The sequence below is a fragment of the Salvelinus alpinus genome, chromosome 31 (genome assembly GCF_045679555.1).
Source record: "Salvelinus alpinus chromosome 31, SLU_Salpinus.1, whole genome shotgun sequence".
Classification (NCBI taxonomy): domain Eukaryota; kingdom Metazoa; phylum Chordata; class Actinopteri; order Salmoniformes; family Salmonidae; genus Salvelinus; species Salvelinus alpinus.
The window spans coordinates 34,159,299-34,220,246 of NC_092116.1; the positions used below are offsets into that span (position 1 = coordinate 34,159,299).

Consider the following 60,948-nt stretch of genomic DNA (forward strand, 5'->3'; position numbering starts at 1 on the left):
TCTCTGATTCAGAGGGCTTGGGTTAGATGCAGAAAACACATTTGGGGTGAATTCCTTCAACTGACTAGCTTTCCCTTATTCCCCTTATCGGTATGTCAGGTTCTGTTTGTTTTATCACTGTAACCATAGAGATCCTACTTTATTTTCTAAATGTAATCAATCTTCTTCTTGGAAGGAATAAAATATCTGTAATGAAGCATTTGAAAGTCTGGTGTTTTGTACGTATGGCTTGTAAATGTAGCCAAGTGATTCCCATATGAGACAATTCAACATTGGTGCAATTGTATTTGAGCTAAAAATAGTGATTATTGAAAGCCCTCTTTTAGTTGTCAGTTATTCCAAAGATGGTTTAGTATTGTTTTGTACGGTGTTTATTCTATACAAGAGCAAGGTAATGTTGATTAGTTAGTCTTTACCTCAGCATAACTCTGTAGTTCGCATACAGCTCCATTCAGCGCATAGTAAGTAATGCTAACTTGGCTCACTAGTACTATATAGTATCACACTCAGATACACAGAACAGCAGCGCCATCTAGTGGCGACATCTCGCAACCAGTATAAAGATGTATAGAAACTGTCCAATAGAAATCCCCGATCACACTTCTAGGCGATGTCATGGCAACGTTGGCTAGCTAAGTTAATGCGCAGAAAACAACATTGATTCAAACAGTTTGAGCCCTGTGGGGCATGTGAAGGCTTTCAAATCAAAGGCAAAGGCACAAATTAAATGTATTTACCTTTATTTAATTAAAATAATTAAAGAGCAGCAGTAAATAACAAGAGCAGCGTAGAAGGGGGACAATGCAAATAGTCTGGGTAGCTATTTGATTAGATGTTCAGGAGTCTTATGGCTTGGGGGTAGAAGCTGTTTAGAAGCCTCTTGGACCTAAACTTGGTGCTCCGGTACCGCTTGCCATGTGGTAGCAGAACGAACAGTCTATGACTGGGGTGGCTGGAGTCTTTGACAATTTGTAGGGCCTTCCTCTGACACTGTCTGGCATAGAGGTCCTGGATGGCAGGAAGCCTGGGCCGTACACACATCCCTCTGTTGTGCCTTGCGGTCGGAGGCAAAGCAGTTGCCATACCAGGCAGTGATGCAACCCGTCAGGATGCTCTCGATGGTGCAGCTGTAGAACATTTTGAGGACCTGGGGACCCACGCCAAATATGTTCAGTCTCCTGAGGGGGAATAGGCTTTGTCTTGCCCTCTTCACGACTGTCTTGGTGTGTTTGGACCATGATAGTTTGTTGGTGATGTGAACGTCAAGGAACTTGAAGCTCTCAACCTGCTCCACTACAGCCCTGTCGATGAGAATGGGGGCGTGCTCGGTCCTCCTTTTCCTGTAGTCCACAATCATCTCCTTTGTCTTGATCATGTTGGGGGAGAGGTTGTTATCCTGGCACCACCCGGCCAGGTCTCTGACCTCCTCCCTGTAGGCTGTCTCATCGTTGTCGGTGATCAGGCTGTTGTGTCATCAGCAACCTTAATGATGGTGTTGGAGTTGTGCCTGGCTGTTCAGTCATGAGTGAACAGGAGGGAACTGAGCACGCACCCCCGAGGCGCCCCATGTGTTGTTACCTACCCTTACCCCCTGGGGGCAGCCCGTCAGGAAGTCCAGGATCCAGTTTTTTGGGGAGGTGTTTAGTCCCAGGGTTCGTAGCTTAGTGATGAGCTCTGAGGGCACTGTGGTGTTGAACGCTGAGCTGTAGTCAACGAACAGCATTCTCACATAGGTGTTCCTTTCGTCCAGGTGGGAAAGGGAAGTGTGGAGTGCAATAGAGATTGCATCATCTGTGGATCTGTTGGGGCGGTATGCAAATTGGAGTGGGTCTAGGGTTTCTGGGATAATGGTGTTGATGTGAGCCATTACCAGCCTTTCAAAGCACTTCATGGCTTCAGACATCGTCATTTAGGCAGTTCTTAGGTTAAAAAAGCCCAAACTACCCCCAGGGTAGTAAGAAACGCTTCACTAATTTGCGTGTCATCTTTTGCACTTTTTTGTTCCTGCGCAAGGCCAACCCGATGTCGAGCCGGTCTCAACTAGCAAAAAGCCACTGAAAGAAGGGGTCTCATTTAGATGTTTTGTGTGTCTGCGGAGCAGAAGAAACGTGTGTTAAGAATCAAAAAGATATCGGAGTGGAATGTTTCCTGTTTTCCTATCAAGGGGGGTATTTCTGGGGTGGCGCAATAAATAAAGGATATAACTGAAGAGGATATGTAGAGGATATAACTGAAGAGGATATAACTGAAGAGGATATGTAGAGGATATAACTGAAGAGGATATAACTGAAGAGGATATGTAGAGGATATAACTGAAGAGGATATAACTGAAGAGGATATGTAGAGGATATAACTGAAGAGGATATAACTGAAGAGGATATGTAGAGGATATAACTGAAGAGGATATGTAGAGGATATGTAGAGGATATAACTGAAGAGGATATATAGAGGATATAACTGAAGAGGATATGTAGAGGATATAACTGTAGAGGATATGTAGAGGATATAACTGAAGAGGATATGTAGAGGATATAACTGAAGAGGATATATAGAGGATATAACTGAAGAGGATATGTAGAGGATATAACTGTAGAGGATATATAGAGGATATAACTGAAGAGGATATGTAGAGGATATAACTGTAGAGGATATGTAGAGGATATAACTGAAGAGGATATCTAGAGGATATAACTGAAGAGGATATGTAGAGGATATAACTGAAGAGGATATAACTGAAGAGGATATGTACAGGATATAACTGAAGAGGATATGTAGAGGATATAACTGAAGAGGATATAACTGAAGAGGATATCTAGAGGATATAACTGAAGAGGATATGTAGAGGATATAACTGAAGAGGATATGTAGAGGATATAACTGAAGAAGATATAACTGAAGAGGATATGTAGAGGATATAACTGAAGAGGATATGTAGAGGATATAACTGAAGAGGATATAACTGAAGAGGATATGTAGAGGATATAACTGAAGAGGATATGTAGAGGATATAACTGAAGAGGATATAACTGAAGAGGATATGTAGAGGATATAACTGAAGAGGATATAACTGAAGAGGATATGTAGAGGATATAACTGAAGAGGATATGTAGAGGATATAACTGAAGAGGATATGTAGAGGATATAACTGAAGAAGATATGTAGAGGATATAACTGAAGAGGATATCCGGATATCCTCTTCATCCTCTTATGTTGTCCGGAAGCTAGAGTGGAAACCGGTCGCATTCCGCTTCGCTCCTCAGGTAGTATCACATTTTCACATTCTCATTTCATTTCATTACAGTACAACGGTTTGATTTGTTTAATCTTAGCTAGCTACTTAGCCGTCTTTGTATCAAAGATAATTGCGTAGCTAGCCAGCTATTCTTCGTTCTTTTAACGTAACTTTTAACGTAACGTAGTCAACACTGCTACCTAGCCAGCTTCGCTACCTTCCGCTTCGCTCCTCAGGTAGTATCACATTTTCACATTCTCATTTCATTTCATTACAGTACAACGGTTTGATTTGTTTAATCTTAGCTAGCTACTTAGCCGTCTTTGTATCAAAGATAATTGCGTAGCTAGCCAGCTATTCTTCGTTCTTTTAACGTAACTTTTAACGTAACGTAGTCAACACTGCTACCTAGCCAGCTAGCCACCGAACAGCAACACTGTCGTAACTATTACATTCAACGGAACGACTCGATTAGTGTAGTGTTAGCTAGCTACATAGTTGTCTTTGCTGTCTTTGTTTCTAAGATAACTGCGTAGTTTAGACTAATTCGGTTAGCTAGCCAGCTATTTTTCGTCCTTTTAACGTAACGTAACGTAGTCAACACTGCTCGCTAGCCAGCTAGCCACCGAATAGCAACACTGTAGAAACTATTACATTCAACGGATCAACGGAACGATTGATTAGTGTAGTGTTAGCTAGCTACATAGTTGTCTTTGCTGTCCTTGTATCTAAGACAATTGTGTAGTTTATACTAATTAACGAGCCAGTTACCGAGGTTACATAGCTAGCTACCGAGGTTACCTAGCCAGCGACACTCTCAAACAAAGTCAACAACGCAGCCACTGCTAGCTAGCCCACTTCCGCAGTACTGTATCATTTTAATAATTTTGGTCAATAAGATTTCTGCAACGCAAGCTTAACTTTCTGAACATTCGAGACGTGTAGTTCACGTGTCATTCCAATCTCCTTTGCATTAGCGTAGCCTCTTCTGTAGCCTGTCAACTATGTGTCTGTCTATCCCTGTTCTCTCCTCTCTGCACAGACCATACAAACGCTTCACACCGCGTGGCCGCGGCCACCCTAACCTGGTGGTCCCAGCGCGCACCACCCACGTGGAGTCCCAGGTCTCCGGCAGCCTCTGGAACTGCCGATCTGCGCCCAACAAGGCAGAGTTCATCTCAGCCTATGCTTCCCTCCAGTCCCTCGACTTCTTGGCACTGACGGAAACATGGATCACCACAGATAACACTGCTACTCCTACTGCTCTCTCCTCGTCTGCCCACGTGTTCTCGCACACCCCGAGAGCTTCTGGTCAGCGGGGTGGCGGCACCGGGATCCTCATCTCTCCCAAGTGGTCTTTCTCCCTTTCTCCCCTTACCCATCTGTCTATCGCCTCCTTTGAATTCCATGCTGTCACAGTTACCAGCCCTTTCAAGCTTAACATCCTTATCATTTATCGCCCTCCAGGTTCCCTTGGAGAGTTCATCAATGAGCTTGATGCCCTGATAAGCTCCTTTCCTGAGGACGGCTCACCTCTCACAGTTCTGGGTGACTTTAACCTCCCCACGTCTACCTTTGACTCATTCCTCTCTGCCTCCTTCTTTCCACTCCTCTCCTCTTTTGACCTCACCCTCTCACCTTCCCCCCCTACTCACAAGGCAGGCAATACGCTCGACCTCATCTTTACTAGATGCTGTTCTTCCACTAACCTCATTGCAACTCCCCTCCAAGTCTCCGACCACTACCTTGTATCCTTTTCCCTCTCGCTCTCATCCATCACTTCCCACACTGCCCCTACTCGGATGGTATCGCGCCGTCCCAACCTTCGCTCTCTCTCCCCCGCTACTCTCTCCTCTTCCATCCTATCATCTCTTCCCTCTGCTCAAACCTTCTCCAACCTATCTCCTGATTCTGCCTCCTCAACCCTCCTCTCCTCCCTTTCTGCATCCTTTGACTCTCTATGTCCCCTATCCTCCAGGCCGGCTCGGTCCTCCCCTCCTGCTCCGTGGCTCGACGACTCATTGCGAGCTCACAGAACAGGGCTCCGGGCAGCCGAGCGGAAATGGAGGAAAACTCGCCTCCCTGCGGACCTGGCATCCTTTCACTCCCTCCTCTCTACATTTTCCTCTTCTGTCTCTGCTGCTAAAGCCACTTTCTACCACTCTAAATTCCAAGCATCTGCCTCTAACCCTAGGAAGCTCTTTGCCACCTTCTCCTCCCTCCTGAATCCTCCTCCCCCTCCTCCCCCCTCCTCCCTCTCTGCAGATGACTTCGTCAACCATTTTGAAAAGAAGGTCGACGACATCCGATCCTCGTTTGCTAAGTCAAACGACACCGCTGGTTCTGCTCACACTGCCCTACCCTGTGCTCTGACCTCTTTCTCCCCTCTCTCTCCAGATGAAATCTCGCGTCTTGTGACGGCCGGCCGCCCAACAACCTGCCCGCTTGACCCTATCCCCTCCTCTCTTCTCCAGACCATTTCCGGAGACCTTCTCCCTTACCTCACCTCGCTCATCAACTCATCCTTGACCGCTGGCTACGTCCCTTCCGTCTTCAAGAGAGCGAGAGTTGCACCCCTGCTGAAAAAACCTACACTCGATCCCTCCGATGTTAACAACTACAGACCAGTATCCCTTCTTTCTTTTCTCTCCAAAACTCTCGAACGTGCCGTCCTTGGCCAGCTCTCCCGCTATCTCTCTCAGAATGACCTTCTTGATCCAAATCAGTCAGGTTTCAAGACTAGTCATTCAACTGAGACTGCTCTTCTCTGTATCACGGAGGCGCTCCGCACTGCTAAAGCTAACTCTCTCTCCTCTGCTCTCATCCTCCTAGACCTATCGGCTGCCTTCGATACTGTGAACCATCAGATCCTCCTCTCCACCCTCTCCGAGTTGGGCATCTCCGGCGCGGCCCACGCTTGGATTGCGTCCTACCTGACAGGTCGCTCCTACCAGGTGGCGTGGCGAGAATCTGTCTCCTCACCACGTGCTCTCACCACTGGTGTCCCCCAGGGCTCTGTTCTAGGCCCTCTCCTATTCTCGCTATACACCAAGTCACTTGGCTCTGTCATAACCTCACATGGTCTCTCCTATCATTGCTATGCAGACGACACACAATTAATCTTCTCCTTTCCCCCTTCTGATGACCAGGTGGCGAATCGCATCTCTGCATGTCTGGCAGACATATCAGTGTGGATGACGGACCACCACCTCAAGCTGAACCTCGGCAAGACGGAGCTGCTCTTCCTCCCGGGGAAGGACTGCCCGTTCCATGATCTCGCCATCACGGTTGACAACTCCATTGTGTCCTCCTCCCAGAGCGCTAAGAACCTTGGCGTGATCCTGGACAACACCCTGTCGTTCTCAACTAACATCAAGGCGGTGGCCCGTTCCTGTAGGTTCATGCTCTACAACATCCGCAGAGTACGACCCTGCCTCACACAGGAAGCGGCGCAGGTCCTAATCCAGGCACTTGTCATCTCCCGTCTGGATTACTGCAACTCGCTGTTGGCTGGGCTCCCTGCCTGTGCCATTAAACCCCTACAACTCATCCAGAACGCCGCAGCCCGTCTGGTGTTCAACCTTCCCAAGTTCTCTCACGTCACCCCGCTCCTCCGCTCTCTCCACTGGCTTCCAGTTGAAGCTCGCATCCGCTACAAGACCATGGTGCTTGCCTACGGAGCTGTGAGGGGAACGGCACCTCAGTACCTTCAGGCTCTGATCAGGCCCTACACCCAAACAAGGGCACTGCGTTCATCCACCTCTGGCCTGCTCGCCTCCCTACCACTGAGGAAGTACAGTTCCCGCTCAGCCCAGTCAAAACTGTTCGCTGCTCTGGCACCCCAATGGTGGAACAAACTCCCTCACGACGCCAGGACAGCGGAGTCAATCACCACCTTCCGGAGACACCTGAAACCCCACCTCTTCAAGGAATACCTAGGATAGGATAAAGTAATCCTTCTGACCCCCCCCCCCCCCCCTTAAAAGATTTAGATGCACTATTGTAAAGTGGTTGTTCCACTGGATGTCATAAGGTGAATGCACCAATTTGTAAGTCGCTCTGGATAAGAGCGTCTGCTAAATGACTTAAATGTAATGTAAATGATATGTAGAGGATATAACTGAAGAGGATATGTAGAGGATATAACTGAAGAAGATATGTAGAGGATATAACTGAAGAGGATATGTAGAGGATATAACTGAAGAGGATATGTAGAGGATATGTAGAGGATATAACTGTAGAGGATATGTAGAGGATATAACTGAAGAGGATATGTAGAGGATATAACTGAAGAGGATATGTAGAGGATATAACTGTAGAGGATATGTAGAGGATATAACTGAAGAGGATATAACTGAAGAGGATATGTAGAGGATATAACTGAAGAGGATATGTAGAGGATATGTAGAGGATATAACTGAAGAAGATATAACTGTAGAGGATATAACTGAAGAAGATATAACTGAAGAGGATATGTAGAGGATATAACTGAATAGGATATGTAGAGGATATAACTGAAGAGGATATGTAGAGGATATAACTGAAGATGATATGTAGAGGATATAACTGAAGAGGATATAACTGAAGAGGATATGTAGAGGATATAACTGAAGAGGATATGTAGAGGATATAACTGTAGAGGATATGTAGAGGATATAACTGAAGAGGATATGTAGAGGATATAACTGTAGAGGATATGTAGAGGATATAACTGAAGACATCGATGGAGTGGTTGGTGCACGTTGATGGACTTGTATGGTGGACAGAGAAAATAAGTTCACTCCATCCATGCTACTGTTCTTCGGTAAATAATCTCTCCCTTCTCATATAAAGTCAGGTTTCATGATTTACCCGGTAAGAGCTTTAATGCACAAGCTCCTTCAGTGTCATAAATGTAAAAGATTTGGTCATGTGTCAAGTGTGTGCAGAAGGGAAGAATATCGTACGCCAGATGAAGGGAAATGCTGCAACTGTGGAGGTGAACATGTGGCTCTTGGAGTGCCCTGATAGGCTGAAGGAGAATGAGGTGTCAAGGGTAAGGAGTGAAAATGGGAAGGAAAGAATGGCAGGGAAGAACAATGGTAGTAGAGCCTCCAGGACCAGTGAAGGTTTTTCATCAACCGAGGGATAGTAAAATGCTACATGTTAAAATGGTGGACTTTGTATAATTTATTACAATAGTTATAAACTGTACAACACAAGCAGAGAAGAAGTCTAAGAACATTGGAATCATTGTGAATGCAGCTGAACGTTTTTGGGGGTCTTCCTGATTTCCTCGGTGCCAGAAATCCTGTCGGTGAATGTAGCCCCATCACAGGCCCCTGAGCCGGTGTAGGGATGTATTTTGGACTGGACTGGGATTGAAGACGTATGATGTTTTTTTTAGTTGACGTGTTTTATTTTGTATGATATCGTTCTACCTCTTATCGGGAATATTTTGTTTACGTTTCTTATTGAATACCTCGTCCAGCTGGTGGCGGTAATGCACCTTAACATTGGATGTCAACCGCCGTTAAACTCCATCGAAGAAGAAGACACTTTCCCTTCATTGGATCATTGTTTAAATCACAAGGAGAGTTACAGAGTAAGTATCTTTAATAAGGTTGAATGAAATGGATTGTAATCTTATTGCTACATCTGTGAAGTTGTAAGAAGAATGGAAAAGCGAATTGAAAACATTATACAGTTCTATCTCTGCAGTCATCTACCTATGATACCCGTAGCATTGGTTTGGTATCGGTAACTACCGGTACAATCAGCGGCCACTTGTCTGCATTTTCAATACTATTTTTTACAATCGTAGCTATTTTAATGCATACTATCGCTTAAATTCGTGCTTTGTTGTATGTTGTAAGACGTCTGTGAAGTTGTGAAATAGTGTTTACGTGATGCAGGCTACAGTTCAGTAACTTTAGCATGCTACTGTACAGTAGTTTATTTTCGGTTCCAGTGTATAACAGTTTTATTCAACATGTATCAGTCATGGATTAGCTAATACATGTATTATGTTATCTAGTTTAATGGGGTGATAATCGGGATATTTGCCTTGCATTTCAATCTACACATGAATATGGGTCTGCAATGTATTGCAATGTTAGGTAGGCTACTCATTTTTTATACATTTTACATTTTTAGTAGACGCTCTTATCCAGAGCGACTTACAGTAGAGTGCATACATTTTATTACATTTTTTACATACTGAGACAAGGATATCCCTATCGGCCAAACCCTCCCTACCGGCCAAACCCTCCCTAACCCGGACGACGCTATGCCAATTGTGCGTTGCCCCACGGATCTCCCGGTTGCGGCCGGCTGCGACAGAGCCTGGGCGCGAACCCAGCCCAGCCTGGGCGTGAACCCAGAGACTCTGGTGGCGCAGCTAGCACTGCGATGCAGTGCCCTAGACCACTGCACCACCCGGGAGATACTCAATTCCCTTGGCATTCTGCAAGCATGAATACTTTACAATAATGAAAGATATGCATTGTGTTAATCTTACTATTTGTCCATGTATTGAATGCTACACAACTTTCCATAAATGCAGTGTGGACTTTTTACAGATGAAACCCCTTCCATTATGACACTCCTTCCTGTATCTGTCATAAAGGCCTATGCATTCTTTGTCCTTTAGTTACACAACTAAATCTAGTATCTGTCACATACCTTTCATGCTGTAGATCTGCTGTCATGGTGCTGAGAATGCTTAGTACTGTATCTGTCACTTATGTATTCTCTGTATGTATTAGGTATGAACCCTTGGACATACAGGTACCTCCAGCTCTCCCTCCTGCCTCACATTCGGCCCCTGTCCCTGGTGATCTACCCCAGACCCCCTTGAATCCACCCCAGGCTTCTGAACTTGCCCCAGTGGGGTGAAGACCAGAAGAGGGTGATGTCCTTCCTGCCTCTCTCTCTCTCTCCCTTAAATGCAGCTGGTGATTCCAGAGAGCCGGCGAGCATCTCTCAACAAGAAGCAGCAGTGGATTTACCAGACGCTGTTTACCAGGATCCTCCTACAGAGCTCACAGTTCATCACTGTCCTTTCCCTGGTGGGGTGAAGACCAGAAGAGGGTGATGTCCTTCCTGTCTTCAAGGCCTGCCTCAGAATGTGCTAGGGTGAGTTTTTCCATAATAAATTAGCAGCTTACAAATTGTCATTTAATATTTTCTTCTCTCATGATCTATCAATGCCTCAGGATGCCACTGGGTAAACATTATCTAACTGATTAACTTTTCTGTGATGATATGTGGAAGAAGATGTGTCTGAAGTAAACAGAGGAACTGGTCTAGAGTTAGTCCTGTCTGGTATAATTAGTGGTCAAGACTGGACAAGGAGGGTTGGATAAACTCCTCTCTATGATAATTTTTTCATAATAAACTAAAGTCTAAAAGTGTTAGTTTGTTCCCCAGTCTCCTCTACTCTTACTGAGAAAAGGCCTCAACTGAAGAATCTACAGCTGCTGAGTCTGAGGTGTTAAACAGTCCAGTGCTGCTCTGACCACAGTGTTGTTAGGAACCACATTTTCTAACTCTACATACACAGCCTTGTGTCAACTCTTACTGTTAACTACTTCAGTTTCTGGAAATATACTCAGCAGTTCTGAGTTCTGCCTCAGAATGTGCTGGGGTGAGTTTTTACATAATAAATGAGAAGCTTAGAAATGGTATTTTGATATATTCTTCTCTCATGATCTATCAATGTCTCAGGATGCCACTGGGTAAACATTATCTTACTGAATGATGAACTTTTATGAACTTTTCTGTGATGATATGTTGAAGAAGATGAGTCCTGTCTGGTATAATTAGTGGTCAAGACTGGACAAGGAGGGTTGGATAAACTCCTCTGTATGAAGATGAGTCCTGTCTGGTATAATTAGTGGTCAAGACTGGACAAGGAGGGTTGGATAAACTCCTCTGTATGAAGATGAGTCCTGTCTGGTATAATTAGTGGTCAAGACTGGACAAGGAGGGTTGGATAAACTCCTCTGTATGAAGATGAGTCCTGTCTGGTATAATTAGTGGTCAAGACTGGACAAGGAGGGTTGGATAAACTCCTCTGTATAAAGATGAGTCCTGTCTGGTATAATTAGTGGTCAAGACTGGACAAGGAGGGTTGGATAAACTCCTCTGTATGTGGAACAGGTGTGACTATTTGTCATGTGTAACAATCAAACCTCCCTATTGGCTGTGTGTTCCACATTCTAAAGTAGAACCATCATTTTACTGGCTGAAATATTGTCCAGAAATGACCTCATTGGACAGAAAGGGGAACTCCTCCCCACACGCATGTTGAACAAATATAATGTTTCCCTGAAACAAAGGATTCCTGTAGTTTCATGAAATATGAAATTGATTCATAGTATATCATACATCATACAAGGCAACACTGCTATTGCTTGTTTAGTTTCTCTACATGACCAAGAGGTTTTGTTTAAATCCATTGATGACTTTTAGTTTTATTCACCCCAAAAATGTTTTGACGCCCTGAAGTAAATATACTTGCTGCTTCTCTTCTTGTTAAATTATTGACCTGTGGAACATTCACCTACTGGGTCAATTGTAACATTTAATATCCGCCACTCTGTTGAATTGTAAATGACTGGTACGTCCTAGGAACATACTTAGTGTGTAATGGTAGCTGAGATATGTTTGTTTGCACAAAAATATTATTAATAAACTAAAGTCTAAAAGTGTTAGTTTGTTCCCCAGTCTCCTCTACTCTTACTGAGAAAAGGCCTCAACTGAAGAATCTACAGCTGCTGAGTCTGAGGTGTTAAACAGTCCAGTGCTGCTCTGACCACAGTGTTGTTAGGAACCACATTTTCTAACACTACATACACAGCCTTGTGTCAACTCTTACTGTGAACTACTTCAGTTACTGGAAATAAACTCAGCAGTGGTTAGACCACAATACATCAACATAAACAACATCAATAAATTAAACCATTATTGACATCTTCTGGTTTCCAATACTGAGAACTGAGTTCTGGTTAGTGACGTCTCCACCCTCACAAAGTTACAAGTTAACAGAGGATAGAGGGGAGGGGGGGGGGGGGGGGCTGAGTTAAGTGTTAAACCTTGTGGGATATTAATGAATGTGATCTCAGCAACCATAATTCCAGAACAATCCCACTGTTGTTGTAATAGTGTGTTATACATGTAACCTTTTCTACCTGCAAATCAGTAATGAAGGAATAAAAAGGAGAGAGAAGGTGGAAGAGAGAGACGTGGATAGATAAGGGGGAGAGAGGAGTTGAGCGAGAGAGAGATGGATGATAGATGGGTGACTTTAACCTCCCCACGTCTACCTTTGACTCATTCCTCTCTGCCTCCTTCTTTCCACCCCTCTCCTCTTTTGACCTCACCCTCTCACCTTCCCCCCCTACTCACAAGGCAGGCAATACGCTTGACCTCATCTTTACTAGATGCTGTTCTTCCACTAATCTCACTGCAACTCCCCTCCAAGTCTCCGACCACTACATTGTATCCTTTTCCCTCTCGCTCTCATCTAACACTTCCCACACTGCCCCTACTCTGGATGGTATCGCGCCGTCCCAACCTTCGCTCTCTCTCCCCCGCTACTCTCTCCTCTTCCATCCTATCATCTCTTCCCTCTGCTCAAACCTTCTCCAACCTATCTCCTGATTCTGCCTCCTCAACCCTCCTCTCCTCCCTTTCTGCATCCTTTGACTCTCTAAGTCCCCTATCCTCCAGGCCGGCTCGGTCCTCCCCTCCTGCTCCGTGGCTCGACGACTCACTGCGAGCTCACAGAACAGGGCTCCGGGCAGCCGAGCGGAAATGGAGGAAAACTCGCCTCCCTGCGGACCTGGCATCCTTTCACTCCCTGCTCTCTACTTTCTCCTCTTCTGTCTCTGCTGCTAAAGCCACTTTCTACCACTCTAAATTCCAAGCATCTGCCTCTAACCCTAGGAAGCTCTTTGCCACCTTCTCCTCCCTCCTGAATCCTCCTCCCCCTCCTCCCCCCTCCTCCCTCTCTGCGGATGACTTCGTCAACCATTTTGAAAAGAAGGTCGACGACATCCGATCCTCGTTTGCTAAGTCAAACGACACCGCTGGTTCTGCTCACACTGCCCTACCCTGTGCTCGCCTCCCTACCTCTGAGGAAGTACAGTTCCCGCTCAGCCCAGTCAAAACTGTTCGCTGCTCTGGCACCCCAATGGTGGAACAAACTCCCTCACGACGCCAGGTCAGCGGAGTCAATCACCACCTTCCGGAGACACCTGAAACCCCACCTCTTTAAGGAATACCTAGGATAGGATAAAGTAATCCTCCTAACCCCCCCCCCCTCCCCCTTAAAAGAGTTAGATGCACTATTGTAAAGTGGTTGTTCCACTGGATATCATAAGGTGAATGCACCAATTTGTAAGTCGCTCTGGATAAGAGCGTCTGCTAAATGACTTAAATGTAAAAATAGATAAGGGGGGGAGAGGAGTTGAGGGAGAGAGATGGATGATAGATAAGGGGGGAGAGAGGAGTTGAGGGAGAGCGATGGATGATAGATAAAGGGGTGAGAGGAGTTGAGGGAGAGAGATGGATGATAGATAAGGGGGGAGAGAGGAGTTGAGGGAGAGAGATGGATGATAGATAAGGGGGAGAGAGGAGTTGAGGGAGAGAGACGGATGATAGATAAGGGGGAGAGAGGAGTTGAGGGAGAGAGACGGATGATAGATAAGGGGGGAGAGAGGAGTTGAGGGAGAGAGACGGATGATAGATAAGGGGGGAGAGAGGAGTTGAGGGAGAGAGATGGATGATAGATAAGGGGGGAGAGAGGAGTTGCAGGAGAGAGATGGATGATAGATTGGGGATAGAGAGGAGTGGGAGAAGGGGGGAAGAGGGAGAGAGGAGTTGAGGGAGAGAGATGGATGATAGAGGAGTTGAGGGAGAGAGATGGATGATAGATAAGGGGGGAGAGAGGAGTTGAGGGAGAGAGATGGATGATAGATAAGGGGGGAGAGGAGTTGAGGGAGAGAGATGGGAGAGAGATGATGATAGATAAGGGGGAGAGAGGAGTTGAGGGAGAGAGATGGGAGAGAGATGGATGATAGATAAGGGGGGAGAGAGGAGTTGAGGGAGAGAGATGGATGATAGATAAGGGGGGAGAGAGGAGTTGAGAGATGGGAGAGAGATGGATGATAGATAAGGGGGAGAGAGGAGTTGAGGGAGAGAGATGGATGATAGATAAGGGGGAGAGAGGAGTTGAGGGAGAGAGATGGATGATAGATAAGGGGGGAGAGAGGAGTTGAGTGAGAGAGATGGATGATAGATAAGGGGGGAGAGAGGAGTTGAGGGAGAGAGATGGATGATAGATAAGGGGGAGAGAGGAGTTGAGGGAGAGAGATGGATGATAGATAAGGGGGGAGAGAGGAGTTGAGGGAGAGAGATGGATGATAGATAAGGGGGGAGAGAGGAGTTGAGGGAGAGAGATGGATGATAGATTGGGGCTAGAGAGGAGTGGGAGAAGGGGGAAGAGGGAGAGAGGGATGGAGACATGGTTCTGAGACAGCTGTATTCTTCAATAATCTATAGATTTATCAGTAACTGAAATGACCGTCTAAATATTATACCGTTTTTTTCCTCCTTCTCCCGACAGTTGCCTGCCCAGTTGATAGTCTAATTATCCAGATTAACCTTTAACTGTTTTTTACGTTTTACTATTATACAACAGATATGTGTATTTATTCTACCACAGTACCATCTGATATGTGTATTTATACTACCACAGTACCCTCTGATATGTGTATTTATACTACCACAGTACCCAACCCTCTGATATGTGTATTTATATTACCACAGTATCCTCTGATATGTGTATTTATACTACCACAGTACCCAACCCTCTGATATGTGTATTTATACTACCACAGTACCCAACCCTCTGATATGTGTATTTATATTACCACAGTACCATCTGATATGTGTATTTATACTACCACAGTACCCTCTGATATGTGTATTTATACTACCACAGTACCCTCTGATATGTGTATTTATACTACCACAGTACCCTCTGATATGTGTATTTATACTACCACAGTACCCTCTGATATGTGTATTTATACTACCACAGTACCCTCTGATATGTGTATTTATACTACCACAGTACCCTCTGATATGTGTATGTATACTACCACAGTACCGTACCCTCTGATATGTGTATTTATACTACCACAGTACCCTCCGATATGTGTATTTATACTACCACAGTACCCTCTGATATGTGTATTTATACTACCACAGTACCCTCTGATATGTGTATTTATACTACCACAGTACCGTACCCTCTGATATGTGTATTTATACTACCACAGTACCGTACCCTCTGATATGTGTATTTATACTACCACAGTACCCTCTGATATGTGTATTTATACTACCACAGTACCGTATCCTCTGATATGTGTATGTATACTACCACAGTACCCTCTGATATGTGTATTTATACTACCACAGTACCCTCTGATATGTGCATTTATACTACCACAGTACCCTCTGATATGTGTATTTATACTACCACAGTACCCTCTGATATGTGTATGTATACTACCACAGTACCGTACCCTCTGATATGTGTATTTATACTACCACAGTACCCTCCGATATGTGTATTTATACTACCACAGTACCGTACCCTCTGATATGTGTATTTATACTACCACAGTACCCTCTGATATGTGTATGTATACTACCACAGTACCCAACCCTCTGATATGTGTATTTATACTACCACAGTACCCTCTGATATGTGTATTTATACTACCACAGTACCCTCTGATATGTGTATTTATACTACCACAGTACCCTCTGATATGTGTATTTATACTACCACAGTACCGTACTCTCTGATATGTGTAATTATACTACCACAGTACCCTCTGATATGTGTATTTATACTACCACAGTACCCTCTGATATGTGTATTTATACTACCACAGTACCCTCTGATATGTGTATTTATACTACCACAGTACCCTCTGATATGTGTATTTATACTACCACAGTACCCTCTGATATGTGTATTTATAATACCACAGTACCCAACCCTCTGATATGGGTATTTATACTACCACAGTACCCAACCCTCTGATATGTGTATTTATACTACCACAGTACCCAACCCTCTGATATGTGTATTTATACTACCACAGTACCCAACCCTCTGATATGTGTATTTATACTACCACAGTACCCTCTATGTGTATTTATACTACCACAGTACCCTCTGATATGTGTATTTATTCTACCACAGTACCCTCTGATATGTGTATTTATACTACCACAGTACCCTCTGATATGTGTATTTATACTACCACAGTACCCTCTGATATGTGTATTTATACTACCACAGTACCCAACCCTCTGATATGTGTATTTATACTACCACAGTACCCTCTGAAATGTGTATTTATACTACCACAGTACCCAACCCTCTGATATGTGTATTTATACTACCACAGTACCCAACCCTCTGAAATGTTTATTTATACTACCACAGTACACAACCCTCTGATATGTGTATTTATACTACCACAGTACCAACCCTCTGATATGTGTATTTATACTACCACAGTACCCAACCCTCTGATATGTGTATTTATACTACCACAATACCCTATATGTGTATTTATACTACCACAGTACCCTCTGAAATGTGTATTTATACTACCACAGTACCCTCTGATATGTGTATTTATACTACCACAGTACCCAACCCTCTGATATGTGTATTTATACTACCACAGTACCCAACCCTCTGAAATGTGTATTTATACTACCACAGTACACAACCCTCTGATATGTGTATTTATACTACCACAGTACCCAACCCTCTGATATGTGTATTTATACTACCACAGTACCCAACCCTCTGATATGTGTATTTATACTACCACAATACCCTATATGTGTATTTATACTACCACAGTACCCTCTGATATGTGTATTTATACTACCACAGTACCCACTGATATGTGTATTTATACTACCACAGTACCCAACCCTCTGATATTTGTATTTATACTACCACAGTACCCTCTGATATGTGTATTTATACTACCACAGTACCCTCTATGTGTATTTATACTACCACAGTACCCTCTGATATGTGTATTTATACTACCAAAGTACCCTCTGATATGTGTATTTATACTACCACAGTACCCTCTGATATGTGTATTTATACTACCACAGTACCCTCTGAAATGTGTATTTATACTACCACAGTACCCTCTGATATGTGTATTTATACTACCACAGTACCCAACCCTCTGAAATGTGTATTTATACTACCACAGTACCCAACCCTCTGATATGTGTATTTAGACTTCCACAGTACCCTCTGAAATGTGTATTTATACTACCACAGTACCCTCTGATATGTGTATTTATACTACCACAGTACCCAACCCTCTGATATGTGTATTTATACTACCACAGTACCCAACCCTCTGAAATGTGTATTTATACTACCACAGTACCCAACCCTCTGATATGTGTATTTATACTACCACAGTACCCAACCCTCTGATATGTGTATTTATACTACCACAGTACACAACCCTCTGATATGTGTATTTATTCTACCACAGTACCCTCTGATATGTGTATTTATACTACCACAGTACCCTCTGATATGTGTATTTATACTACCACAGTACACAACCCTCTGATATGTGTATATATATATATAATACCACAGTACACAACCCTCTGATATGTGTATTTATACTACCACAGTACCCAACCCTCTGATATGTGTATTTATAGTACCACAGTACCCAACCCTCTGATATGTGTATTTATACTACCACAGTACCCTCTGATATGTGTATTTATACTACCACAGTACCCTCTGATATGTGTATTTATACTACCACAGTACACAACCCTCTGATGTGTGTATTTATACTACCACAGTACACAACCCTCTGATATGTGTATATATATATATATATATAATACCACAGTACACAACCCTCTGATATGTGTATTTATACTACCACAGTACCCAACCCTCTGATATGTGTATTTATAGTACCACAGTACTCAACCCTCTATGTGTATTTATACTACCACAGTACCCTCTGATATGTGTATTTATACTACCACAGTACCCTCTGATATGTGTATTTATACTACCACAGTACACAACCCTCTGATAATTGTGTATTTATACTACCACAGTACCCTCTGATATGTGTATTTATACTACCACAGACCCTCTGATATGTGTATTTATACTACCACAGTACCCTCTGATATGTGTATTTATACTACCACAGTACCCAACCCTCTGATATGTGTATTTATACTACCACAGTACCCTCTGATATGTGTATTTATACTACCACAGTACCCTCTGATATGTGTATTTATACTACCACAGTACACTCTAAGTGTATTTATACTACCACAGTACCCAACCCTCTGATATGTGTATTTATACTACCACAGTATCCAACCCTCTGATAGGTGTATTTATACTACCACAGTATCCAACCCTCTGATAGGTGTATTTATACTACCACAGTACCCAACCCTCTGATAGGTGTATTTATAGTACCACAGTACCCTCTGATATGTGTATTTATACTACCACAGTACCCTCTGATATGTGTATTTATACTACCACAGTACCCTCTGATATGTGTATTTATACTGCCACAGTACCCTCTGATATGTGTATTTATACTACCACAGTACACAACCCTCTGATATGTGTATTTATACTACCACAGTACACAACCCTCTGATATGTGTATTTATTCTACCACAGTACCCTCTGATATGTGTATTTATACTACCACAGTACCCTCTGATATGTGTATTTATACTACCACAGTACACAACCCTCTGATATGTGTATATATACTACCACAGTACACCACCCTCTGATATGTGTATTTCTACTACCACAGTACCCAACCCTCTTATATGTGTATTTATACTACCACAGTACCCTCTGATATGTGTATTTATACTACCACAGTACCCTCTGATATGTGTATTTATACTACCACAGACCCTCTGATGTGTATTTATACTACCACAGTACCCTCTGATAGGTGTATTTATACTACCACAGTACCCTCTGATATGTGTATTTATACTACCGCAGTACCCTCTGATATGTGTATTTATACTACCACAGTACCCTCTGATAAGTGTGTATTTATACTACCACAGTACCCAACCCTCTGATATGTGTATTTATACTATCACAGTACCCAACCCTCTGATAGGTGTATTTATACTACCACAGTACCCTCTGATATGTGTATTTATACTACCACAGTACCCTCTTATGTGTATTTATACTACCACAGTACCCTCTTATGTGTATTTATTCTACCACAGTACCCTCTGATATGTGTATTTATACTACCACAGTACCCTCTGATATGTGTATTTATACTACCACAGTACCCTCTGATATGTGTATTTGTTCTACCACAGTACCCTCGGATATGTGTATTTATACTACCACAGTACCCTCTGATATGTGTATTTATACTACCACAGTACCCTCTGATATGTGTATTTATACTACCACAGTACCCTCTGATATGTGTATTTATACTACCACAGTACCCTCTGATATGTGTATTTATACTACCACAGTACCCAACCCTCTGATATGTGTATTTATACTACCACAGTACCCTCTGATAAGTGTGTATTTATACCACCACAGTACCCTCTGATATGTGTATTTATACTACCACAGTACCCTCTGATATGTGTATTTATACTACCACAGTACCCTTTCGATATGTGTATTTATACTACCACAGTACCCTCTGATATGTGTATTTATACTACCACGGTACCCTCTGATATGTGTATTTATACTACCACAGTACCCTCTGATATGTGTTTTTATACTACCACAGTACCCTCTGTTATGTGTATTTATACTACCACAGTACCCTCTGATATGTGTATTTATACTACCACAGTACCCTCTGAGAAGTGTGTATTTATACTACCACAGTACCCTCTGAGAAGTGTGTATTTATACTACCACAGTATCCTCAGATATGTTTATTTATACTACCACTGTACCCTCTGAGAAGTGTGTATTTATACTACCACAGTACCCTATGATATGTGTATTTATACCCTCACATTACCCTCTGATATGTGTATTTATACTACCACAGTACCCTCTCATATGTGTATTTTTACTACCACAGTACCCAACCCTCTGATATGTGTATTTATACTACCACAGTACCCAACCCTCTGATATGTGTATTTATACTACCACAGAACCCTCTGATAAGTGTGTATTTATACTACCACAGTACCCTCTGATATGTGTATTTATACTACCATAGTACCCAACCCTCTGATATATGTATTTATACTTCCACAGAACCCTCTGATATGTGTATTTGTACTACCACAGACCCTCTGATATGTGTATTTATACAACCACAGTACCCTCTGATATGTGTATTTATACTACCACATTACCCTCTGATATGTGTATTTATACTGCGGTTATTTATACTGCGGTTATTTATACTGCGGTTATTTATACTGCGGTTATGGAACCGCCACCTGTCCCGGACCTGCTATTTTCAACTCTTGATGATCGGCTATGAAAAGCCAACTGAAAATTATTCATGATTATTATTTGACCATGCTTGTCACTTATGAACATCTTGGCATAGTTCTGTTATAATCTCCACCCAGCACAGCCAGAAGAGGACTGGCCACCCCTCATAGCCTGGTTCCTCTCTAGGTTTCTTCCTAGGTTTTGGCCTTTCTAGGGAGTTTTTCCTAGCCACCGTGCTTCTACACCTGCATTGCTTAATGTTTGGGGTTTTAGGCTGGGTGTCTGTACAGCACTTCGAGATATTAGCTGATGTACGAAGGGCTATATAAAATAAACTTGATTTGATATACTACCACAGTACCCTCTGATATGTGTATTTATACTACCACAGTACCCTCTGATATGTGTATTTTTACTACCACAGTACCCAACCCTCTGATATGTGTATTTATACTACCACAGTACCCAACCCTCTGATATGTGTATTTATACTACCACAGTACCCAACCCTCTGATATGTGTATTTATACTAACACAGTACCCTCTGATATGTGTATTTATACTACCACAGTACCCAACCCTCTGATATGTGTATTTATACTACCACAGTACCCTCTGATAAGTGTGTATTTATACCACCACATTACCCTCTGATATGTGTATTTATACTACCACAGTACCCTCTGATATGTGTATTTATACTACCACAGTACCCAACCCTCTGATATGTGTATTTATACTACCACAGTACCCAACCCTCTGATGTGTATTTATACTAACACATTACCCAACCCTCTGATATGTGTATTTACCCTCTGATATGTGTATTTATACTACCACAGTACCCTCTGATATGTGTATTTATACTACCACAGTACCCAACCCTCTGATATGTGTATTTATACTACCACAGTACCCAACCTTCTGATATGTGTATTTATACTACCACAGTACCCTCTGATATGTGTATTTATACTACCACAGTACCCTCTGATATGTGTATTTATACTACCACAGTACCCTCTTATATGTGTATTTATTCTACCACAGTACCCTCTGATATTTGTATTTATACTACCACAGTACCCTCTGATATGTGTATTTATACTACCACAGTACCCTCTGATATGTGTATTTATACTACCACAGTACCCTCTGATATGTGTATTTATACTACCACAGTACCCTCTGATATGTGTATTTATACTACCACAGTACCCAACCCTCTGGTATGTGTATTTATGCTAACACAGTACCCAACCCTCTGATATGTGTATTTATACTACCACAGTACCCTCTGATATGTGTATTTATACTACCACAGTACCCTCTGATATGTGTATTTATACTACCACAGTACACAACCCTCTGATATGTGTATTTATACTACCACAGTACACAACCCTCTGATATGTGTATTTATACTACCACAGTACACAACCCTCTGATATGTGTATTTATACTACCACAGTACACAACCCTCTGATATGTGTATTTATACTACCACAGTACACAACCCTCTGATATGTGTATTTATACTACCACAGTACACAACCCTCTGATATGTGTATTTATACTACCACAGTACACAACCCTCTGATATGTGTATTTATACTACCACAGTACACAACCCTCTGATATGTGTATTTATACTACCACAGTACACAACCCTCTGATATGTGTATTTATACTACCACAGTACACAACCCTCTGATATGTGTATTTATACTACCACAGTACACAACCCTCTGATATGTGTATTTATACTACCACAGTACACAACCCTCTGATGTGTATTTATACTAACACATTACCCAACCCTCTGATATGTGTATTTACCCTCTGATATGTGTATTTATACTACCACAGTACCCTCTGATATGTGTATTTATACTACCACAGTACCCAACCCTCTGATATGTGTATTTATACTACCACAGTACCCAACCTTCTGATATGTGTATTTATACTACCACAGTACCCTCTGATATGTGTATTTATACTACCACAGTACCCTCTGATATGTGTATTTATACTACCACAGTACCCTCTTATATGTGTATTTATTCTACCACAGTACCCTCTGATATTTGTATTTATACTACCACAGTACCCTCTGATATGTGTATTTATACTACCACAGTACCCTCTGATATGTGTATTTATACTACCACAGTACCCTCTGATATGTGTATTTATACTACCACAGTACCCAACCCTCTGGTATGTGTATTTATGCTAACACAGTACCCAACCCTCTGATATGTGTATTTATACTACCACAGTACCCTCTGATATGTGTATTTATACTACCACAGTACCCTCTGATATGTGTATTTATACTACCACAGTACACAACCCTCTGATATGTGTATTTATACTACCACAGTACACAACCCTCTGATATGTGTATTTATACTACCACAGTACACAACCCTCTGATATGTGTATTTATACTACCACAGTACACAACCCTCTGATATGTGTATTTATACTACCACAGTACACAACCCTCTGATATGTGTATTTATACTACCACAGTACACAACCCTCTGATATGTGTATTTATACTACCACAGTACACAACCCTCTGATATGTGTATTTATACTACCACAGTACACAACCCTCTGATATGTGTATTTATACTACCACAGTACACAACCCTCTGATATGTGTATTTATACTACCACAGTACACAACCCTCTGATATGTGTATTTATACTACCACAGTACACAACCCTCTGATATGTGTATTTATACTACCACAGTACACAACCCTCTGATATGTGTATTTATACTACCACAGTACACAACCCTCTGATATGTGTATATATACTACCACAGTACACAACCCTCTGATATGTGTATTTCTACTACCACAGTACCCAACCCTCTTATATGTGTATTTATACTACCACAGTACCCTCTGATATGTGTATTTATACTACCACAGTACCCTCTGATATGTGTATTTATACTACCACAGACCCTCTGATGTGTATTTATACTACCACAGTACCCTTTGATAGGTGTATTTATACTACCACAGTACCCTCTGATATGTGTATTTATACTACCGCAGTACCCTCTGATATGTGTATTTATACTACCACAGTACCCTCTGATAAGTGTGTATTTATACTACCACAGTACCCAACCCTCTGATATGTGTATTTATACTACCACAGTACCCAACCCTCTGATAGGTGTATTTATACTACCACAGTACCCTCTGATATGTGTATTTATACTACCACAGTACCCTCTTATGTGTATTTATACTACCACAGTACCCTCTTATGTGTGTATTTGTTCTACCACAGTACCCTCGGATATGTGTATTTATACTACCACAGTACCCTCTGATATGTGTATTTATACTACCACAGTACCCTCTGATATGTGTATTTATACTACCACAGTACCCAACCCTCTGATATATGTATTTATACTACCACAGTACCCTCTGATAAGTGTGTATTTATACCACCACAGTACCCTCTGATATGTGTATTTATACTACCACAGTACCCTCTGATATGTGTATTTATACTATCACAGTACCCAACCCTCTGATATGTGTATTTATACTACAACAGTACCCAACCCTCTGATGTGTATTTATACTAACACAGTACCCAACCCTCTGATATGTGTATTTATACTACCACAGTACCCAACCCTTTGATGTGTATTTATACTAGCACAGTACCCTACCCTTTGATATGTGTATTTATGCTACCACAGTACCCTCTGATATGTGTATTTATACTACCACAGTACCCTTTCGATATGTGTATTTATACTACCACAGTACCCTCTGATATGTGTATTTATACTACCACGGTACCCTCTGATATGTGTATTTATACTACCACAGTACCCTCTGATATGTGTTTTTATACTACCACAGTACCCTCTGTTATGTGTATTTATACTACCACAGTACCCTCTGATATGTGTATTTATACTACCACAGTACCCTCTGAGAAGTGTGTATTTATACTACCACAGTACCCTCTGAGAAGTGTGTATTTATACTACCACAGTATCCTCAGATATGTTTATTTATACTACCACTGTACCCTCTGAGAAGTGTGTATTTATACTACCACAGTACCCTATGATATGTGTATTTATACCCTCACATTACCCTCTGATATGTGTATTTATACTACCACAGTACCCTCTCATATGTGTATTTTTACTACCACAGTACCCAACCCTCTGATATGTGTATTTATACTACCACAGTACCCAACCCTCTGATATGTGTATTTATACTACCACAGAACCCTCTGATAAGTGTGTATTTATACTACCACAGTACCCTCTGATATGTGTATTTATACTACCATAGTACCCAACCCTCTGATATATGTATTTATACTTCCACAGAACCCTCTGATATGTGTATTTGTACTACCACAGACCCTCTGATATGTGTATTTATACAACCACAGTACCCTCTGATATGTGTATTTATACTACCACATTACCCTCTGATATGTGTATTTATACTGCGGTTATTTATACTGCGGTTATTTATACTGCGGTTATTTATACTGCGGTTATGGAACCGCCACCTGTCCCGGACCTGCTATTTTCAACTCTTGATGATCGGCTATGAAAAGCCAACTGAAAATTATTCATGATTATTATTTGACCATGCTTGTCACTTATGAACATCTTGGCATAGTTCTGTTATAATCTCCACCCAGCACAGCCAGAAGAGGACTGGCCACCCCTCATAGCCTGGTTCCTCTCTAGGTTTCTTCCTAGGTTTTGGCCTTTCTAGGGAGTTTTTCCTAGCCACCGTGCTTCTACACCTGCATTGCTTAATGTTTGGGGTTTTAGGCTGGGTGTCTGTACAGCACTTCGAGATATTAGCTGATGTACGAAGGGCTATATAAAAGAAACTTGATTTGATATACTACCACAGTACCCTCTGATATGTGTATTTATACTACCACAGTACCCTCTGATATGTGTATTTTTACTACCACAGTACCCAACCCTCTGATATGTGTATTTATACTACCACAGTACCCAACCCTCTGATATGTGTATTTATACTACCACAGTACCCAACCCTCTGATATGTGTATTTACCCTCTGATATGTGTATTTATACTACCACAGTACCCAACCCTCTGATATGTGTATTTATACTACCAGAGTACCCTCTGATAAGTGTGTATTTATACCACCACATTACCCTCTGATATGTGTATTTATACTACCACAGTACCCTCTGATATGTGTATTTATACTACCACAGTACCCAACCCTCTGATATGTGTATTTATACTACCACAGTACCCAACCCTCTGATGTGTATTTATACTAACACAGTACCCAACCCTCTGATATGTGTATTTACCCTCTGATATGTGTATTTATACTACCACAGTACCCTCTGATATGTGTATTTATACTACCACAGTACCCAACCCTCTGATATGTGTATTTATACTACCACAGTACCCAACCTTCTGATATGTGTATTTATACTACCACAGTACCCTCTGATATGTGTATTTATACTACCACAGTACCCTCTGATATGTGTATTTATACTACCACAGTACCCTCTTATATGTGTATTTATTCTACCACAGTACCCTCTTATATGTGTATTTATTCTACCACAGTACCCTCTGATATGTGTATTTATACTACCACAGTACCCTCTGATATGTGTATTTATACTACCGCAGTACCCTCTGATATGTGTATTTATACTACCACAGTACCCTCTGATATGTGTATTTATACTACCGCAGTACCCTCTGATATGTGTATTTATTCTACCACAGTACCCTCGGATATGTGTATTTATACTACCACAGTACCCTCTGATATGTGTATTTATACTACCACAGTACCCAACCCTCTGATATGTGTATTTATACTACCACAGTACCCAACCCTCTGATATGTGTATTTATACTACCACAGTACCCTCTGATATGTGTATTTATACTACCACAGTACCCTCTGATAAGTGTGTATTTATACCACCACAGTACCCTCTGATATGTGTATTTATACTACCACAGTACCCTCTGATATGTGTATTTATACTACCACAGTACCCTCTGATATGTGTATTTATTCTACCACAGTACCCTCTGATATGTGTATTTATACTAGTACCCAACTAGTACCCACAGTACCCAACCAGGAGCCTCCTACAGAGCTCACAGTTCATCACTGTCCTTTCCCTGGTGGGGTGAAGACCAGAAGAGGGTGATGTCCTTCCTGCCTCAGAATGTGCTGGGGTGAGTTTTTCCATAACAAATGAGCAGCTTAGAAATGGTCATTTAATATTTTCTTCTCTCATGATCTATCAATGCCTCAGGATGCCACTGGGTAAACATTATCTTACTGAATGATGAACCTTTCTGTGATGATATGTGAAAGAAGTAAACAGAGGAACTGGCCTAGAGTTAGTCCTGTCTGGTATAAATAGTGGTCAAGACTGGATAAGGAGGGCTGGATAAACTCCTCTGTATGAAGATGAGTCCTGTCTGGTATAATTAGTGGTCAAGACTGGACAAGGAGGGTTGGATAAACTCCTCTGTGTGAAGATGAGTCCTGTCTGGTATAATTAGTGGTCAAGACTGGACAAGGAGGGTTGGATAAACTCCTCTGTATGAAGATGAGTCCTGTCTGGTATAATTAGTGTTCAAGACTGGACAAGGAGGGTTGGATAAACTCCTCTCTATGAAGATGAGTCCTGTCTGGTATAATTAGTGGTCAAGACTGGACAAGGAGGGTTGGATAAACTTCTCTCTATGTGGAACAGGTGTGACTATTTATCATGTGTAACAATCAAACCTCCCTATTGGCTTTGTGTTCCACATTCCAAAGTAGAACCATCATTTTACTTGCTGAAATATTGTCCAGAAATGACCTCATTGGACAGAAAGGGGAACTCCTCCCCACACGCATGTTGAACAAATATAATGTTTCTCTGAAACAAAGGATTCCTGGAGTTTCATGAAATGAGAAACTGATTCATAGTATATCATACATCATACAAGCCAACATTCAAGGCAACACTACATGTAAACAATTAGCAAATAAACGTCCACACCTTTAAATCACAACTACTAAGGTAATTTTACATGAAGTAAAATAGTGTGACCTGCTTCAGCTGTTTAACATTTTTATGGTAGTTTAAGATTTAAAAATGTTTTACTTAAGTGAAGCAGTCATTTTAAATATTATCCATGAAGGTAGGGTAGACTGGGGAACAAAGTAACACAGGGTCAGTTGTAACAGATACATAAGTCCAATTAGAAACCAGGTAGAAATCTCTTATTCAATGTGATAATGGTTGGTTAGTGTCTCTACATGACCAAGAGGTTTTGTTTAAATCCATTGATGACTTTTCATTTTATTGAAGAAGAAAAAGGGTTTTGAGGCCCTGAAGTAAATATACTTGCTGCTTCTCTTTTTGTTAAATTATTGACCTGTGGAACATTCACCTACTGTGTCAATTGTAACATTTAATTCCCACCACTTGGTTGAATTGTAAATGACTGGTGTGTCCTAGGAACATACTTAGTGTGTAATGGTAGCTGAGATATGTTTGTTTGGACAAAAATATTATTAATAAACTGAAGTCTAAAAGTGTTAGTTTGTTCCCCATTCTCCTCTACTCTTACTGAGAAAAGGCCTCAACTGAAGAATCTACAGCTGCTGAGTCTGAGGTGTTAAACAGTCCAGTGCTGCTCTGACCACAGTGTTGTTAGGAACCACATTTTCTAACTCTACATACACAGCCTTGTGTCAACTCTTACTGTGAACTACTTCAGTTACTGGAAATAAACTCAGCAGTGTTCAGACCACAATACATCAACATAAACAACACCAATAAATTAAACCATTAATAATATCTGGTTTCACCAAGTTGGACACATTTTCCTCCGTTTCATTTAGTTGGACACATCTTCCTCCGTTTCATTCAGTTGGACACATGTTCCATCTTCCTCCGTTTCATTCAGTTGGACACATCTTCCTCCGTTTCATTCAGTTGGACACATCTTCCTCCGTTTCATTCAGTTGGACACATCTTCCTCCGTTTCATTCAGTTGGAAACACCTTCCTCCGTTTCATTCAGTTGGAAACACCTTCCTCCGTTTCATTCAGTTGGACACACCTCCCTCCGTTTCATTCAGTTGGACACACCTCCCTCTGTTTCATTCAGTTGGACACACCTCCCTCCGTTTCATTCAGTTGGACACACCTCCCTCCGTTTCATTCAGTTGGACACACCTCCCTCCGTTTCATTCAGTTGGAAACTCCTTCCTCCGTTTCATTCAGTTGGACACATCTTCCTCCGTTTCATTCAGTTGGACACACCTTCTTCCGTTTCATTCAGTTGGACACACCTCCCTCCGTTTCATTCAGTTGGACACACCTCCCTCCGTTTCATTCAGTTGGACACACCTTCCTCCGTTTCATTCAGTTGGACACACCTTCCTCCGTTTCATTCAGTTGGACACACCTTCCTCCGTTTCATTCAGTTGGACACACCTCCCTCCGTTTCATTCAGTTGGACACATCTTCCTCCGTTTCATTCCGTTGGACACATCTTCCTCCGTTTCATTCAGTTGGACACATACCTGTAATGTATGTGAGGCCTTTGAGACTTCATACTAAATATGTTGATTTGCTGGTCAAGGGAAATGCAAGTTTACTTCTTTGAGTTGCTGATTCAGAGTCGCTAAGCCTTGTGGGATATTAATGAATGTGAACTCAGCAACCGTAATTCCAGAACAGTCCCACTGTTGTAATAGTGGGATGTGTAACTTCTGACAGACTCTATGCTGAGTAAAGTCATGTTTTTCTCCTAAAACTTTTTTCTACCAGAACCAAAGTGTTCCCAGAACTATAGACTTGTGTGATTAAGTTCTGGGTCCATATGTGTTAGAAACTACAGTAGGTGAGTCACATGTTATTTGTTCCAGCAGTTTCCATGGAAACATACAGAGGAGTTTATGCAAATCAATTGACATCTGTAGGAGGAGTCTCTGTAATAACTATTTAAATCAGTCTGTCCTGACTCAGATCAACAGTCTCCAGTCTACCAACTGGTCTCTGTAACTTCATCTTTGTCTCTGTGGTGTACAGTCTTCAGGTGATGATGGGGGTATTGAATCATCTCTCTACTCTCCTCCTTCTCTCTCTCCTTCCTCCTGCTCTCTCTCATGTAGTGAAGAAGTTCAGTGATGTTCCAGAGTGCACAGAGTTCTTCCTGAATGGGTCAACTCCTAATCTCCCAGGTATTTTGGTTGGTGGGACAGTCCAGAACCAGGGCCAGAACCAGAACCGCTACAAGCCTATCTGCCAGAAGTTCAACAACATCTACAGGTTTGCAACTCTCTACGACACATTCAACAAGATCCCTGTGTTCTCAGCCTACACCTTCACTGGTCCTCCTACAGGCCCCAGAAGAGCCAAAAGACCAAAAGAGCAGAAAGAAAAGAGCATATCAAGACACTGGAAGATAGAGCCCCAGGTAGGACTAAACTCTATTCAACATGTGTATTTGTTTACTGCTATAGACATACAGTATCTTTTATACACTTTGAGATACGAATGTGTGCAACCACTTCCAGCTTAAGTCTGGATTGTTAAATTGTGAACTTGTTAAATAGTTTTAATGTATGAACTTGTTAAATAGTTTTAATGTCTAAGCTAGTTAAAGAGTTGTAATGTCTAAACTAGTTAAAGAGTTGTAATGTCTAAACTAGTTAAAGAGTTGTAATGTCTAAACTAGTTAAAGAGTTGTAATGTCTGAACTAGTTAGAGTTGTAATGTCTAAACTAGTTAAAGAGTTGTAATGTCTAAACTAGTTAAAGAGTTGTAATGTCTAAACTAGTTAAAGAGTTGTAATGTCTAAACTAGTTAAAGAGTTTTAATGTCTAAACTAGTTAAAGAGTTGTAATGTCTAAACTAGTTAAAGAGTTGTAATGTCTAAACTAGTTAAAGAGTTGTAATGTCTAAACTAGTTAAAGAGTTGTAATGTCTAAACTAGTTAAAGAGTTGTAATGTCTAAACTAGTTAAAGAGTTGTAATGTCTAAACTAGTTAAAGAGTTGTAATGTCTAAACTAGTTAGAGTTGTAATGTCTAAACTAGTTAAAGAGTTGTAATGTCTAAACTAGTTAAAGAGTTGTAATGTCTAAACTAGTTAAAGAGTTGTAATGTCTAAACTAGTTAAAGAGTTGTAATGTCTAAACTAGTTAAAGAGTTGTAATGTCTAAACTAGTTAAAGAGTTGTAATGTCAAAACTAGTTAAAGAGTTGTAATGTCTAAACTAGTTAAAGAGTTGTAATGTCTAAACTAGTTAGAGTTGTAATGTCTAAACTAGTTAAAGAGTTGTAATGTCTAAACTAGTTAAAGAGTTGTAATGTCTAAAGTAGTTAAAGAGTTGTAATGTCTAAACTAGTTAAAGAGTTGTAATGTCTAAACTAGTTAAAGAGTTGTAATGTCTAAACTAGTTAGAGTTGTAATGTCTAAACTAGTTAAAGAGTTGTAATGTCTAAACTAGTTAAAGAGTTGTAATGTCTAAACTAGTTAAAGAGTTGTAATGTCTAAACTAGTTAAAGAGTTTTAATGTCTAAACTAGTTAAAGAGTTGTAATGTCTAAACTAGTTAAAGAGTTGTAATGTCTAAACTAGTTAAAGAGGTGTAATGTCTAAACTAGTTAAAGAGTTGTAATGTCTAAACTAGTTAAAGAGTTGTAATGTCTAAACTAGTTAAAGAGTTGTAATGTCTAAACTAGTTAAAGAGTTGTAATGTCTAAACTAGTTAAAGAGTTGTAATGTCTAAACTAGTTAAAGAGTTGTAATGTCTAAACTAGTTAAAGAGTTGTAATGTCTAAACTAGTTAAAGAGTTGTAATGTCTAAACTAGTTAAAGAGTTGTAATGTCTAAACTAGTTAAAGAGTTGTAATGTCTAAACTAGTTAAAGAGTTGTAATGTCTAAACTAGTTATAGTTGTAATGTCTAAACTAGTTAAAGAGTTGTAATGTCAAAACTAGTTATAGTTGTAATGTCTAAACTAGTTAAAGAGTTGTAATGTCTAAACTAGTTAAAGAGTTGTAATGTCTAAACTAGTTAAAGAGTTGTAATGTCTGAACTAGTTAAAGAGTTGTAATGTCTGAACTAGTTAGAGTTGTAATGTCTAAACTAGTTAAAGAGTTGTAATGTCTAAACTAGTTAAAGAGTTGTAATGTCTAAACTAGTTAAAGAGTTGTAATGTCTAAACTAGTTAAAGAGTTGTAATGTCTAAACTAGTTAAAGAGTTGTAATGTCTAAACTAGTTAAAGAGTTGTAATGTCTAAACTAGTTAAAGAGTTGTAATGTCTAAACTAGTTAAAGAGTTGTAATGTCTGAACTAGTTAAAGAGTTGTAATGTCTAAACTAGTTAAAGAGTTGTAATGTCTAAACTAGTTAAAGCGTTGTAATGTCTAAACTAGTTAAAGAGTTGTAATGTCTAAACTAGTTAAAGAGTTTTAATGTCTAAACTAGTTAGAGTTGTAATGTCTAAACTAGTTAAAGAGTTGTAATGTCTAAACTAGTTAAAGAGTTGTAATGTCTAAACTAGTTAAAGAGTTGTAATGTCTAAACTAGTTAAAGAGTTGTAATGTCTAAACTAGTTAAAGAGTTGTAATGTCTAAACTAGTTAAAGAGTTGTAATGTCTAAACTAGTTAGAGTTGTAATGTCTAAACTAGTTAAAGAGTTGTAATGTCTAAACTAGTTAAAGAGTTGTAATGTCTAAACTAGTTAAAGAGTTGTAATGTCTAAACTAGTTAAAGAGTTGTAATGTCAAAACTAGTTATAGTTGTAATGTCAAAACTAGTTAGAGTTGTAATGTCTAAACTAGTTAAAGAGTTGTAATGTCTAAACTAGTTAAAGAGTTGTAATGTCTAAACTAGTTAAAGAGTTGTAATGTCTAAACTAGTTAGAGTTGTAATGTCTAAACTAGTTAGAGTTGTAATGTCTAAACTAGTTAAAGAGTTGTAATTTCTAAACTAGTTAAAGAGTTGTAATGTCTAAACTAGTTAAAGAGTTGTAATGTCTAAACTAGTTAAAGAGTTGTAATGTCTAAACTAGTTAAAGAGTTGTAATGTCTAAACTAGTTAAAGAGTTGTAATGTCTAAACTAGTTAAAGAGTTGTAATGTCTAAACTAGTTAAAGAGTTGTAATGTCTAAACTAGTTAAAGAGTTGTAATGTCTAAACTAGTTAAAGAGTTGTAATGTCTGAACTAGTTAGAGTTGTAATGTCTAAACTAGTTAAAGAGTTGTAATGTCTAAACTAGTTAAAGAGTTGTAATGTCTAAACTAGTTAAAGAGTTGTAATGTCTAAACTAGTTAAAGAGTTGTAATGTCTAAACTAGTTAAAGAGTTGTAATGTCTAAACTAGTTAAAGAGTTGTAATGTCTAAACTAGTTAAAGAGTTGTAATGTCTAAACTAGTTGTAATGTCTGAACTAGTTAAAGAGTTGTAATGTCTAAACTAGTTAAAGAGTTGTAATGTCTAAACTAGTTAAAGAGTTGTAATGTCTAAACTAGTTAAAGAGTTGTAATGTCTAAACTAGTTAAAGAGTTGTAATGTCTAAACTAGTTAGAGTTGTAATGTCTAAACTAGTTAAAGAGTTGTAATGTCTAAACTAGTTAAAGAGTTGTAATGTCTAAACTAGTTAGAGTTGTAATGTCTAAACTAGTTAAAGAGTTGTAATGTCTAAACTAGTTAAAGAGTTGTAATGTCTAAACTAGTTAAAGAGTTGTAATGTCTAAACTAGTTAAAGAGTTGTAATGTCTAAACTAGTTAGAGTTGTAATGTCTAAACTAGTTAAAGAGTTGTAATGTCTAAACTAGTTAAAGAGTTTTAATGTCTAAACTAGTTAAAGAGTTGTAATGTCTAAACTAGTTAAAGAGTTGTAATGTCTAAACTAGTTAAAGAGTTGTAATGTCTAAACTAGTTAAAGAGTTGTAATGTCTAAACTAGTTAAAGAGTTGTAATGTCTAAACTAGTTAGAGTTGTAATGTCTAAACTAGTTAAAGAGTTGTAATGTCTAAACTAGTTAAAGAGTTGTAATGTCTAAACTAGTTAAAGAGTTGTAATGTCTAAACTAGTTATAGTTGTAATGTCTAAACTAGTTAAAGAGTTGTAATGTCAAAACTAGTTATAGTTGTAATGTCTAAACTAGTTAAAGAGTTGTAATGTCTAAACTAGTTAAAGAGTTGTAATGTCTAAACTAGTTAAAGAGTTGTAATGTCTAAACTAGTTAAAGAGTTGTAATGTCTGAACTAGTTAGAGTTGTAATGTCTAAACTAGTTAAAGAGTTGTAATGTCTAAACTAGTTAGAGTTGTAATGTCTAAACTAGTTAAAGAGTTGTAATGTCTAAACTAGTTAAAGAGTTGTAATGTCTAAACTAGTTAAAGAGTTGTAATGTCTAAACTAGTTAAAGAGTTGTAATGTCTAAACTAGTTAAAGAGTTGTAATGTCTAAACTAGTTAAAGAGTTGTAATGTCTAAACTAGTTAAAGAGTTGTAATGTCTAAACTAGTTATAGTTGTAATGTCTAAACTAGTTAAAGAGTTGTAATGTCAAAACTAGTTATAGTTGTAATGTCTAAACTAGTTAAAGAGTTGTAATGTCTAAACTAGTTAGAGTTGTAATGTCTAAACTAGTTAAAGAGTTGTAATGTCTAAACTAGTTAAAGAGTTGTAATGTCTAAACTAGTTAAAGAGTTGTAATGTCTAAACTAGTTAAAGAGTTGTAATGTCTAAACTAGTTAAAGAGTTGTAATGTCTAAACTAGTTAAAGAGTTGTAATGTCTAAACTAGTTAAAGAGTTGTAATGTCTGAACTAGTTAAAGAGTTGTAATGTCTAAACTAGTTAAAGAGTTGTAATGTCTAAACTAGTTAAAGAGTTGTAATGTCTAAACTAGTTAAAGAGTTGTAATGTCTAAACTAGTTAAAGAGTTGTAATGTCTAAACTAGTTATAGTTGTAATGTCTAAACTAGTTAAAGAGTTGTAATGTCTAAACTAGTTATAGTTGTAATGTCAAAACTAGTTAGAGTTGTAATGTCTAAACTAGTTAAAGAGTTGTAATGTCTAAACTAGTTAAAGAGTTGTAATGTCTAAACTAGTTAAAGAGTTGTAATGTCTAAACTAGTTAGAGTTGTAATGTCTAAACTAGTTAGAGTTGTAATGTCTAAACTAGTTAAAGAGTTGTAATTTCTAAACTAGTTAAAGAGTTGTAATGTCTAAACTAGTTAAAGAGTTGTAATGTCTAAACTAGTTAAAGAGTTGTAATGTCTAAACTAGTTAAAGAGTTGTAATGTCTAAACTAGTTAAAGAGTTGTAATGTCTAAACTAGTTAAAGAGTTGTAATGTCTAAACTAGTTAAAGAGTTGTAATGTCTAAACTAGTTAAAGAGTTGTAATGTCTAAACTAGTTAAAGAGTTGTAATGTCTGAACTAGTTAGAGTTGTAATGTCTAAACTAGTTAAAGAGTTGTAATGTCTAAACTAGTTAAAGAGTTTTAATGTCTAAACTAGTTAAAGAGTTGTAATGTCTAAACTAGTTAAAGAGTTGTAATGTCTAAACTAGTTAAAGAGTTGTAATGTCTAAACTAGTTAAAGAGTTGTAATGTCTAAACTAGTTAAAGAGTTGTAATGTCTAAACTAGTTAAAGAGTTGTAATGTCTAAACTAGTTGTAATGTCTGAACTAGTTAAAGAGTTGTAATGTCTAAACTAGTTAAAGAGTTGTAATGTCTAAACTAGTTAAAGAGTTGTAATGTCTAAACTAGTTAAAGAGTTGTAATGTCTAAACTAGTTAAAGAGTTGTAATGTCTAAACTAGTTAGAGTTGTAATGTCTAAACTAGTTAAAGAGTTGTAATGTCTAAACTAGTTAAAGAGTTGTAATGTCTAAACTAGTTAAAGAGTTGTAATGTCTAAACTAGTTAGAGTTGTAATGTCTAAACTAGTTAAAGAGTTGTAATGTCTAAACTAGTTAAAGAGTTGTAATGTCTAAACTAGTTAAAGAGTTGTAATGTCTAAACTAGTTATAGTTGTAATGTCTAAACTAGTTAAAGAGTTGTAATGTCAAAACTAGTTATAGTTGTAATGTCTAAACTAGTTAAAGAGTTGTAATGTCTAAACTAGTTAAAGAGTTGTAATGTCTAAACTAGTTAAAGAGTTGTAATGTCTAAACTAGTTAAAGAGTTGTAATGTCTGAACTAGTTAGAGTTGTAATGTCTAAACTAGTTAAAGAGTTGTAATGTCTAAACTAGTTAGAGTTGTAATGTCTAAACTAGTTAAAGAGTTGTAATGTCTAAACTAGTTAAAGAGTTGTAATGTCTAAACTAGTTAAAGAGTTGTAATGTCTAAACTAGTTAAAGAGTTGTAATGTCTAAACTAGTTAAAGAGTTGTAATGTCTAAACTAGTTAAAGAGTTGTAATGTCTAAACTAGTTAAAGAGTTGTAATGTCTAAACTAGTTATAGTTGTAATGTCTAAACTAGTTAAAGAGTTGTAATGTCAAAACTAGTTATAGTTGTAATGTCTAAACTAGTTAAAGAGTTGTAATGTCTAAACTAGTTAGAGTTGTAATGTCTAAACTAGTTAAAGAGTTGTAATGTCTAAACTAGTTAAAGAGTTGTAATGTCTAAACTAGTTAAAGAGTTGTAATGTCTAAACTAGTTAAAGAGTTGTAATGTCTAAACTAGTTAAAGAGTTGTAATGTCTAAACTAGTTAAAGAGTTGTAATGTCTAAACTAGTTAAAGAGTTGTAATGTCTGAACTAGTTAAAGAGTTGTAATGTCTAAACTAGTTAAAGAGTTGTAATGTCTAAACTAGTTAAAGAGTTGTAATGTCTAAACTAGTTAAAGAGTTGTAATGTCTAAACTAGTTAAAGAGTTGTAATGTCTAAACTAGTTATAGTTGTAATGTCTAAACTAGTTAAAGAGTTGTAATGTCTAAACTAGTTATAGTTGTAATGTCAAAACTAGTTAGAGTTGTAATGTCTAAACTAGTTAAAGAGTTGTAATGTCTAAACTAGTTAAAGAGTTGTAATGTCTAAACTAGTTAAAGAGTTGTAATGTCTAAACTAGTTAGAGTTGTAATGTCTAAACTAGTTAGAGTTGTAATGTCTAAACTAGTTAAAGAGTTGTAATTTCTAAACTAGTTAAAGAGTTGTAATGTCTAAACTAGTTAAAGAGTTGTAATGTCTAAACTAGTTAAAGAGTTGTAATGTCTAAACTAGTTAAAGAGTTGTAATGTCTAAACTAGTTAAAGAGTTGTAATGTCTAAACTAGTTAAAGAGTTGTAATGTCTAAACTAGTTAAAGAGTTGTAATGTCTAAACTAGTTAAAGAGTTGTAATGTCTGAACTAGTTAGAGTTGTAATGTCTAAACTAGTTAAAGAGTTGTAATGTCTAAACTAGTTAAAGAGTTTTAATGTCTAAACTAGTTAAAGAGTTGTAATGTCTAAACTAGTTAAAGAGTTGTAATGTCTAAACTAGTTAAAGAGTTGTAATGTCTAAACTAGTTAAAGAGTTGTAATGTCTAAACTAGTTAAAGAGTTGTAATGTCTAAACTAGTTAAAGAGTTGTAATGTCTAAACTAGTTGTAATGTCTGAACTAGTTAAAGAGTTGTAATGTCTAAACTAGTTAAAGAGTTGTAATGTCTAAACTAGTTAAAGAGTTGTAATGTCTAAACTAGTTAAAGAGTTGTAATGTCTAAACTAGTTAAAGAGTTGTAATGTCTAAACTAGTTAGAGTTGTAATGTCTAAACTAGTTAAAGAGTTGTAATGTCTAAACTAGTTAAAGAGTTGTAATGTCTAAACTAGTTAGAGTTGTAATGTCTAAACTAGTTAGAGTTGTAATGTCTAAACTAGTTAAAGAGTTGTAATGTCTAAACTAGTTAAAGAGTTGTAATGTCTAAACTAGTTAAAGAGTTGTAATGTCTAAACTAGTTAGAGTTGTAATGTCTAAACTAGTTAAAGAGTTGTAATGTCTAAACTAGTTAAAGAGTTTTAATGTCTAAACTAGTTAAAGAGTTTTAATGTCTAAACTAGTTAAAGAGTTGTAATGTCTAAACTAGTTAAAGAGTTGTAATGTCTAAACTAGTTAAAGAGTTGTAATGTCTAAACTAGTTAAAGAGTTGTAATGTCTAAACTAGTTAAAGAGTTGTAATGTCTAAACTAGTTAGAGTTGTAATGTCTAAACTAGTTAAAGAGTTGTAATGTCTAAACTAGTTAAAGAGTTGGAATGTCTAAACTAGTTAAAGAGTTGTAATGTCTAAACTAGTTAAAGAGTTGTAATGTCTAAACTAGTTAAAGAGTTGTAATGTCAAAACTAGTTATAGTTGTAATGTCTAAACTAGTTAAAGAGTTGTAATGTCTAAACTAGTTAAAGAGTTGTAATGTCTAAACTAGTTAAAGAGTTGTAATGTCTAAACTAGTTAAAGAGTTGTAATGTCTGAACTAGTTAGAGTTGTAATGTCTAAACTAGTTAAAGAGTTGTAATGTCTAAACTAGTTAAAGAGTTGTAATGTCTAAACTAGTTAAAGAGTTGTAATGTCTAAACTAGTTAAAGAGTTGTAATGTCTAAACTAGTTAAAGAGTTGTAATGTCTAAACTAGTTAAAGAGTTGTAATGTCTAAACTAGTTAAAGAGTTGTAATGTCTAAACTAGTTATAGTTGTAATGTCTAAACTAGTTAAAGAGTTGTAATGTCAAAACTAGTTATAGTTGTAATGTCTAAACTAGTTAAAGAGTTGTAATGTCTAAACTAGTTAGAGTTGTAATGTCTAAACTAGTTAAAGAGTTGTAATGTCTAAACTAGTTAAAGAGTTGTAATGTCTAAACTAGTTAAAGAGTTGTAATGTCTAAACTAGTTAAAGAGTTGTAATGTCTAAACTAGTTAAAGAGTTGTAATGTCTAAACTAGTTAAAGAGTTGTAATGTCTAAACTAGTTAAAGAGTTGTAATGTCTGAACTAGTTAAAGAGTTGTAATGTCTAAACTAGTTAAAGAGTTGTAATGTCTAAACTAGTTAAAGAGTTGTAATGTCTAAACTAGTTAAAGAGTTGTAATGTCTAAACTAGTTAAAGAGTTGTAATGTCTAAACTAGTTATAGTTGTAATGTCTAAACTAGTTAAAGAGTTGTAATGTCTAAACTAGTTATAGTTGTAATGTCAAAACTAGTTAGAGTTGTAATGTCTAAACTAGTTAAAGAGTTGTAATGTCTAAACTAGTTAAAGAGTTGTAATGTCTAAACTAGTTAAAGAGTTGTAATGTCTAAACTAGTTAGAGTTGTAATGTCTAAACTAGTTAGAGTTGTAATGTCTAAACTAGTTAAAGAGTTGTAATGTCTAAACTAGTTAAAGAGTTGTAATGTCTAAACTAGTTAAAGAGTTGTAATGTCTAAACTAGTTAAAGAGTTGTAATGTCTAAACTAGTTAAAGAGTTGTAATGTCTAAACTAGTTAAAGAGTTGTAATGTCTAAACTAGTTAAAGAGTTGTAATGTCTAAACTAGTTAAAGAGTTGTAATGTCTAAACTAGTTAAAGAGTTGTAATGTCTAAACTAGTTAAAGAGTTGTAATGTCTGAACTAGTTAGAGTTGTAATGTCTAAACTAGTTAAAGAGTTGTAATGTCTAAACTAGTTAAAGAGTTTTAATGTCTAAACTAGTTAAAGAGTTGTAATGTCTAAACTAGTTAAAGAGTTGTAATGTCTAAACTAGTTAAAGAGTTGTAATGTCTAAACTAGTTAAAGAGTTGTAATGTCTAAACTAGTTAAAGAGTTGTAATGTCTGAACTAGTTAAAGAGTTGTAATGTCTGAACTAGTTAAAGAGTTGTAATGTCTAAACTAGTTAAAGAGTTGTAATGTCTAAACTAGTTAAAGAGTTGTAATGTCTAAACTAGTTAAAGAGTTGTAATGTCTAAACTAGTTAAAGAGTTGTAATGTCTAAACTAGTTAGAGTTGTAATGTCTAAACTAGTTAAAGAGTTGTAATGTCTAAACTAGTTAAAGAGTTGTAATGTCTAAACTAGTTAGAGTTGTAATGTCTAAACTAGTTAAAGAGTTGTAATGTCTAAACTAGTTAAAGAGTTGTAATGTCTAAACTAGTTAAAGAGTTGTAATGTCTAAACTAGTTAAAGAGTTGTAATGTCTAAACTAGTTAGAGTTGTAATGTCTAAACTAGTTAAAGAGTTGTAATGTCTAAACTAGTTAAAGAGTTTTAATGTCTAAACTAGTTAAAGAGTTGTAATGTCTAAACTAGTTAAAGAGTTGTAATGTCTAAACTAGTTAAAGAGTTGTAATGTCTAAACTAGTTAAAGAGTTGTAATGTCTAAACTAGTTAAAGAGTTGTAATGTCTAAACTAGTTAGAGTTGTAATGTCTAAACTAGTTAAAGAGTTGTAATGTCTAAACTAGTTAAAGAGTTGTAATGTCTAAACTAGTTAAAGAGTTGTAATGTCTAAACTAGTTAGAGTTGTAATGTCTAAACTAGTTAAAGAGTTGTAATGTCAAAACTAGTTATAGTTGTAATGTCTAAACTAGTTAAAGAGTTGTAATGTCTAAACTAGTTAAAGAGTTGTAATGTCTAAACTAGTTAAAGAGTTGTAATGTCTAAACTAGTTAAAGAGTTGTAATGTCTGAACTAGTTAGAGTTGTAATGTCTAAACTAGTTAAAGAGTTGTAATGTCTAAACGAGTTAGAGTTGTAATGTCTAAACTAGTTAAAGAGTTGTAATGTCTAAACTAGTTAAAGAGTTGTAATGTCTAAACTAGTTAGAGTTGTAATGTCTAAACTAGTTAAAGAGTTGTAATGTCTAAACTAGTTAAAGAGTTGTAATGTCTAAACTAGTTAAAGAGTTGTAATGTCTAAACTAGTTAAAGAGTTGTAATGGCTTAACTAGTTAGAGTTGTAATGTCTAAACTAGTTAAAGAGTTGTAATGTCTAAACTAGTTAAAGAGTTTTAATGTCTAAACTAGTTAAAGAGTTGTAATGTCTAAACTAGTTAAAGAGTTGTAATGTCTAAACTAGTTAAAGAGTTGTAATGTCTAAACTAGTTAAAGAGTTGTAATGTCTAAACTAGTTAAAGAGTTGTAATGTCTAAACTAGTTAGAGTTGTAATGTCTAAACTAGTTAAAGAGTTGTAATGTCTAAACTAGTTAAAGAGTTGTAATGTCTAAACTAGTTAAAGAGTTGTAATGTCTAAACTAGTTATAGTTGTAATGTCTAAACTAGTTAAAGAGTTGTAATGTCAAAACTAGTTATAGTTGTAATGTCTAAACTAGTTAAAGAGTTGTAATGTCTAAACTAGTTAAAGAGTTGTAATGTCTAAACTAGTTAAAGAGTTGTAATGTCTAAACTAGTTAAAGAGTTGTAATGTCTGAACTAGTTAGAGTTGTAATGTCTAAACTAGTTAAAGAGTTGTAATGTCTAAACTAGTTAAAGAGTTGTAATGTCAAAACTAGTTAAAGAGTTGTAATGTCTAAACTAGTTAAAGAGTTGTAATGTCTAAACTAGTTAAAGAGTTGTAATGTCTAAACTAGTTAAAGAGTTGTAATGTCTAAACTAGTTATAGTTGTAATGTCTAAACTAGTTAAAGAGTTGTAATGTCAAAACTAGTTATAGTTGTAATGTCTAAACTAGTTAAAGAGTTGTAATGTCTAAACTAGTTAAAGAGTTGTAATGTCTAAACTAGTTAAAGAGTTGTAATGTCTAAACTAGTTAAAGAGTTGTAATGTCTAAACTAGTTAAAGAGTTGTAATGTCTAAACTAGTTAAAGAGTTGTAATGTCTGAACTAGTTAAAGAGTTGTAATGTCTAAACTAGTTAAAGAGTTGTAATGTCTAAACTAGTTAAAGCGTTGTAATGTCTAAACTAGTTAAAGAGTTGTAATGTCTAAACTAGTTAAAGAGTTTTAATGTCTAAACTAGTTAGAGTTGTAATGTCTAAACTAGTTAAAGAGTTGTAATGTCTAAACTAGTTAAAGAGTTGTAATGTCTAAACTAGTTAAAGAGTTGTAATGTCTAAACTAGTTAAAGAGTTGTAATGTCTAAACTAGTTAAAGAGTTGTAATGTCTAAACTAGTTAAAGAGTTGTAATGTCTAAACTAGTTAGAGTTGTAATGTCTAAACTAGTTAAAGAGTTGTAATGTCTAAACTAGTTAAAGAGTTGTAATGTCTAAACTAGTTAAAGAGTTGTAATGTCTAAACTAGTTATAGTTGTAATGTCTAAACTAGTTAAAGAGTTGTAATGTCAAAACTAGTTATAGTTGTAATGTCAAAACTAGTTAGAGTTGTAATGTCTAAACTAGTTAAAGAGTTGTAATGTCTAAACTAGTTAAAGAGTTGTAATGTCTAAACTAGTTAAAGAGTTGTAATGTCTAAACTAGTTAAAGAGTTGTAATGTCTAAACTAGTTAAAGAGTTGTAATTTCTAAACTAGTTAAAGAGTTGTAATGTCTAAACTAGTTAAAGAGTTGTAATGTCTAAACTAGTTAAAGAGTTGTAATGTCTAAACTAGTTAAAGAGTTGTAATGTCTAAACTAGTTAAAGAGTTGTAATGTCTAAACTAGTTAAAGAGTTGTAATGTCTAAACTAGTTAAAGAGTTGTAATGTCTAAACTAGTTAAAGAGTTGTAATGTCTAAACTAGTTAAAGAGTTGTAATGTCTGAACTAGTTAGAGTTGTAATGTCTAAACTAGTTAAAGAGTTGTAATGTCTAAACTAGTTAAAGAGTTTTAATGTCTAAACTAGTTAAAGAGTTGTAATGTCTAAACTAGTTAAAGAGTTGTAATGTCTGAACTAGTTAAAGAGTTGTAATGTCTAAACTAGTTAAAGAGTTGTAATGTCTAAACTAGTTAGAGTTGTAATGTCTAAACTAGTTAAAGAGTTGTAATGTCTAAACTAGTTAGAGTTGTAATGTCTAAACTAGTTAAAGAGTTGTAATGTCTAAACTAGTTTAAGAGTTGTAATGTCTAAACTAGTTAAAGAGTTGTAATGTCTAAACTAGTTAAAGAGTTGTAATGTCTAAACTAGTTAGAGTTGTAATGTCTAAACTAGTTAAAGAGTTGTAATGTCTAAACTAGTTAAAGAGTTTTAATGTCTAAACTAGTTAAAGAGTTGTAATGTCTAAACTAGTTAAAGAGTTGTAATGTCTAAACTAGTTAAAGAGTTGTAATGTCTAAACTAGTTAAAGAGTTGTAATGTCTAAACTAGTTAAAGAGTTGTAATGTCTAAACTAGTTATAGTTGTAATGTCTAAACTAGTTAAAGAGTTGTAATGTCAAAACTAGTTATAGTTGTAATGTCTAAACTAGTTAAAGAGTTGTAATGTCTAAACTAGTTAAAGAGTTGTAATGTCTAAACTAGTTAAAGAGTTGTAATGTCTAAACTAGTTAAAGAGTTGTAATGTCTGAACTAGTTAGAGTTGTAATGTCTAAACTAGTTAAAGAGTTGTAATGTCTAAACTAGTTAAAGAGTTGTAATGTCTAAACTAGTTAAAGAGTTGTAATGTCTAAACTAGTTAGAGTTGTAATGTCTAAACTAGTTAAAGAGTTGTAATGTCTAAACTAGTTAAAGAGTTGTAATGTCTAAACTAGTTAGAGTTGTAATGTCTAAACTAGTTAAAGAGTTGTAATGTCTAAACTAGTTAAAGAGTTGTAATGTCTAAACTAGTTAAAGAGTTGTAATGTCTAAACTAGTTAAAGAGTTGTAATGTCTAAACTAGTTAGAGTTGTAATGTCTAAACTAGTTAAAGAGTTGTAATGTCTAAACTAGTTAAAGAGTTTTAATGTCTAAACTAGTTAAAGAGTTGTAATGTCTAAACTAGTTAAAGAGTTGTAATGTCTAAACTAGTTAAAGAGTTGTAATGTCTAAACTAGTTAAAGAGTTGTAATGTCTAAACTAGTTAGAGTTGTAATGTCTAAACTAGTTAAAGAGTTGTAATGTCTAAACTAGTTAAAGAGTTGTAATGTCTAAACTAGTTAAAGAGTTGTAATGTCTAAACTAGTTATAGTTGTAATGTCTAAACTAGTTAAAGAGTTGTAATGTCAAAACTAGTTATAGTTGTAATGTCTAAACTAGTTAAAGAGTTGTAATGTCTAAACTAGTTAAAGAGTTGTAATGTCTAAACTAGTTAAAGAGTTGTAATGTCTAAACTAGTTAAAGAGTTGTAATGTCTGAACTAGTTAGAGTTGTAATGTCTAAACTAGTTAAAGAGTTGTAATGTCTAAACTAGTTAAAGAGTTGTAATGTCTAAACTAGTTAAAGAGTTGTAATGTCTAAACTAGTTAAAGAGTTGTAATGTCTAAACTAGTTAAAGAGTTGTAATGTCTAAACTAGTTAAAGAGTTGTAATGTCTAAACTAGTTATAGTTGTAATGTCTAAACTAGTTAAAGAGTTGTAATGTCAAAACTAGTTATAGTTGTAATGTCTAAACTAGTTAAAGAGTTGTAATGTCTAAACTAGTTAAAGAGTTGTAATGTCTAAACTAGTTAAAGAGTTGTAATGTCTAAACTAGTTAGAGTTGTAATGTCTAAACTAGTTAAAGAGTTGTAATGTCTAAACTAGTTAAAGAGTTGTAATGTCTAAACTAGTTAGAGTTGTAATGTCTAAACTAGTTAAAGAGTTGTAATGTCTAAACTAGTTAAAGAGTTGTAATGTCTAAACTAGTTAAAGAGTTGTAATGTCTAAACTAGTTAGAGTTGTAATGTCTAAACTAGTTAAAGAGTTGTAATGTCTAAACTAGTAAAGAGTTGTAATGTCTAAACTAGTTAAAGAGTTGTAATGTCTACACTAGTTAAAGAGTTGTAATGTCTAAACTAGTTAAAGAGTTGTAATGTCTAAACTAGTTAAAGAGTTGTAATGTCTAAACTAGTTAGAGTTGTAATGTCTAAACTAGTTAAAGAGTTGTAATGTCTAAACTAGTTAAAGAGTTGTAATGTCTAAACTAGTTAAAGAGTTGTAATGTCTAAACTAGTTAAAGAGTTGTAATGTCTAAACTAGTTAAAGAGTTGTAATGTCTAAACTAGTTAAAGAGTTGTAATGTCTAAACTAGTTAAAGAGTTGTAATGTCTAAACTAGTTAAAGAGTTGTAATGTCTAAACTAGTTAAAGAGTTGTAATGTCTAAACTAGTTAAAGAGTTGTAATGTCTAAACTAGTTAAAGAGTTGTAATGTCTGAACTAGTTAGAGTTGTAATGTCTAAACTAGTTAAAGAGTTGTAATGTCTAAACTAGTTAAAGAGTTGTAATGTCTAAACTAGTTAAAGAGTTGTAATGTCTAAACTAGTTAAAGAGTTGTAATGTCTGAACTAGTTAAAGAGTTGTAATGTCTAAACTAGTTAAAGAGTTGTAATGTCTAAACTAGTTAAAGAGTTGTAATGTCTAAACTAGTTAAAGAGTTGTAATGTCTAAACTAGTTAAAGAGTTTTAATGTCTAAACTAGTTAGAGTTGTAATGTCTAAACTAGTTAAAGAGTTGTAATGTCTAAACTAGTTAAAGAGTTGTAATGTCTAAACTAGTTAAAGAGTTGTAATGTCTAAACTAGTTAAAGAGTTGTAATGTCTAAACTAGTTAAAGAGTTGTAATGTCTAAACTAGTTAGAGTTGTAATGTCTAAACTAGTTAAAGAGTTGTAATGTCTAAACTAGTTAAAGAGTTGTAATGTCTAAACTAGTTAAAGAGTTGTAATGTCTAAACTAGTTATAGTTGTAATGTCTAAACTAGTTAAAGAGTTGTAATGTCAAAACTAGTTATAGTTGTAATGTCAAAACTAGTTATAGTTGTAATGTCTAAACTAGTTAAAGAGTTGTAATGTCTAAACTAGTTAAAGAGTTGTAATGTCTAAACTAGTTAAAGAGTTGTAATGTCTAAACTAGTTAGAGTTGTAATGTCTAAACTAGTTAGAGTTGTAATGTCTAAACTAGTTAAAGAGTTGTAATGTCTAAACTAGTTAAAGAGTTGTAATGTCTAAACTAGTTAAAGAGTTGTATTGTCTAAACTAGTTAAAGAGTTGTAATGTCTAAACTAGTTAAAGAGTTGTAATGTCTAAACTAGTTAAAGAGTTGTAATGTCTAAACTAGTTAAAGAGTTGTAATGTCTAAACTAGTTAAAGAGTTGTAATGTCTAAACTAGTTAAAGAGTTGTAATTTCTGAACTAGTTAGAGTTGTAATGTCTAAACTAGTTAAAGAGTTGTAATGTCTAAACTAGTTAAAGAGTTTTAATGTCTAAACTAGTTAAAGAGTTGTAATGTCTAAACTAGTTAAAGAGTTGTAATGTCTAAACTAGTTAAAGAGTTGTAATGTCTAAACTAGTTAAAGAGTTGTAATGTCTAAACTAGTTAAAGAGTTGTAATGTCTAAACTAGTTAAAGAGTTGTAATGTCTAAACTAGTTAGAGTTGTAATGTCTAAACTAGTTAAAGAGTTGTAATGTCTAAACTAGTTAAAGAGTTGTAATGTCTAAACTAGTTAAAGAGTTGTAATGTCTAAACTAGTTAAAGAGTTGTAATGTCTAAACTAGTTAAAGAGTTGTAATGTCTAAACTAGTTAAAGAGTTGTAATGTCTAAACTAGTTAGAGTTGTAATGTCTAAACTAGTTAAATAGTTGTAATGTCTAAACTAGTTAAAGAGTTGTAATGTCTAAACTAGTGAAAGAGTTGTAATGTCTAAACTAGTTATAGTTGTAATGTCTAAACTAGTTAAAGAGTTGTAATGTCAAAACTAGTTATAGTTGTAATGTCTAAACTAGTTAAAGAATTGTAATGTCTAAACTAGTTAAAGAGTTGTAATGTCTAAACTAGTTAGAGTTGTAATGTCTAAACTAGTTAAAGAGTTGTAATGTCTAAACTAGTTAAAGAGTTGTAATGTCTAAACTAGTTAAAGAGTTGTAATGTCTAAACTAGTTAAAGAGTTGTAATGTCTAAACTAGTTATAGTTGTAATGTCTAAACTAGTTAAAGAGTTGTAATGTCAAAACTAGTTATAGTTGTAATGTCTAAACTAGTTAAAGAGTTGTAATGTCTAAACTAGTTAAAGAGTTGTAATGTCTAAACTAGTTAAAGAGTTGTAATGTCTAAACTAGTTAAAGAGTTGTAATGTCTAAACTAGTTAAAGAGTTGTAATGTCTAAACTAATTAAAGAGTTGTAATGTCTAAACTAGTTAAAGAGTTGTAATGTCTAAACTAGTTAAAGAGTTGTAATGTCTAAACTAGTTAAAGAGCTGTAATGTCTAAACTAGTTAAAGAGTTGTAATGTCTAAACTAGTTATAGTTGTAATGTCTAAACTAGTTAAAGAGTTGTAATGTCTAAACTAGTTAAAGAGTTGTAATGTCTAAACTAGTTAAAGAGTTGTAATGTCTAAACTAGTTAAAGAGTTGTAATGTCAAAACTAGTTAAAGAGTTGTAATGTCTAAACTAGTTAAAGAGTTGTAATGTCTAAACTAGTTAGAGTTGTAATGTCTAAACTAGTTAAAGAGTTGTAATGTCTAAACTAGTTAAAGAGTTGTAATGTCTAAACTAGTTAAAGAGTTGTAATGTCTAAACTAGTTAAAGAGTTTTAATGTCTAAACTAGTTAGAGTTGTAATGTCTAAACTAGTTAAAGAGTTGTAATGTCTAAACTAGTTAAAGAGTTGTAATGTCTAAACTAGTTAAAGAGTTGTAATGTCTAAACTAGTTAAAGAGTTGTAATGTCTAAACTAGTTAAAGAGTTGTAATGTCTAAACTAGTTAAAGAGTTGTAATGTCTAAACTAGTTAGAGTTGTAATGTCTAAACTAGTTAAAGAGTTGTAATGTCTAAACTAGTTAAAGAGTTGTAATGTCTAAACTAGTTAAAGAGTTGTAATGTCTAAACTAGTTATAGTTGTAATGTCTAAACTAGTTAAAGAGTTGTAATGTCAAAACTAGTTATAGTTGTAATGTCAAAACTAGTTAGAGTTGTAATGTCTAAACTAGTTAAAGAGTTGTAATGTCTAAACTAGTTAAAGAGTTGTAATGTCTAAACTAGTTAAAGAGTTGTAATGTCTAAACTAGTTAGAGTTGTAATGTCTAAACTAGTTAAAGAGTTGTAATTTCTAAACTAGTTAAAGAGTTGTAATGTCTAAACTAGTTAAAGAGTTGTAATGTCTAAACTAGTTAAAGAGTTGTAATGTCTAAACTAGTTAAAGAGTTGTAATGTCTAAACTAGTTAAAGAGTTGTAATGTCTAAACTAGTTAAAGAGTTGTAATGTCTAAACTAGTTAAAGAGTTGTAATGTCTAAACTAGTTAAAGAGTTGTAATGTCTAAACTAGTTAAAGAGTTGTAATGTCTGAACTAGTTAGAGTTGTAATGTCTAAACTAGTTAAAGAGTTGTAATGTCTAAACTAGTTAAAGAGTTTTAATGTCTAAACTAGTTAAAGAGTTGTAATGTCTAAACTAGTTAAAGAGTTGTAATGTCTAAACTAGTTAAAGAGTTGTAATGTCTAAACTAGTTAAAGAGTTGTAATGTCTAAACTAGTTAAAGAGTTGTAATGTCTAAACTAGTTAAAGAGTTGTAATGTCTGAACTAGTTAAAGAGTTGTAATGTCTAAACTAGTTAAAGAGTTGTAATGTCTAAACTAGTTAGAGTTGTAATGTCTAAACTAGTTAAAGAGTTGTAATGTCTAAACTAGTTAGAGTTGTAATGTCTAAACTAGTTAAAGAGTTGTAATGTCTAAACTAGTTAAAGAGTTGTAATGTCTAAACTAGTTAAAGAGTTGTAATGTCTAAACTAGTTAAAGAGTTGTAATGTCTAAACTAGTTAGAGTTGTAATGTCTAAACTAGTTAAAGAGTTGTAATGTCTAAACTAGTTAAAGAGTTTTAATGTCTAAACTAGTTAAAGAGTTGTAATGTCTAAACTAGTTAAAGAGTTGTAATGTCTAAACTAGTTAAAGAGTTGTAATGTCTAAACTAGTTAAAGAGTTGTAATGTCTAAACTAGTTAAAGAGTTGTAATGTCTAAACTAGTTAGAGTTGTAATGTCTAAACTAGTTAAAGAGTTGTAATGTCTAAACTAGTTAAAGAGTTGTAATGTCTAAACTAGTTAAAGAGTTGTAATGTCTAAACTAGTTATAGTTGTAATGTCTAAACTAGTTAAAGAGTTGTAATGTCAAAACTAGTTATAGTTGTAATGTCTAAACTAGTTAAAGAGTTGTAATGTCTAAACTAGTTAAAGAGTTGTAATGTCTAAACTAGTTAAAGAGTTGTAATGTCTAAACTAGTTAAAGAGTTGTAATGTCTAAACTAGTTAAAGAGTTGTAATGTCTAAACTAGTTAGAGTTGTAATGTCTAAACTAGTTAAAGAGTTGTAATGTCTAAACTAGTTAAAGAGTTGTAATGTCTAAACTAGTTAGAGTTGTAATGTCTAAACTAGTTAAAGAGTTGTAATGTCTAAACTAGTTAAAGAGTTGTAATGTCTAAACTAGTTAAAGAGTTGTAATGTCTAAACTAGTTAAAGAGTTGTAATGTCTAAACTAGTTAGAGTTGTAATGTCTAAACTAGTTAAAGAGTTGTAATGTCTAAACTAGTTAAAGAGTTTTAATGTCTAAACTAGTTAAAGAGTTGTAATGTCTAAACTAGTTAAAGAGTTGTAATGTCTAAACTAGTTAAAGAGTTGTAATGTCTAAACTAGTTAAAGAGTTGTAATGTCTAAACTAGTTAAAGATTTGTAATGTCTAAACTAGTTAGAGTTGTAATGTCTAAACTAGTTAAAGAGTTGTAATGTCTAAACTAGTTAAAGAGTTGTAATGTCTAAACTAGTTAAAGAGTTGTAATGTCTAAACTAGTTATAGTTGTAATGTCTAAACTAGTTAAAGAGTTGTAATGTCAAAACGAGTTATAGTTGTAATGTCTAAACTAGTTAAAGAGTTGTAATGTCTAAACTAGTTAAAGAGTTGTAATGTCTAAACTAGTTAAAGAGTTGTAATGTCTAAACTAGTTAAAGAGTTGTAATGTCTGAACTAGTTAGAGTTGTAATGTCTAAACTAGTTAAAGAGTTGTAATGTCTAAACTAGTTAAAGAGTTGTAATGTCTAAACTAGTTAAAGAGTTGTAATGTCTAAACTAGTTAAAGAGTTGTAATGTCTAAACTAGTTAAAGAGTTGTAATGTCTGAACTAGTTAAAGAGTTGTAATGTCTGAACTAGTTAGAGTTGTAATGTCTAAACTAGTTAAAGAGTTGTAATGTCTAAACTAGTTAAAGAGTTGTAATGTCTAAACTAGTTAAAGAGTTGTAATGTCTGAACTAGTTAAAGAGTTGTAATGTCTAAACTAGTTAAAGAGTTGTAATGTCTAAACTAGTTAAAGAGTTGTAATGTCTAAACTAGTTAAAGAGTTGTAATGTCTGAACTAGTTAAAGAGTTGTAATGTCTGAACTAGTTAAAGAGTTGTAATGTCTAAACTAGTTAAAGAGTTGTAATGTCTAAACTAGTTAAAGAGTTGTAATGTCTAAACTAGTTAAAGAGTTGTAATGTCTAAACTAGTTAAAGAGTTGTAATGTCTGAACTAGTTAAAGAGTTGTAATGTCTAAACTAGTTAAAGAGTTGTAATGTCTAAACTAGTTAAAGAGTTGTAATGTCTAAACTAGTTAAAGAGTTGTAATGTCTAAACTAGTTAAAGAGTTTTAATGTCTAAACTAGTTAGAGTTGTAATGTCTAAACTAGTTAAAGAGTTGTAATGTCTAAACTAGTTAAAGAGTTGTAATGTCTAAACTAGTTAAAGAGTTGTAATGTCTAAACTAGTTAAAGAGTTGTAATGTCTAAACTAGTTAAAGAGTTGTAATGTCTAAACTAGTTAGAGTTGTAATGTCTAAACTAGTTAAAGAGTTGTAATGTCTAAACTAGTTAAAGAGTTGTAATGTCTAAACTAGTTAAAGAGTTGTAATGTCTAAACTAGTTATAGTTGTAATGTCTAAACTAGTTAAAGAGTTGTAATGTCAAAACTAGTTATAGTTGTAATGTCAAAACTAGTTATAGTTGTAATGTCTAAACTAGTTAAAGAGTTGTAATGTCTAAACTAGTTAAAGAGTTGTAATGTCTAAACTAGTTAAAGAGTTGTAATGTCTAAACTAGTTAGAGTTGTAATGTCTAAACTAGTTAAAGAGTTGTAATGTCTAAACTAGTTAAAGAGTTGTAATGTCTAAACTAGTTAAAGAGTTGTAATGTCTAAACTAGTTAAAGAGTTGTAATGTCTAAACTAGTTAAAGAGTTGTAATGTCTAAACTAGTTAAAGAGTTGTAATGTCTAAACTAGTTAAAGAGTTGTAATGTCTAAACTAGTTAAAGAGTTGTAATGTCTAAACTAGTTAAAGAGTTGTAATGTCTGAACTAGTTAGAGTTGTAATGTCTAAACTAGTTAAAGAGTTGTAATGTCTAAACTAGTTAAAGAGTTTTAATGTCTAAACTAGTTAAAGAGTTGTAATGTCTAAACTAGTTAAAGAGTTGTAATGTCTAAACTAGTTAAAGAGTTGTAATGTCTAAACTAGTTAAAGAGTTGTAATGTCTAAACTAGTTAAAGAGTTGTAATGTCTAAACTAGTTAAAGAGTTGTAATGTCTAAACTAGTTAAAGAGTTGTAATGTCTGAACTAGTTAAAGAGTTGTAATGTCTAAACTAGTTAAAGAGTTGTAATGTCTAAACTAGTTAAAGAGTTGTAATGTCTAAACTAGTTAGAGTTGTAATGTCTAAACTAGTTAAAGAGTTGTAATGTCTAAACTAGTTAAAGAGTTGTAATGTCTAAACTAGTTAAAGAGTTGTAATGTCTAAACTAGTTAAAGAGTTGTAATGTCTAAACTAGTTAAAGAGTTGTAATGTCTAAACTAGTTAAAGAGTTGTAATGTCTAAACTAGTTAAAGAGTTGTAATGTCTAAACTAGTTAAAGAGTTGTAATGTCTAAACTAGTTAAAGAGTTGTAATGTCTGAACTAGTTAAAGAGTTGTAATGTCTGAACTAGTTAGAGTTGTAATGTCTAAACTAGTTAAAGAGTTGTAATGTCTAAACTAGTTAAAGAGTTGTAATGTCTAAACTAGTTAAAGAGTTGTAATGTCTAAACTAGTTAAAGAGTTGTAATGTCTGAACTAGTTAAAGAGTTGTAATGTCTAAACTAGTTAAAGAGTTGTAATGTCTAAACTAGTTAAAGAGTTGTAATGTCTAAACTAGTTAAAGAGTTGTAATGTCTAAACTAGTTAAAGAGTTTTAATGTCTAAACTAGTTAGAGTTGTAATGTCTAAACTAGTTAAAGAGTTGTAATGTCTAAACTAGTTAAAGAGTTGTAATGTCTAAACTAGTTAAAGAGTTGTAATGTCTAAACTAGTTAAAGAGTTGTAATGTCTAAACTAGTTAAAGAGTTGTAATGTCTAAACTAGTTAGAGTTGTAATGTCTAAACTAGTTAAAGAGTTGTAATGTCTAAACTAGTTAAAGAGTTGTAATGTCTAAACTAGTTAAAGAGTTGTAATGTCTAAACTAGTTATAGTTGTAATGTCTAAACTAGTTAAAGAGTTGTAATGTCAAAACTAGTTATAGTTGTAATGTCAAAACTAGTTATAGTTGTAATGTCTAAACTAGTTAAAGAGTTGTAATGTCTAAACTAGTTAAAGAGTTGTAATGTCTAAACTAGTTAAAGAGTTGTAATGTCTAAACTAGTTAGAGTTGTAATGTCTAAACTAGTTAAAGAGTTGTAATGTCTAAACTAGTTAAAGAGTTGTAATGTCTAAACTAGTTAAAGAGTTGTAATGTCTAAACTAGTTAAAGAGTTGTAATGTCTAAACTAGTTAAAGAGTTGTAATGTCTAAACTAGTTAAAGAGTTGTAATGTCTAAACTAGTTAAAGAGTTGTAATGTCTAAACTAGTTAAAGAGTTGTAATGTCTAAACTAGTTAAAGAGTTGTAATGTCTGAACTAGTTAGAGTTGTAATGTCTAAACTAGTTAAAGAGTTGTAATGTCTAAACTAGTTAAAGAGTTTTAATGTCTAAACTAGTTAAAGAGTTGTAATGTCTAAACTAGTTAAAGAGTTGTAATGTCTAAACTAGTTAAAGAGTTGTAATGTCTAAACTAGTTAAAGAGTTGTAATGTCTGAACTAGTTAAAGAGTTGTAATGTCTAAACTAGTTAAAGAGTTGTAATGTCTAAACTAGTTAAAGAGTTGTAATGTCTAAACTAGTTAAAGAGTTGTAATGTCTAAACTAGTTAAAGAGTTTTAATGTCTAAACTAGTTAGAGTTGTAATGTCTAAACTAGTTAAAGAGTTGTAATGTCTAAACTAGTTAAAGAGTTGTAATGTCTAAACTAGTTAAAGAGTTGTAATGTCTAAACTAGTTAAAGAGTTGTAATGTCTAAACTAGTTAAAGAGTTGTAATGTCTAAACTAGTTAGAGTTGTAATGTCTAAACTAGTTAAAGAGTTGTAATGTCTAAACTAGTTAAAGAGTTGTAATGTCTAAACTAGTTAAAGAGTTGTAATGTCTAAACTAGTTATAGTTGTAATGTCTAAACTAGTTAAAGAGTTGTAATGTCAAAACTAGTTATAGTTGTAATGTCAAAACTAGTTATAGTTGTAATGTCTAAACTAGTTAAAGAGTTGTAATGTCTAAACAAGTTAAAGAGTTGTAATGTCTAAACTAGTTAAAGAGTTGTAATGTCTAAACTAGTTAGAGTTGTAATGTCTAAACTAGTTAAAGAGTTGTAATGTCTAAACTAGATAAAGAGTTGTAATGTCTAAACTAGTTAAAGAGTTGTAATGTCTAAACTAGTTAAAGAGTTGTAATGTCTAAACTAGTTAAAGAGTTGTAATGTCTAAACTAGTTAAAGAGTTGTAATGTCTAAACTAGTTAAAGAGTTGTAATGTCTAAACTAGTTAAAGAGTTGTAATGTCTAAACTAGTTAAAGAGTTGTAATGTCTAAACTAGTTAAAGAGTTGTAATGTCTGAACTAGTTAAAGAGTTGTAATGTCTGAACTAGTTAGAGTTGTAATGTCTAAACTAGTTAAAGAGTTGTAATGTCTAAACTAGTTAAAGAGTTGTAATGTCTAAACTAGTTAAAGAGTTGTAATGTCTAAACTAGTTAAAGAGTTGTAATGTCTGAACTAGTTAAAGAGTTGTAATGTCTAAACTAGTTAAAGAGTTGTAATGTCTAAACTAGTTAAAGAGTTGTAATGTCTAAACTAGTTAAAGAGTTGTAATGTCTAAACTAGTTAAAGAGTTGTAATGTCTAAACTAGTTAGAGTTGTAATGTCTAAACTAGTTAAAGAGTTGTAATGTCTAAACTAGTTAAAGAGTTGTAATGTCTAAACTAGTTAAAGAGTTGTAATGTCTAAACTAGTTAAAGAGTTGTAATGTCTAAACTAGTTAAAGAGTTGTAATGTCTAAACTAGTTAGAGTTGTAATGTCTAAACTAGTTAAAGAGTTGTAATGTCTAAACTAGTTAAAGAGTTGTAATGTCTAAACTAGTTAAAGAGTTGTAATGTCTAAACTAGTTATAGTTGTAATGTCTAAACTAGTTAAAGAGTTGTAATGTCAAAACTAGTTATAGTTGTAATGTCAAAACTAGTTATAGTTGTAATGTCTAAACTAGTTAAAGAGTTGTAATGTCTAAACTAGTTAAAGAGTTGTAATGTCTAAACTAGTTAAAGAGTTGTAATGTCTAAACTAGTTAGAGTTGTAATGTCTAAACTAGTTAAAGAGTTGTAATGTCTAAACTAGTTAAAGAGTTGTAATGTCTAAACTAGTTAAAGAGTTGTAATGTCTAAACTAGTTAAAGAGTTGTAATGTCTAAACTAGTTAAAGAGTTGTAATGTCTAAACTAGTTAAAGAGTTGTAATGTCTAAACTAGTTAAAGAGTTGTAATGTCTAAACTAGTTAAAGAGTTGTAATGTCTAAACTAGTTAAAGAGTTGTAATGTCTGAACTAGTTAGAGTTGTAATGTCTAAACTAGTTAAAGAGTTGTAATGTCTAAACTAGTTAAAGAGTTTTAATGTCTAAACTAGTTAAAGAGTTGTAATGTCTAAACTAGTTAAAGAGTTGTAATGTCTAAACTAGTTAAAGAGTTGTAATGTCTAAACTAGTTAAAGAGTTGTAATGTCTAAACTAGTTAAAGAGTTGTAATGTCTAAACTAGTTAAAGAGTTGTAATGTCTAAACTAGTTAAAGAGTTGTAATGTCTGAACTAGTTAAAGAGTTGTAATGTCTAAACTAGTTAAAGAGTTGTAATGTCTAAACTAGTTAAAGAGTTGTAATGTCTAAACTAGTTAGAGTTGTAATGTCTAAACTAGTTAAAGAGTTGTAATGTCTAAACTAGTTAAAGAGTTGTAATGTCTAAACTAGTTAAAGAGTTGTAATGTCTAAACTAGTTAGAGTTGTAATGTCTAAACTAGTTAAAGAGTTGTAATGTCTAAACTAGTTAAAGAGTTGTAATGTCTAAACTAGTTATAGTTGTAATGTCTAAACTAGTTAAAGAGTTGTAATGTCAAAACTAGTTATAGTTGTAATGTCAAAACTAGTTATAGTTGTAATGTCTAAACTAGTTAAAGAGTTGTAATGTCTAAACTAGTTAAAGAGTTGTAATGTCTAAACTAGTTAAAGAGTTGTAATGTCTAAACTAGTTAGAGTTGTAATGTCTAAACTAGTTAAAGAGTTGTAATGTCTAAACTAGTTAAAGAGTTGTAATGTCTAAACTAGTTAAAGAGTTGTAATGTCTAAACTAGTTAAAGAGTTGTAATGTCTAAACTAGTTAAAGAGTTGTAATGTCTAAACTAGTTAAAGAGTTGTAATGTCTAAACTAGTTAAAGAGTTGTAATGTCTAAACTAGTTAAAGAGTTGTAATGTCTAAACTAGTTAAAGAGTTGTAATGTCTGAACTAGTTAGAGTTGTAATGTCTAAACTAGTTAAAGAGTTGTAATGTCTAAACTAGTTAAAGAGTTTTAATGTCTAAACTAGTTAAAGAGTTGTAATGTCTAAACTAGTTAAAGAGTTGTAATGTCTGAACTAGTTAAAGAGTTGTAATGTCTAAACTAGTTAAAGAGTTGTAATGTCTAAACTAGTTAAAGAGTTGTAATGTCTAAACTAGTTAGAGTTGTAATGTCTAAACTAGTTAAAGAGTTGTAATGTCTAAACTAGTTAAAGAGTTGTAATGTCTAAACTAGTTAGAGTTGTAATGTCTAAACTAGTTAAAGAGGTGTAATGTCTAAACTAGTTAAAGAGTTGTAATGTCTAAACTAGTTAAAGAGTTGTAATGTCTAAACTAGTTAAAGAGTTGTAATGTCTAAACTAGTTAAAGAGTTGTAATGTCTAAACTAGTTAGAGTTGTAATGTCTAAACTAGTTAAATAGTTGTAATGTCTAAACTAGTTAAAGAGTTGTAATGTCTAAACTAGTGAAAGAGTTGTAATGTCTAAACTAGTTATAGTTGTAATGTCTAAACTAGTTAAAGAGTTGTAATGTCAAAACTAGTTATAGTTGTAATGTCTAAACTAGTTAAAGAGTTGTAATGTCTAAACTAGTTAAAGAGTTGTAATGTCTAAACTAGTTAGAGTTGTAATGTCTAAACTAGTTAAAGAGTTGTAATGTCTAAACTAGTTAAAGAGTTGTAATGTCTAAACTAGTTAAAGAGTTGTAATGTCTAAACTAGTTATAGTTGTAATGTCTAAACTAGTTAAAGAGTTGTAATGTCAAAACTAGTTATAGTTGTAATGTCTAAACTAGTTAAAGAGTTGTAATGTCTAAACTAGTTAAAGAGTTGTAATGTCTAAACTAGTTAAAGAGTTGTAATGTCTAAACTAGTTAAAGAGTTGTAATGTCTAAACTAGTTAAAGAGTTGTAATGTCTAAACTAGTTAAAGAGTTGTAATGTCTAAACTAGTTAAAGAGTTGTAATGTCTAAACTAGTTAAAGAGTTGTAATGTCTAAACTAGTTAAAGAGTTGTAATGTCTAAACTAGTTAAAGAGTTGTAATGTCTAAACTAGTTAAAGAGTTGTAATGTCTAAACTAGTTAAAGAGTTGTAATGTCTAAACTAGTTAAAGAGTTGTCATGTCTAAACTAGTTAAAGAGTTGTAATGTCTAAACTAGTTAAAGAGTTGTAATGTCTAAACTAGTTAAAGAGTTGTAACGTCTAAACTAGTTAAAGAGTTGTAATGTCTAAACTAGTTAAAGAGTTGTAATGTCTAAACTAGTTAAAGAGTTGTAATGTCTAAACTTGTTAAAGAGTTTTAATGTCTGACTGATGTTTCTGCAGCTTGAAGATGAAAATATAAATATAGAAGAGATGAATTTCCAAAGTGGGGTGAAGGAAATGCTTAATAATAATAAAGTTCTGGTCAACCAGGCTGTGAACACAGACTACGTCAAAAGCGGTCTGCATAAAGGTCACCTTTTCCCATGTTCGCATGCACCTGATGATGATACCAAGAGGTCCACTTGCACCCTGACAAACGCCGTTCCCCAGAACCAAAACTTCAACCAAGGAAGATGGAAAGCAATGGAGGGCAACGTCAGAGAAACTCTTGTGGAGAACTGTAAGAATAACAACAACAAGATAGAAGCCTATGTGGTGACTGGAGCAGTTCCCAACAACAACAACAACCAACTGAACCACAGAGTGAACATCCCAGATCTCATGTGGACAGCCTTCTGCTGTGAAAACAACCTGGGACAGTGGGTGGCCGGAGCACACTGGGGGGAGAACCAAAAGGAGGACCAGAAGAAAACATTGCCATCATATACCTTGGCAGAACTGTATGACAAGCTGAACGAGCGTTATGGTGATGGTGTCCAGCTGTTCCCAGATCAGTGTCTAAGAGATGATATTCCGACAGAGCTTCTCCTCAAGGATGGGGGGGATGAACAGGATCATTGTGATTATGTTCCGACAGAAGAGCCTCTTATAAAAAATACCTGTCCCTGTCCCCCCAGAAAAAGGGTATGTAACCCTGGTGATGTCGGTGGTGGTGTGAAACGAATGAAGTTTCAAAAACGTGATATTCCGACAGAGCTTCTCCTCAAGGATGGGGGGGATGGACATGATCATTGTGTCTATGATGATGACTGTGTCTGTTCCTCTGTTGGGGTCAAAGGTTATTACCTACCTGTTGTATTTGTTTCTGTGCTGGTGATGATGATGTAGTGACATAACCACCAGGAACCTGTGACATCATCAGGTCAAGCAGGTAATAATGGACCTGGTTTAGTCTGACCTGAGTTTCACGCTGTGATCAACATTCACTATTAATGACAATACTTTCTGAACTATCAGCACAGTAGACTACTGTACTACCCTGTTTAATGTAGACTACTGTACTACCCTGTTTAATGTAGACTACTGTACTACCCTGTTTAATGTAGACTACTGTACTACCCTGTTTAATGTAGACTACTGTACTACCCTGTTTAATGTAGACTACTGTACTACCCTGTTTAATGTAGACTACTGTACTACCCTGTTTAATGTAGACTACTGTACTACCCTGTTTAATGTAGACTACTGACCTACCCTGTTTAATGTAGACTACTGTACTACCCTGTTTAATGTAGACTACTGTACTACCCTGTTTAATGTAGACTACTGTACTACCCTGTTTAATGTAGACTACTGTACTACCCTGTTTAATGTAGACTATTGTACTACCCTGTTTCATGTAGACTACTGACCTACCCTGTTTAATGTAGACTACTGTACTACCCTGTTTAATGTAGACTACTGTACTACCCTGTTTAATGTAGACTACTGTACTACCCTGTTTAATGTAGACTATTGTACTACCCTGTTTCATGTAGACTACTGACCTACCCTGTTTAATGTAGACTACTATACTACCCTGTTTAATGTAGACTACTGTACTACCCTGTTTAATGTAGACTACTGTACTACCCTGTTTAATGTAGACTACTGACCTACCCTGTTTAATGTAGACTACTGTACTACCCTGTTTAATGTAGACTACTGTACTACCCTGTTTAATGTAGACTACTGTACTACCCTGTTTAATGTATTTGGGGATTTTTAAATGAATTTACTCTGTACAGTATTAAGTCTATTTCTCTTGTTAAAGGGGCAATCTGTGATTGTTGTATCCATTTGGACTTTTAAATGAATGATTTGTACCCATTGATTCTTAAAGATATAACCCAGTAGCTGATTTGGTTATGAGTGTTGAGATTAGATTGGACCTGATCTGAAATTCAAGCTGTGATCGACATCATACGTGATAATTCAATAACATATATCATGTTAATCTCAGGATCAACTTCCTACAAAATGTATTTTGAAACAAATATCTGAAATATTTACTGCTTAGCCTAGACTCACTTTGCATGTGATTACAATGTTATTATAACATTTATATTTCATCCTTCTTATTAAAAATAAGTAAATAACATTTGAATGTGTTGTGACAAGAGAATAGACCTTCTGTCAGCAGCAGGTAGTGGACATTAACCTGCTACCCTGGTAGTGAGGATCAGCTCTGTCAGCAGCAGGTAGTGGACATTAACCTGCTACCCTGGTAGTGAGGATCAGCTCTGTCAGCAGCAGGTAGTGGACATTAACCTGCTACCCTGGTAGTGAGGATCAGCTCTGTCAGCAGCAGGTAGTGGACATTAACCTGCTACCCTGGTAGTGAGGATCAGCTCTGTCAGCAGCAGGTAGTGGACATTAACCTGCTACCCTGGTAGAGAGGATCACCTCTGTCAGCAGCACTACATAGGGAATAATGGTCAAATAGGTCCTGGTCTAAAGTAGTGCACTGCATAGGGAATAATGGTCAAATAGGCTCTGGTCTAAAGAAGTGCACTACATAGGAAATAATGGTCAAATAGGCCCTGGTCTAAAGTAGTGCACTGCATAGGAAATAATGGTCAAATAGGCCCTGGTCTAAAGAAGTGCACTACATAGGGAATAGTGGTCAAATAGGTCCTGATCTAAAGTAGTGCACTACATAGGGAATAGGGTTCAAATAGGCCCTGGTCTAAAGTAGTGCACTACATAGGGAATAATGGTCAAATAGGCCCTGGTCTAAAGTAGTGCACTGCATAGGAAATAATGGTCAAATAGGTCCTGGTCTAAAGAAGTGCACTACATAGGGAATAGTGGTCAAATAGGTCCTGATCTAAAGTAGTGCACTACATAGGGAATAGGGTTCAAATAGGCCCTGGTCTAAAGTAGTGCACTACATAGGGAATAGGGTTCAAATAGGCCCTGGTCTAAAGTAGTGCACTACATTGGGAATAATGGTCAAATAGGCCCTGGTCTAAAGTAGAGCACTACATAGGGAATAGGGTTCAAAAGGCCCTGGTCTAAAGTAGTGCACTACATAGGGAATAGGGTTTAAATAGGCCCTGGTCTAAAGTAGTGCACTACATAGGGAATAATGGTCAAATAGGTCCTGGTCTAAAGTAGTGCACTACATAGGGAATAATGGTCAAATAGGCCCTGGTCTAAAGTAGTGCACTACATAGGGAATAGGGTTCCATATGGGACGAAGTAATACATCACTGACCTGGGAGAAAACATGGAGAACCCTGTACTCACCATGTTACCAATCTGTCACCAATCACTTTGCGGATCCATCAGAAACCAATAAATATCTCCAGGTCTGTTGAACAAAGTGATTTTCATTGTAACTGGAGTCATACTGACACACACACACACACACACACACACACACACTTTCTGCAGTGATTGTCATTATAATGTAATTTATTTATGTATTTATTTTCTATTGTACAGAGTTGTCTACTGTTGTCTGTCGCCCCCCAGTGGTTCTTTGTTGTAAGAACGAACTTATTTCCGTCCCAAATGGTACCCTATTGTAGTGCACTATAAAGGGAATAGGGGACCATTAGGGACGTATCTAACTGGAATATGTTGTTGCACTACGTCCTAATGATTAGCTCTGGTCCAGGGTGTGACGTGCATCTTGATGGTGCTGAACCGTCTTGATGGATATAACACCCTGGACCAGAGCTACCTAACAATACACAGCTGGATAATAAGTCCTGTTATCTGATATTCTGAATAATGTTGTATTTTATACGTTGTTAAACTGATAAAAAAGGAGAAACCCGCACACTGCTCTTGCTAGTATCACTGCTCTTTATTCAGCTTTCCGT

At 35.4% G+C, this 60,948-nt stretch overlaps 1 protein-coding gene across 2 annotated transcripts; it reads left to right on the top strand.

The window, feature by feature from the left end:
• The first annotated feature begins 26,975 nt into the window (after nucleotides 1-26,975).
• On the top strand, nucleotides 26,976-59,222 carry LOC139561494 (endonuclease domain-containing 1 protein-like). Of its 2 annotated transcripts, XM_071378636.1 has the most exons (3): nucleotides 26,976-27,098; nucleotides 30,042-30,346; nucleotides 57,077-59,222. In XM_071378636.1, exons 1-3 carry the CDS (start codon nucleotides 27,089-27,091, stop codon nucleotides 57,962-57,964), a joined length of 1,203 nt encoding a protein of 400 aa, XP_071234737.1. In that variant the 5' UTR covers nucleotides 26,976-27,088; the 3' UTR covers nucleotides 57,965-59,222. The 2 variants fall into 2 exon arrangements, with proteins under 2 accessions (XP_071234737.1, XP_071234735.1); XM_071378634.1 differs by lacking the exon at nucleotides 26,976-27,098 and having other exon boundaries at nucleotides 29,872-30,346.
• Nucleotides 59,223-60,948: the final 1,726 nt, after the last annotated feature.

Coding starts and splice junctions, on each gene's coding strand:
- LOC139561494 (XM_071378634.1), top strand. CDS start 29,969: ATGATGGGGGTATTGAATCATCTCTCTACTCTCCTCCTTCTCTCTCTC. Junction 30,347..57,076: donor ACTGGAAGATAGAGCCCCAG/GTAGGACTAAAC, acceptor ATGTTTCTGCAG/CTTGAAGATGAAAATATAAA.